The sequence below is a fragment of the Loxodonta africana genome, chromosome 9, assembly GCF_030014295.1.
Source record: "Loxodonta africana isolate mLoxAfr1 chromosome 9, mLoxAfr1.hap2, whole genome shotgun sequence".
In the NCBI taxonomy this organism is placed as follows: domain Eukaryota; kingdom Metazoa; phylum Chordata; class Mammalia; order Proboscidea; family Elephantidae; genus Loxodonta; species Loxodonta africana.
In genome coordinates this window covers 122,148,972-122,219,368 of record NC_087350.1, presented here as the reverse complement: position 1 = coordinate 122,219,368, position 70,397 = coordinate 122,148,972, and the positions used below count along the sequence as shown (strand labels likewise).

General features: G+C 47.9%; 3 protein-coding genes across 3 annotated transcripts in view; 2 read left to right on the top strand and 1 right to left on the bottom strand.

The window, feature by feature from the left end:
• LOC135232353 (uncharacterized) overlaps window positions 1-11,875 on the top strand; it is a 12,194-nt gene extending 319 nt beyond the window's left edge. The window contains 10 exon segments of the mRNA XM_064290868.1: window positions 1-382; window positions 781-888; window positions 1,320-1,598; window positions 5,087-5,408; window positions 6,270-6,406; window positions 6,792-6,865; window positions 6,952-7,250; window positions 7,394-7,487; window positions 8,120-8,299; window positions 8,302-11,875. The exon segment at window positions 1-382 is cut by the window's left edge and continues 319 nt beyond it. Of these exon segments, the coding sequence (XP_064146938.1) occupies window positions 5,274-5,408; window positions 6,270-6,406; window positions 6,792-6,865; window positions 6,952-7,250; window positions 7,394-7,487; window positions 8,120-8,299; window positions 8,302-8,372 (990 nt within the window). The 5' untranslated portion in view covers window positions 1-382; window positions 781-888; window positions 1,320-1,598; window positions 5,087-5,273 and the 3' untranslated portion in view covers window positions 8,373-11,875.
• Window positions 11,876-24,762: 12,887 nt separating this feature from the next.
• Window positions 24,763-39,099, bottom strand: GLT6D1 (glycosyltransferase 6 domain containing 1). Its single transcript, XM_023542188.2, has 4 exons — window positions 39,026-39,099; window positions 38,350-38,478; window positions 26,071-26,208; window positions 24,763-25,429 (listed from the first exon to the last, which is right to left on the bottom strand). The coding sequence occupies exons 1-4, from the start codon at window positions 39,097-39,099 to the stop codon at window positions 24,763-24,765; spliced, it is 1,008 nt and encodes a 335-aa protein (XP_023397956.1).
• A 10,955-nt stretch (window positions 39,100-50,054) lies between these two features.
• On the top strand, window positions 50,055-51,786 carry LCN9 (lipocalin 9). Its single transcript, XM_023542195.2, has 4 exons — window positions 50,055-50,507; window positions 50,712-50,848; window positions 51,256-51,329; window positions 51,653-51,786. Exons 1-4 carry the CDS (start codon window positions 50,250-50,252, stop codon window positions 51,775-51,777), a joined length of 594 nt encoding a protein of 197 aa, XP_023397963.2. The 5' UTR covers window positions 50,055-50,249; the 3' UTR covers window positions 51,778-51,786.
• The last annotated feature ends 18,611 nt before the right edge of the window (window positions 51,787-70,397 follow it).

Genomic DNA, 70,397 nt, shown 5'->3' with positions numbered 1-70,397 from the left:
GGTTGAGGGATGGCAGATCCCCACAGGGTCCTGGACGGGAGGGGAGCTACTACCCCTAAGGGCTGGCACACAGGTTCCTGAGCTCCTTCTGGAGCCTGGAGACACCCTGCAGCTGAGCATGCTGGGATTGCCATGGTTACAGAGACCCTTCTGGCCCCTCCCCTCACACCCCTTCCTGTTCCTGCCCCAACTCCTCTTCCTGTCTTCAGTGCAGGCTCACTGAGAGCACAGCCCCCAGGACAGCGTGCTCACAATAGACTCTTGTCGAAAGAATGAATGATGGAATGAATGAGTGATGAGTGGGAAGATGTGGGCCCTTGAGGACCAGTGAAGACAATTCATGTACAGGAGAGAGACAGACAGACAGACAGACAGACAGAGGGTGAGAGAGGGAGGGAGGGAAGGAGAGAAGGAGTGATGGGGTGAGGAGAGAGAGAAAGAGGGAGGGAGAGAGAGAAGGAAGGAGGGAGGAGGGGAAGAGGGAGAGAGGGAGAGAGAAAGAAAAAAGAGGGAGACAGAGAAAGTGATAGAAAGCAAGAGACAGAAAGAAAGGGGGGAGAAAGAGAGAAGGGAAAGGGGGTGGGGGAGGGAAACAGACAGACTGAGACTGAGAGAGAAGGGAGCCCCAAGTCCACGATAGAGCTGAGGACCAGGTCTGGGCCGGGGAAGCCCTGGGCTGAGGCTGAAGTCAGTGAGGTGCTGATGGGCCTGGGTGGGATACTTGGGTGGGGGAGCACAGACCCTGACAGGCTCTGGGGCCACCCCTACTTCCTTTCACAGATGAGGGCAAGAACTACCTGACTTTCGTGGTGGTCACACCTGACTTTGCCGTGGTCGACACAGAGAATCAGAGCTACCAAGGCCGCCTGGTGGTGGTGGAACTCTACGGTGAGTGCTGCGGGACACCGGGGGCCCCAGGCCAACAGAGAGAACCCCAGCTTACAACATTAGCTCCATGGGCTCAGTGCACAGTCCCGGAAACTTCTGGGAGCCATGGCTGTGTTTGCCTTGGGTGGAAGCCCCTGTCCTGCACACTCCAGGGTTTGCTCTCAAGAGTGATCTGGTGCCCAGAGAGCAGGGGTCCCGGCCGGTGGCTTCTGGGGGTGCAGGTGTCCCCGGCGAGAAGGAGTGACCATGCAGGCCTGACCTGCCAGGCCCAGGACCTGCTTGCCAGAGACGGGCGTGTGATGGTGGGCTCGACCTCACTCCATGGGGAACGCCCTGAGGGTCTCCGGCCCCCTCGCCTCCCTCCTTCTGCTGTCTGAGGTGGCGTGAGGCCTCAGCTGCCTGAGAACACCCCCTGCCCCCTGGTGCTGCAGGCAGGGCCCGCTCCGTCGGGGACGCGGGACAGGAGGCATACAAGGAGCATGCGGCCCGCCGAGGCATCCCGAAGGGCAACACCTTTGACCTGTCTGTGTACCGTAAGCACCCCTTCAGAAGCCCTCCCTTCCTCTCTGAGTGTGTGAACTGGAATGGGTCACCACCCACTAGCTGCCTTCCTGGAAACCTCACCTGCAGATAGTGTGCTGAGACGTGCCCCTGTGGTAACCTGGGTTTCTCTTTGATTCCTAGCGAGGTGTGACTCCTCAGAGCCCTAGGTGAGTGGACACGTGCTCAACTTCATTCACCCCACCTCCAGGAGGCGGCCCTTTCCATGGGTGGGGAGTTGGCGGGGGGGGGTCTTTGTTCTGGGGACTATCCCCACCAAGTGTGACCCCAGGTCCTCTGCACCTGAGTCCCCTGGGGTGGTGAAAGTGCCAGGCCCTGGCAGAACCCAGTCCATCCAGGTCAGCATGCTCAGTGGGCTGGGAACCTGCAAAGGAGGAGGACCCACCCCCTGCTGGGCGTGGCAGCCTGTGGGCGGTGAGAATACATCCAGGGCCACCCTCCCATCTCAGGCAGGCCACCTTCTTCCTCCCGGGCTGTGAGGCCTCTCCCCCTCCCCCCACCTCCACCCCCCCACCCCCACCCCCCCGCCCTGTCCACCTCCAGCCAGTCCTGACCACCGCCCACGTGCTCTCGCCCCACGTTTTGCAGATTCGGGTGCCTCCCCCCGCCCCCAGCTCTGCTGACCAAGCCACCCCACACCCTGTCCCAGGGGCCCCTGGGCTTTCTCCCTGCACCCTTAGGCCCCCGGCCCCTGCCTGTCCTCTGCAGCTCCACCCCCATGGGCAGGAGCCACTCCAGGAATCACATGGTGGAGGGCCATAGGCAGGAGGCTTGGGGGCTGGAGGCCCTGAGGGCCAAGAAGAGGCCCGTAAGTATCTAGAGGCCTGAGCGCTTGGCCTGCTGGCCCAAGCAGTGGGGAGTGCAGAACCTGGAGCTGGGATCTGACAGTGGGGAGCTGAACTCAGCAAGGGGATGTAGGCACTGGGGGCCTGGTCGGAGGAGGCAGACAGGCCCATGAGAGTCTGGTTCCCAGGTCCTCCAGGAAGCAGCCCCAAAGCTGGAGGCAGACTCAGAGCCAGTGGGTCCTGGACCTCTACCTCCGGATGCCATCCTGCCCTCCCCCGCCCCGTCCCTCCCCTACCAAGCAATAAACCAGTCTGCACCAATTCAAGTGGCCTGTTGTTAGGACCAGCCCCCAGGGAGGGTGTGGTGGCATGGGAGAGCCACATGTGTCCTTGGTCTCCAGAAGTGGAGTCACATGGGGGCTCCCAGCCACCGGGGAGGTCGGGCTGCAGGGGAAGGTGTCAGAGGCAGACAGCTCAGACCCAGGGTCCTTCCAGGACCTGTATGCAGGGCAGTGCAGGGAGGGTCCTCTCCAGAGGCCTGGGGACTGCCCTCAGTCAGCTCTGCAGGGCCCGGAGCCTCCCCTGGACTCAGGCTGTGCTCCAGGAGTGTGGTGGGACCTGGGCTTCTGGGGTGGGGCGCCCTCTGCTCCAGGGCCAGCATCAACACCACCAAGCACACCCATTGTTTTGGGCTGAGAGGGACAGGGGAACAGTCTGCATCAACCCTGTTCCGGCAGAAACCTGTCTGTCCCCACCAGGAAGCAGGGCCTCCACCTCTCAGAGCAGCTCACTCAGGGGACCTGCCAGGCCCCCGCTCTTGAGGGCACAGTCCCCTAAGCCTGGATCTAGGGAAGAAGAGGGTGAGGCTGCATCTCGTGCCCCAAGAAGGTCCCGGACACTTGGGAGGCGTGCTCCAGAGAAACAGAACCCAAAACAACCCAGTGCCAGTCCGTGATACATAGGCCAGTTGCCATGGAGTTGACCCCAGTCGTGGCAACCTCGTGTGTGTCAGAGTAGGACTGCTCCATAGGGTTTACTATGGCTGGTTTTTCACAAGTAGATTGCCAGGTCTTTCTTCCAAGGTGCCTCTGGGTGGACTCGAACTTCCCACATTTTAGTTAGCAGCTAAGTGCCAAGGACTCCTAGAAACAGAGAGATAGGCAATACGTAATGCTGTTGTTGTGTGCTGTTGAGTGAATTCTGACTTACAGCAACCCTATAGGATAGAGTAGAGCTTCCGCATAGGGTTTCCGGGAGCGGCTGGTGGATTTGAACCGCCAACCTTTTGTTTAGCAGCCTGTGCTCTTAATTGGTAAGCCACCAGGGCTTCTAATGTGGTATAGATGTATATAGACAGACAGATTGATTTTAAGGGGGCCTGCAGGTCTGAAATCCATAGGCCAGGCAGTGGGCACTCTGTCAGACTGTCTACGTCACAGTCTTGAGGCAGAATTCATTCTTTCCCAGGAAATCTCCCTCGTTGCTCATAAGGCCCTCGACTGATCGGACAAGGGCCACCACATTGTGGAGGGTAACCCCTTTACTTAAGGCCAACTGACTCTGACATGACCCACACCTACAAAATGCCTTCACGGCAACAGCTGGACAGGTATCTGACCAAACTACGGGGCCCCAGGGCCTCACCAGGTCCACACGGGAAAGTCACTGTCTCAGACAGCTCACCCTTCCCCTCCCGGCGTCCAGCTTCAAGGGAGTCACTGGGTTCCCATGCCCCAGCCTGGGACAGCAGCTGCCCACCCCTGGCCTGTGCCATTAGGATGGGGCCTGGGGGCAGCATTCCAGCTCCCCTCAGTGGCCCTGGAGCCAGGGCTCACTCCACGCTCCTGGGCAACTAGTGGCCCCCAGGTGTCTGAGGACAGAGTTCCTGGCCCAGGTCACAGGAGGGTGGGATGGAGGGGCAGAGCAGGGACTCGCCAGGCACACATTGCTCGGGCCCCGACTGGGTCACGTTCCCTTCCCCAAGAGAGGGGGAACAGGGGTGGGGTCTGAGGGGTCACACGCCCACCTACACAGGTCAGCATGGGGAGACCACCCAAGACTCCGTCACACACCCACCCACACAGGTCAGCACAGGGAGACCAACCAGGAGACCGTAAGGCCCAGTGAGACAAGCACAGGCCTCTCTGCACAGGGTCGGGGAGGGGGGGTTCCCTACTGGGCTCTCCCACCCCATGTCTTGGCGGTAAGGAGACCCCACTAGGATGTGTCCAGACCCCTGTCACTGTCCTGAGTCACCCAGGGTGGACCTTCCTTCCTCCCCCTGGATGGGGCCTTGGTGGGAAGCCAAGTCTCCAAGGCCAGGCTGCACCTTCCCACCAAGCCCCTTGCCAGAGCTCAAACCCCCGAAGAGGAAAAGCGCTAAAGTCCATCTGCAAGAGGGTTCAGTGCAAACAGATCACAGCCCCATGAAGGTGGTGCCTGGCACCATCTCCTCCCCACCTGAGTGACAGGTTAGGCCTCATCTTCCCACACAAGGGGGTGGGTGCCCACTGGTCAGCTGACCTTGTGCTTGGCCCGGAGTGTGAGCAGGCAGCGGGGCCAGAGCCCACTCGGGGGCAGGAGGACAGGAGAGGCAAGGTGCTGGAAGTCTGGTCCAGGACGGCAGCGGGGCCTGTCCTAATAAAGTAACAAGTAACACAACAACGCCATCAGTTGGTGTTCATTACGTGTCTGGTGCCACTCTAAGGAAGGGTCTGTGGGCATCAACCCCTTAATCCCCACCTCAGCCCAAGGCTGGAGTTTCATGGCTGAGACGAAACACGAGAGCCCAGGAGAGGAGCCCACTGGTGGCACACACAGGCAGCCTCAGGTTCTCCCCTCCACCCCCACAGGCTCCCTCCCAGGACAGACCCGCGACGTGGTTAAACCAAGCCAACCACTGGCTCCATGCCCAAGGCCGACCTGCATTCCCAGCACCCTCTGAACACAGGTTGGTGAAGGAGGAGGCTGGGCCACTCCTGTGGGAATCCTTCCGGAAGGTCTAGGGCGAGGACGCTTACAAAGCAGGGGCCCTGGGAGATGCTCCTTCTCAGCCATGGACACTTGGCCCTGGAGACATGGCCACTTCTGCTGCTGACCCTCGCCCTGAGCCTGGCCAGCACCCAGAAGACTCTAGAAGAAATACCGGTCCATAGAGACTTTGATGCCCAGAAGGTAACTGTCAGGTGTCAGATCCCAACCATAGCCCTGGGACCAGCACAAGTGGATCCAGGAGGTGCCCCCGCAGGCAGCAGGCCGAGCAGGGCATGGTGGGGGGTCACAGGTGGGCAGCTCCAGGCCCCATCCCAGCCCCAGACTGACCCACGGGGAGGCCTAGAGCTGAGCTGCATCTTGGCGCCACCCCCTCTAGACAGAGAGGGCTGACCTGCCCTCAAGGTCCAGCCATCATGGGCCTAGGGCAGGGGGGCACCTAGACTCCCAGGCATGTCCTGCTCTGCCACGCCACGGAATCTGGTTGCCCAAGGGCAATCCCAGAAGAAGGGACCCCGGGGATCTGGCTGGAGCACTGCCCACCACTGGAATGACTTGAAGGTGCCAGTTCAGGGGTGAGGAGGGGCCAGAGTCCCGCATTCCCATCTGACCTGGGGTCTGAACCAGATGATTGGGCTGTAGGGACCACAGACCATGCCGGGCAGGACAGCGGCTGGAACACAGGGGCTCTTTGCTCCTCCTTCCATGAGCCCAAGGCCTTTTGGATCTCTGAGGGGGACAAGGTGTGGATTCCACACAGCAGGAGGCGAGAGAAAAGGGGCAGAGGGCAAAGAGGGTGTTGGGGCAGAGAAGAGGGTGTGGACACAAGCATGTACAAGGAAGAAGGAGGCGGACGGCAGACCCCCGATGGGCCCATGGACCTGTACACCCAGTGGCCTGTGACTCCCTGGGGCTCCAAATCCACCTTTGAAGGGGCCCAGCAGTAAAGCCTGAGCCCCAGCCGTGCTGAGGGCTGAGCCTGGAGCCAGGGGCCAGCATCCGTGAGGCCCCTTTACTCCGCCCCTGCACCCTGCACCCCTGCAGGTGGAGGGGCGCTGGCCGACCCTCCAGCTTGCCGCCACCAATCCTGTCCTGGTCTCTCCAGATGACCTCCTGAGGCTCTCTCTCCATTCCACCTGGACCACGGGTGGTGGGGGCCTGGAGCCCATGCTTTTCTGGATGTAAGCACGGCCCTGTTGTTCCTCTGGGGTCCTGTCCTCAGACCTGGGGGTTCCCCAGGTGATTGTGACCTTTGGACTGCATCAGAGTGGGGGAGGGGGTTCGAGGAACTTCCCCAAGGGGTTTGAGGTGTCACACAGGGGTCCCAGAGCCTAAGAGGAGGGGGCACAGGTGGGGGAGGGATGCGGCTCTGCAAGCGGACCCTCTAGCCCCCTCCCGGTACCCATGGGCTCTGCCTTCTCTCCCTGGGGCACATGCAGGTTCAAGCCACTGCACAGGGCTCTCAGCCAGGTCCCCCCCTTCCTGAACCAGCCACACGCCCAGGGCAGGCAGGGTGGTGGGAAGAGGCCTTAGGATGCCCGGGTTGACTGCCTTTCTTTTTCCCAGGGGAGAGGAGGCATGTCACTGCCTGAATGTCACTGTCCACGCTACTGGGCTGCAGGGCCAGTATCAAGGCTCCTGTGAGTACCCACTTCCTGCCAGTGCTGACGCCGAGGGCCAGGGGAGCAGGGGCCAGATGCCAGTCGGACCGTGGTGCCCGGGATAGGGGGGTGGCAGTGGGGGGAGCAAGTTGCATCCCTGAGGGTGCAGCTGGGGGAAAGGCCTCACACAGGATCTCCCCCATTTGAGGCTGGCGGCAGTGTGCTGGTTCGTGTCGTTGGGACCGATTACCAAAGCCTGATTCTCTACACAGGAGTCCAGCAGGGCGCCGAGACCAACAGCCTGCGGGTGCTGCTTGTTAGGTACCTGCTCGACCCCAGCTTGCCCCAGAGGGAGGGAGGCCGATGGGCACTGCGAGTCACCTCGAACTCACTGGCTTGGCCTGCTCAGAGCTGCCCTGAGCCTGTCTAGCCCCTCAGGGTAGGAGTGTGCCATCATTCATTAATTAACTCATTCATTCATTCATCAAATATGCACCTCCTGCCAGACTCCTAGAAGCTTGGGACCATTGTTTGTGAAACAAGAGGGCCCTCCCCTTTCTCTGCCAGAGAGCCAGCAAGCTGAAGGATGAACACAAGGAAAGTCCTACTGCCTTTCAGGAAGTGGAAGTGGAAATGCCTGGGGATAAGACCCCTAGCAGAGGCCAGGGGAGGGCAGTAGGGCCAGGGGTGGGTGGGGGGAGTAGCAGGGCCGGGGGAGAGCAGTGGGGGTGGGCATCAAAGTTGACTCTGGCGTGAAGACTTGGGGGCTGGGGGGCGACAGCAGGCGCACGGCCTCCCCTCTATGTGTGATGGAGACCCTCTGGAGAGTCTTCAACCCAGGCGTGATGTGATGTGGCCTGACCTACACCTTCAAGGATCACTGTGGCAGACAGACCCCTTCTTAGAGGAGAAAACCAGTCGCCCTTGAGTTGGGTGGATTCTGACTCACAGTGACCCTATAGGACGGAGTAGAACTGCCCTAAAGGGTTTTTTTTTTTTTTTTAAAGGGTTTCAAGGAGGGCCTGGTGGATTCCAACTGTCGACCTTTTGGTTAGCAGCCAGGGGAGGGAGGGAGACCAGGGAAGGGAGAGGGAAGAAGAGGAGGAAGGAGAGCAGGAGAGGAGGGGAGCAGGGAGAATGGAGACCAGGGAGAGGGGAGAAGGAGAGGAGGGGAGCAGGAAGGGGAAGAAGCAGTTGCAACAATCCAGGCAGGAGAGCAGGAGGCAGAGGTAGCACTGAGGGTGATGGGAGGAGGGACCGCTGATGGCGCAGGGCAAAGGGCAGTGTCTTGAGTGGCCGTGCCAGGGCCTCTGCCAGCTTCACCCCACGTCACTGCTGAGGAGGAGGACATGTCTCAGAAGAGAGAGCCCCCAGGCTCTCAGCTTCTCACCACCAGCCCTCTGGTTTCAGCAAGAACAGTGTCTGAGGACCCCAAGTGGCTGCGACAGTACCTTGAGTATGTCAGGCAATTCTACCTCAGAAAGCCCCAGTCTTTAACGTGGATGTAAGCCCTGTCCTCTGGCCCCTTCCCCTCTGGCCCAGCTGAGGAAGGGGTGTGACTCTGCTGTAGGGTACAGGTGTAGCCACACTGTGGGGTGGAGTGTAGGCATGGCCATGCTGTTAGTGTGGTCACACTGTGAGGTACGGGGGGGAGTGGCCGTGCTGAGGCGATGGGGTAGGAGTGGGGGTGGAGGCATGGCCGTGCGGTGGGGGGTCCCCAGGGTGGGCTCACTGGACCCACACGCTTTGTGCAAAGCACAGTATCTGGAAGCGGGAAGATCAGGGCACCCACGGTGGGAGGCCCTGGTGTGGGGGACGCAGGGAGGCTCATGTGCTTGGAGCAGAGGAAATTGGACAGGGAGGGCGGGGTCGCGTTATGTGTGGGTCTGGCAGGCCATTGCGAGGACGGGGGCTGTTCCTGGACACTGACTGGGATGGGGTGGAAGTGGAGTGATATGGCAGAAGGGAAGACGAGGGACAGTTTGCTTTGTTTTGCTTGGCTGTTTGATCTTGATCACTTGTTGGGAGAACAAATGGACAAAGACATTGGAGTCAATCTGTTTTTCTTCCCCTCCGTAGCCCAGAGCCCCCTACCAGAAGCCCAGGTCACTCCCTGAGTCTCAGGCCTGGGCCCCTCTTTTCTCTGAGCTATCCTCAGCCTCCCTTCTGCTGTGGAGCCAGCCCAGGGCCCTTCAAAACTCTCCTCCCAGGCCCAGAGGAAGCCCCTGCATCTGGGAGCCCGACCCCTGGCTCTTCTAGCCCTAGGAGGGCCTCCTTCTCCGTGTGGACTTTGTCAGCCAGCAACAAAGAGCTCGCAGCTACTCCCAGCTGCAGGGGTGGTGAGGAGGAGCCACACCAGCCCACCCGCTCCCCAGATGCATCGCCTTTCTTCAAACACCTCTGCAGTGGACAGTCAGAATCCCAGCATGTGCCACCATCGTGCAGACTGAAGACACCACACCACAGGGTAACAGAAACCTGGGCTCTACCAGAGGCTTCTGCTGACCTGCCTACAGCCAAGGAAGATCCAGGAAGATGGTTATCACCTCCCTGAGCAAACGCAGCCATTCCCACCGAGTTCTGTGAATAACATCACCGTAGCTCTAGGTCATAGTCCCTGACAAGAGCCAGGCCTGCAGTTGGGCTGCACAGCCAGGTGAACACAGACCCTGTGCTCTGTATGGCAGGTGAGCTGAGAAAAGGTCAACACCTCCACAAGGGTGGGTGCCTGGACAGACAGGAGCCAGGCCACCCACAGACAGGGCAGGCTCTTAGGAAATTGGGTCACGGACCTCAATACTCAGTTGGGAAATGCTGGAGACAGGTATGGCCAGGTGCCTTCTCAGAAAACACTCAGCAGAGATTCCAGACACAGCCACGCTTCTGCAATGTGATTTCATGGTGGTCCCCCAAGGCCACCACTGTGACATAAAGAGCAACGACAAACCAAATGGCCAATTGTGTGGGATTTTACCTACGAATACGTCAAAGTTGGCGAACCTGATTACAAAACAAATACACGAAATACAATAATTTCCCTGTAACCTAGCAGACTCAATTAGAAAAATATATTGGAAAAAATTATAATCACAAAGCATGTATTCATACGTTTAACAAGAAATCCTTCCGTTTTCAAGCTCCTTAATGTTTCTCTGTCCTCTTCATTCTCCGGTGGAGTCCACTCATTGAGGTTTTTGGTTTTGTTTTGTTTTTTAATTTCTATGATTAGAACTGAAAATAGTTCTAAAATTTCCGTTTTATTGTTATTTAAATCTTACATTACCTTGCCGAGACTTTCTATTTCTTTGCTGAAACTTTCCATTTTTCCATTTGTTTCTAATGTGCTTGTAATCAGTTGTTGTTGTTGTCGTTGGATGCTGAGTCGATTCTGACTCTTCGGGCTCCCAGGGACCCCACGTGACAGAGCAGAACTGCCCCACAGGGCTTCCTAGCCTGCGTTCTCTGCAGGAAGAGATCTCCAGGCCTTTCTCTCACGGAGCCACTGGGTGAGTTCCAACCGCCACCCTTTGGTCAGCAGCTGAGCGATTAACTGTTGCATCACCAGGGCTCCTTTTGTAATTTCGTACTGAAACATTTGTTATGAGTGCTGCCTTGAAATCTTTGCCAGATAACCCCTATGTCTGGGGCATCTCGGTGTGGATGTCTATTGGTTGTCTTTTCTCCTTCAAGTTGAAATTATCCTGTTGTTGGCGTAACGGTGATTTTTTATTGTATCTTGGATATTTCAGGTGTCATGTGATGAGACTGTCTTATTTAAATCTTCAGTTTTAGCAGGCCTTTTCCGACACTATGCAGGTCAGGGAGGGGGTACCATCTCATTACTACCAGGTTGGGGTGTGAGTCTAGGGTCCCTGAGTGGGGAAAACGGTTAAGGACTAGGCTAGTACTAGGCTACAGTTTGAGTTTACCCAGCAGCACCAAAGAAGAAATGCCTGGCAATCTAGCTCCATAAGATTACAGCCTTTGAAAACCCTATGGAGCACAGCGCTGCTCCGCACACATGGGGTTGCTGTGAGTCAGAATCAACTCGATGAAACTAGTTCGGTTTTTTGGATTACCTTCTAGTCTATGAACTGATTGTGAATGTTCTTTACAATTTTAGTATTTTTTTTTCTTTATTAACTTTTATTGAGCTTCAAGTGAACGTTTACAAATCAAGTCAAACTGTCACATACAAGTTTATATACACCTTACTCCGTACTCCCACTTGCTCTCCCCTTAATGAGTCAGCCCTTCCAGTCTCCCATGACAATTTTGCCAGCTTCCAACTCTCTCTATCCTCCCATCCCCCCTCCAGACAGGAGATGCCAACACAGTCTCAAGTGTCCACCTGATACAAGTAGCTCACTCTTCATCAGCATCTCTCTCCTACCCACTGTCCAGTCCCTTCCATGTCTGATGAGTTGTCTTCGGGAATGGTTCCTGTCCTGTGCCAACAGAAGGTTTGGGGACCATGACCACTTGGATTCCTCTAGTCTCAGTGAGACCATTAAGTATGGTCTTTTTATGAGAATTTGGGGTCTGCATCCCACTAATCTCCTGCTCCCTCAGGAGTTCTCTGTTGTGCTCCCTGTCAGGGCAGTCATCGGTTGTGGCTGGGCACCAACTAGTTCTTCTGGTCTCAGGATGATGTAAGTCACTGGTTCATGTGGCCCTTTCTGTCTCTTGGGCTCTTAGTTATCGTGTGACCTTGGTGTTCTTCATTCTCCTTTGATCCAGGTGGGTTGAGACCAACTGATGCATCTTAGATGGCCACTTGTTAGCATTTAAGACCCCAGACGCCACATTTCAAAATGGGATGCAGAATGTTTTCATAATAGAATTATTTTGCCAATTGACTTAGAAGTCCCCTTAAGCCACAGTTCCCAAACCCCCGCCCTTGCTCCACTGACCTTCGAAGCACTCAGTTTATCCCAGCAACTTCTTTGCTTTTGGTCCAGTCCAGTTGAGCTGACCTTCCGTGTATTGAGTATTGTCCTTCCCTTCACCTAAAGTAGTTCTTATCTACTAACTAATCAGTAAATAACCCTCTCCCACCCTCCCTCCCTCCCCCCTCTCGTAACCACAAAAGTGTGTGTTCTTCTCAGTTTATACTATTTCTCAAGATCTTATAATAGTGGTCTTATACAATATTTGTCCTTTTGCCTCTGACTAATTTCGCTCAGCATAATGCCTTCCAGGTTCCTCCATGTTGTGAAATGTTTCACAGATTCCTCACTGTTCTTTATCGATGCGTAGTATTCCATTGTGTGAATATACCACAATTTATTTATCCATTCATCCATTGATGGACACCTTGGTTGCTTCCAGCTTTTTGCTATTGTAAACAGAGCTGCAATAAACATGGGTGTGCATATATCTGTTTGTGTGAAGGCTCTTATTTCTCTAGGGTATATTCTGAGGAGTGGGATTTCTGGGTTGTATGGTAGTTCTATTTCTAACTTTTTAAGAAAACGGCAGATAGATTTCCAAAGTGGTTGTACCATTTGACATTCCCACCAGCAGTGTATAAGAGTTCCAATCTCTCCGCAGCCTCTCCAACATTTATTATTTTGTGTTTTTTGGATTAATGCCAGCCTTGTTGGAGTGAGATGGAATCTCATCGTAGTTTTAATTTGCATTTCTCTAATGGCTAATGATCGAGAGCATTTTCTCATGTATCTGTTAGCAGCCTGAATATCTTCTTTAGCGAAGTGCGTGTTCATATCCTTTGCCCACTTCTTGATTGGGTTGTTTGTCTTTTTGTGGTTGAGTTTTGACAGAATCATATAGATTTTAGAGATCAGGCACTGGTCTGAGATGTCATAGCTGAAAATTCTTTCCCAATCTGTAGGTGGTCTTTTTACTCTTTTGGTGAAGTCTTTAGATGAGCATAGGTGTTTGATTTTTAGGAGCTCCCAGTTATGCGGTTTCTCTTCGTCATTTTTGGTAATGTTTTGTATTCTGTTTATGCCTTGTATTAGGGCTCCTAGGGTTGTCCCTATTTTTTCTTCCATGATCTTTATCGTTTTAGTCTTTATGTTTAGGTCTTTGATCCACTTGGAGTTAGTTTTTGTGCATGGTGTGAGGTATGGGTCCTGTTTCATTTTTTTGCAAATGGATATCCAGTTATGCCAGCACCATTTGTTAAAAAGACTATCTTTTCCCCAATTAACTGACACTGGGCCTTTGTCAAATATCAGCTGCTCATACGTGCATGGATTTATATCTGGGTTCTCAATTCTGTTCCATTGGTCTATGTGTCTGTTGTTGTACCAGTACCAGGCTGTTTTGACTACTGTGGCTGTATAATAGGTTCTGAAATCAGGTAGAGTGAGTCCTCCCACTTTGTTTTTCCTTTTCAGTAATGCTTTGCTTATCCGAGGCTTCTTTCCCTTCCATATGAAGTTGGTGATTTGTTTCTCCACCACATTAAAAAATGACATTGGAATTTGGATCGGAAGTGCATTGTATGTATAGATGGCTTTTGGTAGAATAGACATTTTTACTATGTTAAGTCTTCCTATCCATGAGCAAGGTATGTTTTTCCCCTTACGTAGGTCCTTTTTAGTTTCTTGTAGTAGTACTTTGTAGTTTTCTTTGTATAGGTCTTTTCCATCTTTGGTAAGATTTATTCCTAAGTATTTTATCTTCTTGGGGGCTACTGTGAATGGTATTGATTTGGTGATTTCCTCTTCGATGTTCTTTTTGTTGATGTAGAGGAGTCCAAGTGATTTTTGTATGTTTATCTTATAACCTGAGACTCTGCCAAACTCTTCTATTAGTTTCAGTAGTTTTCTGGAGGATTCCTTAGGGTTTTCTGTGTATAAGATTATGTCATCTGCAAATAGAGAGAATTTTACTTCCTCCTTGCCAATCTGGATGCCCTTTATTTCTTTGTCTAGCCTAATTGCTCTGGCGAGGACCTCTAGCACAATGTTGAATAAGAGTGGTGATAAAGGGCATCCTTGTCTGGTTCCCGTTCTCAAGGGAAATGCTTTCAGGCTGTCTCCATTTAGAGTGATGTTGGCTGTTGGCTTTGTATAGATGCCCTTTATTATGTTGAGGAATTTTCCTTCAATTCCTATTTTGGTAAGAGTTTTTATCATAAATGGATGTTGGACTTTGTCAAATGCCTTTTCTGCATCAATTGATAAGATCATGTGGTTTTTGTCTTTTGTTTTATTTATATGGTGGATTACATTAATGGTTTTGCTAATATTAAACCAGCCTTGCATACCTGGTATAAATCCCACTTGGTCATGGTGGATTATTTTTTTGATATGTTGTTGAATTCTATTGGCTAGAATTTTGTTGAGGATTTTTGCATCTATGTTCATGAGGGATATAGGTCCTTAATTTTCTTTTTTTGTGATGTCTTTACCTGGTTTTGGTATCAGGGAGATGGTGGCTTCATAGAATGAGTTGGGTCGTATTCCGTCATTTTCTATGCTTTGAAATGCCTTTAGTAGTAGTGGTGTTAACTCTTCTCTGAAAGTTTGGTAGAACTCTGCAGTGAAGCCGTCCGGGCCAGGGCTTTTTTTTGTTGGGAGTTTTTTGATTACCGTTTCGATCTCTTTTTTTGTTATGGGTCTATTTAGTTGTTCTACTTCTGATTGTGTTAGTTTAGGTAGGTAGTGTTTTTCCAGGAATTCATCCATTTCTTCTAGGTTTGAAAATTTGTTAGAGTAGAATTTTTCGTAATAATCTGATATGATTCTTTTAATTTCAGTTGGGTCTCTTGTGATATGGCCCATCTCATTTCTTATTCGGGTTATTTGTTTCTTTTCCTGTATTTCTTTAGTCAGTCTGGCCAATGGTTTATCAATTTTGTTAATTTTTTTGAAGAACCAGCCTTTGGCTTTGTTAATTCTTTCAATTGTTTTTCTGTTCTCTAATTCATTTAGTTCAGCTCTTATTTTTATTATTTGTTTTCTTCTGGTGCCTGATGGATTCTTTTGTTGCTCACTTTCTATTTGTTCAAGTTGTCGGGACAGTTCTCTGATTTTGGCTCTTTCTTCTTTTTGTATGTGTGCATTTATCGATATAAATTGGCCTCTGAGCACTGCTTTTGCTGTGTCCCAGAGGTTTTGATAGGAAGTATTTTCATTCTCGTTGCATCCTATGAATTTCTTTATTCCCTCCTTAATGTCTTCTATAACCCAGTCTTTTTTCAGGAGGGTATTGTTCAGTTTCCAAATATTTGATTTCTTTTCCCTAATTTTTCTGTTATTGATTGCCACTTTTATGGCCTTGTGGTCTGAGAAGTTGCTTTGTAATATTTCGATGTTTTGGATTCTGCAAAGGTTTGTTTTATGACCTAATATATGGTCTATTCTAGAGAATGTTCCATGTGCTCTAGAAAAAAAAGTATACTTTGCAGCATTTGGGTGGAGAGTTCTGTATAAGTCAATGAGGTCGAGTTGGTTGATTGTTGTAATTAGGTCTTCCGTGTCTCTATTGAGCTTCTTACTGGATGTCCTGTCCTTCGAAAGTGGTGTGTTGAAGTCTCCTACTATAATTGTGGAGGTGTCTGTCTCACTTTCAGTTCTGTTAAAATTTGATTTATGTATCTTGCAGCACTGTCATTGGGTGCATAAATATTTAATATGGTTATACCTTCTTGGTCAATTTTCCCTTTTATCATTATCTAGTGTCCTTCTTTATCCTTTGTGGTGTGTTTAACTTTAAAGTCTATTTTGTCAGACATTAATATTGCTACTCCTCTTCTTTTTTGCTTATTGTTTGCTTGATATATTTTTTTCCATCCTTTGAGTTTTAGTTTGTTTCTGTCTCTAAGTCTAAGGTGTGTCTCTTGTAGGCAGCATATAGACGGATCGTGTTTCTTTATCCAGTCTGAGACTCTCTGTCTCTTTATTGGTGCATTTAGTCCATTTACATTCAGTGTAATTATTTTTTTTGTATGTGTTTAGTGTTGTCATTTTGATGCCTTTTTATGTGTGTTGTTGACAATTTCAATTTTCCACTTACTTTTTTGTGCTGAGATGTTTTTCTTTGTAAATTGTGTGTTCCTCACCTTCATAGTATTTGACTTTATGTTTGCTGAGTCGTTACGTTTTTCTTGGTTTTTATTTTGAGTTATGGAGTTGTTATACCTCTTTGTGGTTACCTTAATATTTACCCCTATTTTTCTAAGTAAAAACCTAACTTGTATTGTCCTATGTCGCCTTGTATCCCTCTCCATATGGCAGTTCTATGCAACCTGTATTTAGTCCCTCTTTTTGATTATTGTGATCTTTTACATATTGACTTCAATGATTCCCTGTTTTGAGCATTTTTTTAAAATTAATCTTAATTTGTTTTTGTGATTTCCCTATTTGAGTTGATATCAGGATGTTCTGTTCTGTGACCTTGTGTTGTGCTGGTATCTGATATTATTGGTTTTCTGACCAAACAATTTCCTTTAGTATTTCTTGTAGCTTTTTGCAAATTCTCTAAACTTATGTTTATCTGTAAATATCTTAATTTCGCCTTCATATTTGAGAGAGAGTTTTGCTGGATATATGATCCTTGGCTGGCAGTTTTTCTCCTTCAGTGCTCTATATATGCCATCCCATTGCCTTCTCGCCTGCATGGTTTCTGCTGAGTAGTCTGAACGTATTCTTATTGATTGTCCCTTGTAGGAGACCTTTCTTTTATGCCTGGCTGCTTTTAAAATTTTCTCTTTATCTTTGGTTTTGGCAAGTTTGATGATAATATGTCTTGGTGTTTTTCTTTTTGGATCAATCTTAAATGGGGTTCGATGAGCATCTTGGATAGATATCCTTTCGTCTTTCATGACGTCAGGGAAGTTTTCTGTCAGCAGATCTTCAACTATTCTCTCTGTGTTTTCTGTCCTCCCTCCCTGTTCTGGGACTCCAATCACACGCAAGTTATCCTTCTTGATAGAGTCCCACATGATTCTTAGGGTTTCTTCATTTTTTTTAATTCTTTTATCTGATTTTTTTTTCAGCTATGCTGGTGTTAATTCCCTGGTCTGCATTTTAAATGCTCGAGTCTGCTGGTCTGACTTCCTATTGCGTTGTCTAGTTCTGTAATTTTATTGTTCATCTTTTGGATTTCTGAATGCTGTCTCTCTATGGATTCTTGCAAGTTATTAATTTTTCCACTATGTTCTTGAATAATCTTTTTGAGTTCTTCAACTGTTTTATCAGTGTGTTCCTTGGCTTTTTCTGCAGATTGCCTTATTTCATTTCTGAGGTCATCCCTGATGTCTTGAAGCATTCTGTAAATTAGTTTTTTATATTCTGTACCTGATAATTCCAGGATTGTATCTTCATTTGGGAAAGATTTTGATTCTTTTGTTTGGGGGGTTGTAGAAGCTGTCATGGTCTGCTTCTTTATGTGGTTTGATATCAACTGCTGTCTCCGAGCCATCGCTAAGATATTGTAGTAATTTATTCTATATTTGCTCACTGAGTCTTATCTTGTTTTGTTTTCTTTCAATATACATGAATGGGCTACTAGATTGTGCTGTCTTGATTGTTGTAGCCCTTGACTTACTTATGACATATTACCAGCTGGTTTGGGCTGTTACCAGATATATATGCCTGAGTCCATTCACTATTCTTGAGTAGAGTCTGATTTTGGGTCATCAAGTGTGTGATGCAGCCTATCACCTATCCACCTTGAGAAGTAGTGGTGATAGTTGTGTGCACCAGATTCTAGTAGCAGCTGGGGTTCACACTCCGGGGGGGCAGGATGCTGACAGACTTCCCCCAAGTGTCAGTGAGGTAGGTGTGTCTCTATTCCTAAAGCACCTTGGTGAGTGGGCTCTGCACCTGTACCTTAGGCCCCCAATGCAAGTACCTCTACAGATTGGTAGGTGTCACCCTCCTTAGACCCCTAAGGTAGGAGGCTAGGTGGTCTGGGGGGAGCTTCAGCCCTCAGTTCCCTGTTGTGGGTCAGTGAGGGCTCTGTTGAATACGCAGAGATATCAGACCTGGGAAACTTGTCTTTCCAGTAAATCCGCTAAAAAAAAAATGCAGTCAGATCCCTATCAGAAATGCCTTTGCATTATAATAGCCACCTTGTTCCCTGTAAGGATGAAAGCCGGAGACTGTGGATCACATATGCTTAGCTGGAGCTGGTTCTGTGTTTTTAGTCCAATTAGGGAAGGATTTTTGGTCCCTGGGTTTTTTGTGGTTGCTTCTCTCAGGCCAGAAGAATGGGTTAGGAAAAGACCAAAAAAAAAGGGGGGGGAAGAAAAACCCCGGAGCAGTTCTCCCTCTGGCTCAGGAAATTCCAATGTTAATGAAGCCGCCTGGGAAGGGGAGGGGAGGGTTCAGAAAAACAGGAGAGAGTAGCACCCCAGAACATAGACAAAGTTACTTACCTTGCTTGGGATGACTGTTTTATCTGAGATTCCCGAGGGGCGCATCGCCTGTGTGTGCTGGCTGGGTAGAGATTGCCCCCGAGGGTCAGGCCTGCAGAAGCCGCGGTCAGTTCCTCCGCTGCCAGTCCAAAGCCCACCGTCAAGGTTCCCCGGCTGGGACACTGCACTCCCAGCTCCAGAACCAGTCGCTGCCTCCCAGGGACTTCTCCTCCCGCCAGCCGCGTTGCCGCGCCACCCGCACAGACCAGCGGGGCCCCCTCCTGGGGTCAGTTCAGGGGGCTGGGGCTGCGCCCTGTGTTTGTGCCGTCACAGGATGTTGTGTTCAGCTCCCATGCGCCCAGTCCAAAGCCCGGCGCCAAGGTTCCCCGGCTGGGACTCCGCACTCCCAGCTCCAAAACCAGTCACTGCCTCCCGGGGACTTCTCCTCCCTCCAGCCGCGTCGCCGCGCCACCCGCGACGACCGGCTGGGCGCCCTCCCGGGGTCAGTTCAGGGGGTTAGGGCTGCGCCCTGTGTTTGTGCTGTCACAGGATGCAGTGCTCAGCTCTCCTGCGCCCAGTCCTAAGCATGGAGCCAAGATTACCTGACTGGGACGCTGGCTCCAGGCTCCGAAAACAGTCTCTGCTTCCCTGTAGTTGTTCGTTCTCCGTCTCTGTCACTCAGGTCAACTCTTTAAATCTGTGTTTGTTGGTCAGGGTTCATAGATTCTCATGTATGTGATCGATTCACTTGTTTTTCCGAGTCTTTGCTGCAGGAGGGATCCGAGGTAGCATCTACCTAGTCAGCAATCTTGGCCGGAAGCCACAATTTTAGTATTTTAATTGCTGTTGTTTTTGGAACACTTACTAAGCCCATTTTTTTCTTCATGAAAGAGGATTAAGAATTGCCCCTTGTTGTGACTTCAGAACCTCCAGTTCTCTTTTGTTGTGGTGGTTAGCTGCCATTCAGTCAGCCCCCAACTCCATGAACAAAACTCCATAGAACAAGTCTGCCTGGTCCTGTGCCATCGTCATGATCGGTTGTGGATTGAGCCATTGTGATCCAGAGGGTTTTCATTGGCTGATTTTTAGGAGTAGATGTCCAGGTCTTTTTCCTAGTCCATCTTAGCTTGGAAGCTCCCCTGAAACCTGTTTAGCATCACAGCAACATGCAAGCCTCCACTGACAGACATGAGGTGCATTGCCTGGGAACCAAACCCCGGTCTCCCTCAGGGAAGACAAGAATTCTACCACGGAACCACCATGGCCCCCATCCCATTCTCACAATCATTCTATAATGGCTAACTACATTATGGAAAAGTCACAGCCGGCACTCTGCCTACGTGACTTACAGAGGCTCCCTTCCCTAAGCTTCATGACACTCTAGCTATGACTTCCTGGGAACTTTTATCACTTTTGAGATTGCAGAAGAAATACTTGTGAGCAATCTCATCTCCCCCTGCTAGAAAGTAGGTTGCTTAAGGACACAGTTATGTTTTTAGCAACTTTCCATGGCTGATGGCATCTAGCAGAGTGAGTTTACCATGGAGCTCAGTAAATATCTTTTGTTAAAAAAGTAAAATGCCTATAGCTTTTTTTAAATGACACTTTTAAAAACCATCTCTCGAGAACACATTTTTTTTGTGGTTACGAGATGGGGGAGGGAGGGAGGGTGGGAGAGGGTTATTTACTGGTTAGTTAGTAGGTGAGAACTACTTTAGGTGAAGGGAAGGACAATACTCAATACACGGAAGGTCAGCTCAACTGGACTGGACCAAAAGCAAAGAAGTTTCTGGGATAAACTGAATGCTTCGAAGGTCAGCAGAGCAAGGGCGGGGTTTGGGGACTATGGCTTAAGGGTACTTCTAAGTCAATTGGCAAAATAAACTCTATTATGAAAACATTCTGCATCCCACTTTGAAATGTGGCGTCTGGGGTCTTAAATGCTAACAAGTGGCCATCTAAGATGCATCAATTGGTCTCGACCCATCTGGATCAAAGGAGAATGAAGAACACCAAGGTCACACGACAACTAAGAGCCCAAGACAGAAAGGGCCACATGAACCAGAGACTTACATCATCCTGAGACCAGAAGAACTAGATGGTGCCCGGCCACAACCGATGACTGCCCTGACAGGGAGCACAACAGAGAACCCCTGAGGGAGCAGGAGAACAGTGGGATGCAGACCCCAAATTCTCATAAAAAGACCAGACTTAATGGTCTGACTGAGACTAGAAGAATCCCGGAGGTCATGGTCCCCAAACCTTCTGTTGGCCCAGGACAGGAACCATTCCCGAAGACTACTCGTTAGACATGGAAGAGACTGGACAATGGGCTGGAGAGAGATGCTGGTGAAGAGTGAGCTACTTGTATCAGGTGGACACTTGAGACTGTGTTGGCATCTCCTGTCTGGAGGGGGGATGGGAGGGTAGAGAGGGTTAAAAACTGACAAAAGGGTCATGAAAGGAGAGACTGGAGGAAGGGAGCGGGCTGACTCATTAGCGGGAGAGTGAATGGGAGTGTGTAGTAAGGTGTATCTAAGCTTATATGTGACAGACTGACTTGATTTGTAAACTTTCACTTAAAGCACAATAAAAATTATTAAAAAAAAATCTCTCTTTGCAACAGTAAACGATACGTATTTGGTAGAATGTCTCTGGTTTACCTGTGTCCAGTCATATGCTGGACAGGTTAAAGATCAGCTGAGGGGGTTAAACCCAAGCGATACATACCTCAACACTGGAAAACATGCTGAGTGAAATGAGAAATATTTATTTGCACAAATAAATACTTATTACACTTTGACCCTTTTGTGTATACTTTTTTTCCTGAACAAAATTTAGGTGTGTTTCTTCCTTAAAGAAGCTATTTTATGCATCCAAAAGTATTCGCCCCACACGTCTGTCAGTTTGTCATTCTGTGAGGGCTTGCATGTTGCTGTGATACTGGAAGCTATGCCACCGGTTCACATACCAGCAGGGTCACCCGTGGCAGACAGATTTCACCTGAGCTTCCGAATAAAACAGACTAGGAAGAAGGAACTGTCAATCTAGTTCTGAAAAGAATCAGCCAGTGAAAACATTATGAATAGCGATGAAATATAGGCTGAAATAGTGCCGGAAGATGAGCCCCTCAGGTTGGAAGGCATTCACATATGACAGGGGAAAAGCTGCCTCCTCAAAGTAGAATCAACCTTAATGATGTGGATAGAGTCAAGTTTTCAGGACCTTCATTTGCTGATGTGGCACGACTCAAAATGAGAAGAAAGAGCTGCAAACATCCATTAATAATGGGAATGTGGAATGTAGAAGTATGAATCTGGGAAAATTGGAAATTGTCAAAAATGAGATGGAACGTGTAAACATCAATATCCTGGGAATTGCTGTGTTGTTGTTAGGTGTTATCAAGTGGATTCTGACTCATAGCGACCCTATGTGCAACGGAACTAAACTCTGCCCGGTCCTGTGCCATCCTCACAATCATTGTTTTATGCCTGAACTCATTGTTGCAGCCACTGTGTCCATCCATCTTGTTGAGGGTCTTCCTCTTTTTTGCTGACCCTCTACTTTACCAAGCATGATGTCCTTCTGCACAGGCTGGTCCCTCCTGACAACATGTCCAAAGTATGTGAGACGTAGTCTCTCCATCCCACCCTTACTTCTAAGGAACATTCTGGTTATACTTTTTCCAAGACAGATTTGTGCATTCTTTTGGGAGTCAATGGTATATTCAATGTTCCAATCACCAGTAATTATCAATGCATCCTGATTGCTTGTGTGATCAATTTCAGGCTGCAGAAGTTGGTAAAAATCTTCAATTTCTTCATCTTTGGCCTTAGTGGTTGGTGCTTAAATTTACACACTAACCACTAAGGGCAAAAATGAAGAAACTGAAGATTTTTTACCAACTTCTACAGTCTGAAATTGATTGAACATGCAATCAGGATGCATTGATAATTACTGGTGATTGGAAGTCAAAAGTTGGAAACAAAGAAGAAGGATCTGTAGTTGGAAAATATGGTCTTGGTGATAGAAATGATGCCAGAGATCGCTTGATAGAATTTTGCAAGACCAACAACTTCTTCATTGCAAATATCTTTTTTTCACCAACATAAACGGCGACTATACCCACAGACCTCGCCAGATGGAACACACAGAAATCAAATCGACTACATCTGTGGAAAGAGATGATGGAAAAGCTCAATATCATCAGTCAGAACAAGGCCGGGACCAACTCTGGAATAGACCATCAATTACTCATATACAAGTTCAAGCTGAAACTGAAGAAAATTAGAACAAGTCCAGGAGAGGCAAAGTACAACCTTGAGTATATCCCACCTGAGTTTAGAGACCATCTCAAGAATGGATTTGACACATTGAACACTAATGACCAAAGACCTGATGAGCTGTGGAATGATATCAAGGACATCATACATGCAGAAAGCAAGACGTCATTAAAAAGGCAGGAAAGAAAGAAAGAAAAGACCAAAATGCATGTCAGAAGAGACTCTGATACTTGCCCTTGAATGTCGAGTAGCTAAAGTAAATGGAAGAACTGATGAAGATCTGAACAGAAGATTTCAAAGGGTGGCTTGAGAAGACAAAGTATTACAACAACACATGCAAAAATCTGGAGATAGAACACCAAAAGGGAAGAACATGCTCAGCATTTCTCAAGCTGAAAGAACTGAATTAAAAATTCGAGCCTCGAGTTGCAATATTGAAGGATTCTATGGGGGAAAATATTAAACGATGCAGAAGCATCAAAAGAAGAAGGAAGGAATACACAGAGTCATTGAACTAAAAAGCATTGGTAGACATTCAACCATTTCAAGAGGTGGCATATGATCAGGAACCGAAGACGCTGAGGGAAGAAGTCCAAGCTGCACTGAAAGCACTGGCGAAAAACAGGGTCCCAGGAATTGACAGAAAACCAACTGAAATGTTTCAGCAAGTGGATGCAGCACTGGCAGTGCTCACTCGTCTGTGCCAAGAAATATGGAAGCCAGCTACCTGGCCAACTGACTGGAAGAGATCCATATTTACGCCTTTTCCCAAGAAAGGTGATCCAAGTGAATGTGGAAATTATAGAATAGTATCATTAACATCACATGTAAGCAAAATTTTGCTGAAGATCATTCAAAAGCCACTGCAGCAGTATATCCACAGGGAACTGCCAGAAATTCAGGCCAGGTTCAGAAGAGGACTTGGAACCAGGGATATCATTGTTGATGTCAGATAGATCCTGGCTGAAAGCAGAGGCTACCAGAAGGAGGTTTACCTGTGTTTTATCGACTACGCAAAGGCATTCGACTGTGCGGATCACAACAAATTATGGATAATATTGCAAAGAATGGGAATTCCAGAACACTTAATTGTGCTCATGAGGAACCTTTACATAGATCAAGAGGCAGTTGTTCAGACAGAACAAGAGGATACTGAGTGGTTTAAAGTCAGGAAAGGTGTGTGTCAGGCTTGTATCCTTCCACCACAGCTATTCAATCTCTATGCTGAGCATATAGTCTGAGAAGCTGGACTATATGAAAAAGAACAGGGCACCAGGATTGGAGGAGGATTCATTAACAACCTGCGTTATGCAGATGACACAACCTTGCTTGCTGAGAGTGAAGAGGACTTGAAGCACTTACTGATGAAGATCAAAGACTACAGCCTTCAGTATGGATTACACCTCAACATAAAGAAAAGAAAAATCATCACAACTGGACCAATAAGCAACATCATAATAAACGGAGAAAAGATTGAAGTTGTCGAGGATTTCATTTTACTTGGATCTACAATCAACAGCCATGGAAGCAGCAGTCAAGAAATCAGAAGATTCATTACACTGGGCAAATCTGCTGTGAAAGATCTCTTTAAAGTGTTGGAAATCAAAGCTGTCACCTTGAAGACTAAGGTGCACCTGACCCAAGCCGTGGTGTTTTCAATCTCCTAGTATGCTTGCAAAAACTGGACAATGAATAAGGAAGACCGAAGAAGAATTGACGCCTTTGAATTGTGGTGTTGGCAAAGAATATTGAATATACCATGGACTGCCAGAAGAACGAACACCTTGTCTTGGAAGAAGTACAACCAGAATGCTCCTTAGAAGCAAGGATGATGAGAGTATGTGTCACATACTTTGGACATGTTATCAGGAGGATCAATCCCTGGAGAAGGACATCATGCTTACTAGAGGGTCATCGAAAAAGAGGAAGACCCTCAACACAGTGGCTGCAACAGTGGGGTTAAGCATAACAAAGATTGTGAGGACGGTGCAGGGCAGTGTTTCGTTCTGTTGTACGTAGGGTCACTGTGAGTCAGGACCGACTTGGCACCTAACAACAACAACAACAAAAGTAATTCCATGTTATCTGCAATAGATAGATTACAACATCGCTGTGTATTACCATTAAATAATCAGCCTTTCATTCTTTATCTTGCATTCACAGGTTTGGATGGTTTAAAATTGCAGGGAGAAAATAAAATTTTCTTTTTGAAGAGTGTGAGTTTTTATAAGTCTTTTAAAAATGGGAAGTTTAAGGTGTTCTATATATGTGAAGAAATGTGATTCTTTTATTCGTCCCTAAACTTAGAGGCATAAGCGTCAGTCCCTTTCTGATCGCCATACCACCTTAACATATTCAATCTGTGGGGGGAGACGAAACTTGGGGTCCCAGTTGTATTCTGGTGATAGCAGCTTGGTGGGCTTATTGAGGAAAAAATATTTGTTTAGGTGGCTTTCATATGTGCTGTTGAGTCTATTACTGGTGTCATGAACAACACCTTTTAGATATTTGTCAATGAGATTTAAAATCTCCTGAGGTGTGCCACCAATAATCGAGCTGTCGTAATAGAAATCTCCCAGGCCAAACGGAATGCAGGCTGCTGACCCAGGCCTTCTCTCGTAGGGAAAATTCTTAGTGTTTTTAAAATACCACCACCTGTGGAGCTGAGCCACAGACTTGCCCAGCGTCTCCACCCCAAAGTCGTTCTGGAAGACCTGGTTGACCGCCATGCTGAAGAGGAAGTCGGCTTCTTTCTGGATATGCCATATGATGTGGTCCCCTAAGCTCTTCATCCGCAAGAGGTTAAGGTCGTACCACAAGTCTTCTTCGTTTACTCTGAAGGCTTTGAATGTTCTCAGAGGACCTAGTTTCAGGTCAGGGAGCCGGAACAAGGCATCCACTATGACGTAAAAGATAACCTTGTAGCCAACCATGAAGTGCTTGTCAGCAGATCGTATGAAGAGTTCCAGGTACTCATCTACAAACCTATGAAACACACACAAGGGGAAAAAAAATGCAAGAAACTTTTTTTGCTAAACATTGTCAACAGCACATGTACCATCAAACATGCTATCAGGTCCCTGGGGGCGCGAACAGTCTGTGTTCAACTGCTAGTCAAAAGGTGGGGGGTTCGAATCCCCTTAGCGGTATGGCAGAAGAAAAGGCCTAGCAATCTGCTTCCATAAAGATGACAGCCTTGAAAACCCTGTGGAGCAGTTCTACTCTGCACACATGGGGTCGCCATGAGTCAGAATCAATGGCAACTAACAACAACAACAACAAACACGCTGTCTAACACAGTGATGTTAAGAGTGCCCCGGCGGTAAGGGTAGGGTAGTCCTGGTTGTGTTGGTCAGTGAAAGAGGCACAGTGAATGTGAGGGGCCTGAGAAGAGCTGTTAAGTTTTGGAATAACTGTGGTGAAGAAAGGAAACGAGAGCCAAATGGATATTAGTGAAGGGATTTCCAAATAGCACGAAGGACCCAGCTAAGGGTAAGGAAAATGCCACTACAAATTTTTATTCAAGACTGCTGGAAATAATGGCTATGGTTGATCGTGAGTAGCTAGTTCAACGCAGAAAGCCCATGAAGTGCACCCACACTTCCCCAAAGACCAGCAGCACCTACCTGCCTACAGCAAACACGGCCAAGCCCACGGTGATGTTCCGCCTTTGGTAGTAGTTGTTCAGGACCCGTCTGTTAAACGTGCCTTCCCAGATGACCGGAGCATGCCAGTCAGTCGTTGTTACAACATCCGGGCGTTTGCTGTTGAGCAAACAGAAGCAGATCCCACTTTACGATGGTAAACGAACTAAGCAGGTACCACTTTACGATGACTATGGAAGCTGTTGTCCAAGTGGAAATAGCCAATGCTTCTAGATAGTTACTCTGTGCCAGGCACGGTGTATTAAAAAAAAAAAAAAAAAAAACTGTTTTTTTTTTTTTAATAGTGTGTTAAGTTAAAAAAAAAAAGTGAAAATTCCATATCTTGGTCTCAATCAAAGACACATTGCATTGGGCAAATCTGCTGCAAAGAACCTCTTTAAAGTGTTGAAAAGCAAAGATGTCACCTTGAAGACTAAGGAGCGCCTGACCAAAGCCACGGTATTTTCAATCACATCATATGCATGTGAAAGGAAGACCGAAGAAGAGTTGATGCCTTTGAATTGTGGTGTTGGCGAAGAATATTGAATATACCATGGACTGCCAAAAGAATGACCAAATCTGCCTTGGAAGTACAACCAGAATGCTCCTTAGAAGCAAGGATGGCGAGACTGCATCTCACACACTTTGGACATGTTGTCAGGAGGGATCAGTCCCTGGAGAAGGACGTCATGCTTGGCAGAGTACAGGGTCAGCGGAAAAGAGGAAGACCCTCAACGAGGTGGATTGACACAGTGGCTGCAACAATGAGCTCAAGCATAACAACGATTGTAAGGATGGCTCAGGACCGGGCAGTGTTTCATTCTGCTGTGCACAGGGTCGCTATGGGTCGGAACCGACTCGACGGCACCTAACAACAACATATCCTGGTAAGGATGTGGTAAACCTGGATCTCTCACACATTGCTGGTGGGAATGTAAAATGGTGCAGCCACTCTGGAAAACGGTTTGACAGTCTTACAAAACTAAACCTGCAACTACCACATAACTCAGCAATTGTGCTCCTGGGCGTGCTGTCGTCGGTGTTGTTAGGTGCCATAGAGTCCGTTCCAACTCGTAGTGACCCGGCGTACAACAGAGTGAGACACTGCCCAGTCCTCACAATCTTTGCTGTGCTTGAGCACCTTGTTCCAGCCGCTGTGTTAATCCGTCTCATTGAGAGTCTTCCTCTTTTTCCTCTTGGTAAAGCTGATGCTCCACTTTACCAAGCATGATGTCCTTCTCCAGGACCTGGTCCCTCCTCATAACACGTGCAAAGTACATAAAACAAAATCTCATCATCTTTGCTTCTAATGAGCGTTCTGGCTGTACTTATTCCAGGACAGATTTGTTTATTCTTTCGGCAGCCCATAGCTTATGCAATATTCTTCACCAGCCCCATAATTCAAAGGCATCAATTCTTCTTCTATCTTCCTTATACGCTGTCCAGCTTTCGCATGCACGTGAGACAACTGGAAACACCGTGGCTTGGGTCAGGTGCACCTTAGTCCTCCAAGTGACATCCTTGCTTTTCAACACTTTAAAGTGGTCTCTTACGGCAGATTTGGCCAACGCAATATGTCATGTGATTTCTTGACTGCTGCTTCTATGGATATTGATTGTGGATCCAAGTAAAATGAAATCCTTGACAACTTCAATCTTTTCTCTGTTTGTCATGATGTTGCTCATTGGTCCAGTTGTGAGGATTTTTGTTTTCTTTATGTCGAGGTGTAATCCATACTGAAGGCTGTGGTCTTAAATCTTCATCAATAAGTGCTTCAAGCTTTCAGCAAGCCAGGTTGTGTCCTCTGCATATCGCAGGTTGTTAATGTGTGTTCCTCCAATCCTGAAGCCATGTTCTTCTTCATATAGTCCAGCTTCCAGTATGTATCCCAAAGGAAAACATGTTTTCATAAAAGCCTGCGCACAAATGATCATAGCAGCCTTCTTCATATTAGCTCAAACTGGACTTAAGCCGGATGTCCTTCGTCAAGTGAGTAGTTAAACAAATTGGTCCATATATATCACGGAACACCAGTTACCAATGAAAAGGCCCAAACTATCAATGCACTTGGATGAAACTCAGGGAATTATGCTGAATGAAGCAAAGCTAACCCCAAAAGTTTACAAGCTGTGGGATTCCATTTATGCAACATTTTAAAAACAACAACAATTAGAAATGGAGGGCAGATGAGCAGTTTCCCAGGGTTAGGGATGGGGCTAGGCAGGAGGTAGGTGGGTGTGGTTATGAAAGGGCCACACGGGATCCTTGTGGTGTTGGAACTGCTCAGCATCTTGACTGTGGTGGTGGCGTTGTTGGAGGACCTTCCTCTGCCATGTTGTCTGATGTTCTCAAGAATCAACACTTCATGCTGTCCCAACGGGCAGCACCACTCGCCAGAGAGCAAGGAAAGCTCCAGGAGTTCGTGGCAGAATACCTGCTTTGGAAAACGGCTTGCTACAGTCTCCTAGGTTGGACATCCACATGCCCACCACCCAACCGCCCCACTTCTTCCTAGGTGAGACTCTCACACACGTGCTAGGAGGTATGTGTAAGACGATTCATAGCCGCACTGTTCACAAAGCAAACGCATGAACAGGACGGGGGTGAGTGACCTGGCACACCTCCACACTGGATTATCGTACTGCTGTCAAAATGAGCTCCAGCAACCTGCACAATGTGAGTGAACCTGAGCAAGATAACACCAAGGGAAAGCGGAGGGCCCAGAATATCTTCTTGATGTGGTTATGAACAACTGAAATTTCAAAATAGGCTTTTTTTTTTTTTTTCTCAGAATACTTACAGATGAGATTAAATGAAGCAAGGGACAATGGGCCAGAGTTCAGTATGGCGGTTATTTCAGAGGTGCAGAAATGGACAACACAAAGGGATGGAAAAGGACGTGAAGCTAGATGGAAGTTACTAAAGGCTGTAACATTTGTTTCTTTAAAAATAAACAAGTGGAAACAACCAAAATGTTCATCGCCAGGTGAGTGGATAAACCAAACGTGGTGTACACGCGCAGTGGGGAATCATGCAGCCGTAAGGAAATGGCAAGTTCTGATGTATGTCACGATGCGGATGAAGCTGGAAAACACCACGCTGAGATAAGTAAGGTGGTTGCAAAAGAACAAATACTGCACCATCTTCTTCATATAAAACAATCAAGTACAGAGAAACCAAGGATGATTAGTGGTGACCAGGGGTAGGAGGGAGGGGGAAGAGGAAGTTTTCATTTCGGAGGCACTGAGTTTAGGTCAGTGGTGGTGGAATATTTTGGAAAAGGGTAGTGATAACGGTGGCACATGAAAAATGTGACCAATGTCATTGAATCGTACGTGTGAAACTTGTGCTGGCAAATGTGCTGGCATGTATTGCATGAACTAATGTTGAGGGCGTGTCAGGAACCACGGATTATGATCAATCTAATTCTACACACCCGAGGTCCATTTAACATATGGATAGACAGAGATATATACAGATATTTATGAATGTATATGTGTGTGTATATATAAGAGAAAGGAATTCACAGAAGATGAAACACAAATGAATAATAAACATGTACAAAGATGCTCAATGCAAACTGAAATGAGATATTTTAATTCATTTATAGTAGTTTTGCCAAGAATAAAAGATTTGATAATACTTTACTCACTGTACAGAAGGAAATAAAATGGGACAATTATTAAAGAGCAATTTAACAACTCAAGTGAAAATGTAAAATGTCTACATCCTTTGGCCTGATGGCTCTGTTAGGAATTTGCCCTCGGGTGAACTCACAGGGCAGTACGTAGTAAGCACAAGAACAGTCATTGAAGCACTGTCTGCAACACCTCACGAAAAACCCAAAATCTAGAGGGAGCTGGTTAGGTAAACTACGGCATACACCATATAGTAGGATACTACAGAACCTCTCAAAAGAATGAAGCTGTCCCGAGTGTTAATGTCAAATCAAGGGGGTGCGTGAGTGGGATTTTCAACTTGCTTTCAAAGAGATTTTCTCTCTCACCAAGTAAACCAGAAGGTTCACCTAGGCAGACCGTGCCAGCTGTCTCACTGTCGCTTGGTGAACCAGAAGGTTCACCTAGGCAGACCGTGCCAGCTGTCTCACTGCTGCTCGGTGCTGTTGGGTCAGTTCCAACCCACAGCAACCCTCTATGCAAAAGAATGAACCACTGCCCGTCCTGCGCCTCCTCACAATCATTGCTAAGCTTGAGCCCAGTGGTGCGGTCACTGTGTCAGTCTATCTTGTTGAGGGTCTTTTCGCTGACCCTCTGCCAAGCATGGTGTTCTTCTCCAGGGACTGGCTCCTGATAACACGTCCAAAGTACGTGAGATGAAGTCTCACCGTCCTTCCTCCTAAGGGGAATTCTGGCTGCACTTCTTCCAGGACAGGTTTGCTTGTCCTTTCTCATTCCCACCCTTACTTACCTGCTTCTTGATAAGTAGATCCTAGGTTTGTTAATAATAGTTATAAAAATAAAAACTCCAACTTCTGGGAACCTCCCATGATAGCTACAATTTGGTGATGAAAAAAAAAATTACCACTTCAATTTGAGGTGTGTGTGTGTGTGCACACGTGTACATGCAGAAATTTTTGTTCTTACCTAGGATTAAACCAGTCAGACAGTTGAATTTCTTTTACTTGATGATTCCTGGGTACGAAGAGAAAATCAAGTTATTATAAGTAACCTGTTCATGCAACAGATATTTACTGAGCTGTGTGATGTGACAGGCACTGCTTGGTGTTGGCTCTACAACCACGAACGCTGAGATCAGCTCCTTCCCGAGGGAAGCTTAGAGCAGGGAAGACAGCCTTAAATAGACAATTGCAGTCCCCTCGTGGTAAGTGCTAAGCGGGTGGCAGGGATCAATGGGAGCATATCAGTGGACATTCAACTCCATTTTGGGGTCATGGGAAACCACTTGGAGAAGAGATAACTCAACTGGGTCTGGAAGGGCATGGGATGGTCCAGGAAAGAGGTGTAGGGTGAGAGAGTCATGACCAAGTGCCTGAAGACAAGCAAGAGTGCAGTTGTTGAGAGAAAGATATTTTTATTAAAAATTAACAGGGCAGATAGGAAAATGTATATCCAGACAAAATGAAGTCGTAATTAAATTCATTTATCAAATCTTAATGGCTTTGTTATGTGTTGATGTAAAAGGGTTGGAAGAGGAGTCCAGGTGTGTTTTTTTGGTATTCATTTAAATACAGGATTCATCTAGAGTGTTATTGTACTTTTCAGTTATCATTTAACTAACAAGCTTATTAGGCAACTTCACTTTCAAAACCCTGGGATATTTTGTGAATAAGAAAAGTAACTGTAAAAGTTCATCCCTTTCTGGTATTATCAGAGGTGCCTTTAACCACAGGTATTTTATGATGGGATTCCCTAGACCAGACACTGTCAAAATTCAAATTGCCCGTGTCTAAATCCATTAAAAACAGAAAGCGACAAAGGAGAACCGACTGAAACATCATCAGTCATTCTGAGTGTTGGTCTTACTAATTTCCGGACTCCTACGAAATGGTCCGTGAGCAGAAAACATGGGTGACTGACTAAACAATGTTATCCTCATCTGAAGAAAACCATCATTCTTGACAGAGACACGTAAACTATAACAACTGTCAGACCCTGCCCTGCGTAAGCTACTCTTTCCCCTCTCTTTCCATGCCATACTCTTCAGGAGGAAGTCACCGTGGGCAGCCCACACTTAATGAGTGGGAAGTTACACGCCACCTCCTTAGGGGTAGAGTATCTACATAAATTATTTGGAGTTATTCTGCATGGGAATTTGGTCTCTTCTCTCCCATTTATTTATTCAATCGTTTATTTATATCAGTATGTACCAAGAATATTTGCATGTTGGGTTATAACCCAATAACACATCATTTTGTTGCTTATATTGTTCTAGCTTTGGCCTTTGGGAGCTCCCTCCTGTGTTCCTTTGAAATGTCTCCTTCAATGTAGGCTTGTTGTTTCCTTTGTTAGTTTCAGGGGGTGGGGGAGGTGAGCACTTGGTTGTTTCCTGGCACAGCAAGATGTTCCAGGTTGATCTTGTTTATTTCCTTGCTCCAGTCCTAACGTCAGCCATTTCTCCAAAGAAGCCTGGTTCCTTTTATTGGAGAATGGTGTTAGAAACCAAGATCTGGGCACTAGGTGTGCTCATTGCTGCTGGGGTGTCTTTGCTTCTAGCCTTCTCAGCTGATAGAGCAAAGAAATACATGTGTGTATGCTAACCTGTGTATACATGTATCTATAAATATTTCTGTATGTGAACATCTATATTTACATTAAGCTAAGTATGAGTTCATACTGATGTCTCCATCTTCAATCTATTTCCATATGAATCATTCTAGTCTCAAGTCCCCATCCCCCATTTGCTTTTCCATAATCTCCCACATCAACAGTAAGAAACCTGGCTCCCACCATACAGCATCCATCTACTCACCTGTTCAATTCCAGCAGACATGTAGATCAGTATCAGAATTGTTAGCCCACACCTCCAGGGGAAACAACTTTATCAACCAGAGTACAGTGCTTAGGTACAGGTTCTAATGCCTTTAGTCTCACAGACTCCACTCATGTCCAAAGTTACTTAGGTCAGCACCTTTCCCCACCCTCTTCAGTAAGGTTGTTTCATACAGTTTGTGATACAGTTAGATTGTTTCATTACATCCTACAATCCATCCCCTCAAATGACTTTTTAATTTGTATTAAGATTCATTCTTTGTGCTGTAAAGTTCAGTTGAACTAATGCGTAGAGCCACGTAGAGCCACATATCTACCATTACAGTATCATACAAAATAGTTTCACCACCCAAAAATGTCCACTGTGTTTCTCCCTCCCTCCTCCAACCCCAAACCCCTGGCAACCATTCATCTTTCTACTGTGTCCATCATTTTGCTTTTTCCAGAATATCATATAATTGGAATCATACCACCTGTACCCTTTTCAGACTGGCTTCATTCAGCCATACAAACAATACACATTTAAGACTTATGCATGCCTTTTTGTGACTTGGTTTCTTAGCTCATGTATTTTTTATCACTGAACAATATTTCATTTTATGGCTATAACATAGTTTATTACCCATTCACCTGTTGAAGGACATCTTGGTGGCTTCCAGTTGTTGGTGATCATGGATAAAGCTGCTATGAACTTTTTTTGTTTTGATTTTTATTGTGCTTTAAGTGAAAATTTACAAATCAAGTCAGACTCTCATACAAAAATGTATACACACCTTGCTATATACTCCTAATTGCTCTCCCACAATGAGACAGCACATTCTTTCCCTCCACTCTCTATTTTCGTGTCCATTGGGCCAGCTTCTGACCCCCTCTGCCCTCTCATCTCCCCTCCAGACAGGAGATGCCCACATAGTCTCATGTGTCTACTTGATCCAAGAAGCTCACTCCTTACCAGTATCATTTTCTATCCTATAGTCCAGTTCAATCCCTGTCTGAAGAGTTGTCTTTAGGAATGGTCCCTGTCTTGGGCTAACAGAAGGTCTGGGGACCATGACCTCCAGGGTCCTTCTAGTTTCAGACCATTAATTCCGGTCTTTTTACGAGAATTTGGGGTCTGCATCCCACTGCTCTCCTGTTCCCTCAGGGGTTCTCTGTTGTGTTCCCTGTCAGGGCAGTCATGGGTTGTAGCCAGGCACCATCTAGTTTTTCTGGTCTCAGGCTGATGTAGTCTCTGGTTTATGTGGCCCTTTCTGTCTCTTGGGCTCGCAATTACCTTGTCTCCTTGGTGTTCTTCGCTCTCCTTTGATCCAAGTGGGTTGAGACCAATTGATGCATCTTAGATGGTGACATGCGAGCATTTAAGGCTCCAGATGCCACTCTCCGAAGTGGGATGAGGAATGTTTTCTTAATAGATTTTATTATGCCAATTGACTTAGATGTCCCCTAAAACCATAGTCCCCAAACCCCCGCCCCTGCTATGCCGGCCTTTGTATGAACTTTTTCACTCAGGTTTCTGTGTAGACATAATGTTCAAATCTTAAGTTGGGCAAATAGCTAAGAGTGCAATTGCTGGGCCATAAGGTAAGACTGTGTTTAGCTTTGTAAGAAACTGACAAATTGCCCTCCAAAGTGGCGGTACCAATTTACATGCCCGCCAGCAAAGAATGAGAGTGCCTATCATCCCACATCCTTGCCAGCACTTGGTGTTGTCAGGCTTTTATTTAGATCTTAGCCATTCTAATAGCTGCGCAGTGGTGTCTCATTGTTTTAATTAATGTCTAATTACTTCATGACAAACAATGCCTCACATTTTTTATATGCTTATTTGCTTGCCATCTTTGGATCTTTTGCCCATATTTTAATTGGGCTGTTTGTTTTTTATTGTTGAGTTTCAAGAGTTCTTTGTATGTTTTGGATACGAGTCTTTAATGTGTTTGGGAGGGGTTAATTTTCAAAGACATTATCTCTCACTATTACAGCTGCTTTTCAGATAGCATTTGAGAGCCCTGCATTGCTTATAAAGCAGGCCATGAAGAGGGGAAATTTTTCTATATAAGAGAATTTTAGCAGGTTAACAAATTTGTCCCCCAGTAGAGTAGGCTTATGTCTCTATGGCAAGTTGCTTTTAGTCTTGTTTACATTAGACACACGGGTGGGACTTGGGGATAGGTTACAACTTATCTACAATTGTATTTCTCACGGTTTATGCAACCCAGCGCTCTGTATCCCTTATCTTTACTTTTGTAGGACATTCGTATACAAAATACGATTTCTGCCTGCACGCACCTTCCTCCACCTCACGTAAAGTTGCATGAGAACAGGGCTGGTTTGGTGATTGCTGCTTCCCAGCAGCTGGCACAGAGCCGACACAGAGGAAAATCAACCAAACCCACTGCCGTCAAGTCGATTCCGACTCATAGCGACCCAATAGGACAGAGTAGAACTCCTCCATACAGTTTCCAAGAAGCACCCGGCAGATTCGAACTGCTGACCTCTTGGTTAGCAGCCATAGCACTTAACCACAATGCCACCAGGGTTTCCAAAACTGATTGCTGTCGAGTCGATTACAACTTACAGTGACCCTATAGGAAGGGGCACTGATAAACGCCTGCTGGGCGCTGGAACGTGAAAGAATTGATACATTTGTACTTTGCTTTCTCCCCCAAAGAAGAGATATTTTCTAATTAATTTCGAAGGTGTTATTAATATCTTTGGACTAAACTCGGCTGTTTAGATAATCCCTGATCACTAAAAGTAATATTTTATATTTACCTGAAATAGCGCTCAACCAACAGCAGTGAAAAAAGAAACGAAACCAGCAACAGCATTTTTCTGTTAGATCTCATTCTGTCCTAGGGGAAAAAGGAGGAAAAGAAAACTTTAAAAAGTTAAAAACCACATCTTTGTTACCTGCCAATAATGAACTAATTCATGGGCATTTGGGCAGCAATTAGGTGTCTGCTTCCAGAATCGTCCACCTTCGGGAGAAGACAGACTCCAGGCAGAGAACCTCTGTCCCAGTTGAGGTGCCTGTAGAACCCCGCAGGGGGCTGACTGGTCCTTTTAGGGTAAGGTGTGCAGGGTCCCCGACACCCCTGGCACTCTTTCATCAAATCCACCAGGGTTGCATAAAAAAAAAAAAAAAATCGAATAAAACTTTTGCTGTAAAGCTGTGAAAATATGATGAGGTAATTACAAGGAAGACCTTCTGGACTGGGATGTCTTCCCCCAAAGTTGGTATTTAATTCTTTTTCCCTCACAAAGACAGTAAGAGGGATCAGTTGTCCCCAGGCTACTATAGTCTAAAATATAGGTGCTCTCTCAAAGGCAGATGAGTGTAGGCAGTGAGGGAAGTCTGAACTGAAGGCATGAAGCTCCAAACTGGAATTTGGGGCTCCGACCAATGCACCGAGCTGCTGTTGGTGGCTTACAGAGGGCTTCTGTTTACTAGTCTAACCCAGTCATCTATGGGGTCATGGCACTGGGCTGTGTGTTAAATGGAAGTTACTGATGTTTAATTTTGAACACTGATTTGCTAAGACCTGCACCGACCAATTCAGTCACCAGCAGCCACAGGAGCTGCCGAACACTTGAGACGTGGCCGCTGTGATCTGAGACAGGTGTGAGTGTAAGACACACACCAGGTTTCAAAGACTTAGCATAAAAAAAAAAAGAAAAATATTCCATTAATAATTTTCATGCTGATTGCATATTGAAATGAAAATAATATGGGTACATTGGGTTAAATTTAATCCTCCTATTTCTTTTTACCTTTTGTGGCTACTAGAAAATTTGACATTACTATCGAGGCTCACATTTTATTTCTGCCAGAAAGCTCTTCTTTAGATAAGGTCACACGGGGCAGGCTTCAAGTAAGCTGAATCTTAGTGCCCTCAAGATGTGAAATTGTCTGCCTTTCAAAGCCAAGAGCCTTGGAAATACCAGATGAGTGGGGGAAGATGGTGGTCCATCGGGCCACACTGCCTCCAACAACGGGCCCTTGAGGACGTCCTTCCGCGGGCTAGCGGCACGCTGATACTCCGTCTGTTCTACACAACGTCTTTCCGACCTCACCCACCACGACTTTACCACAAGCCTCATACTCTTATAAGTCTCTGCCTATAAGTCCCCGTACCTTGGATTAAAAAGGAAAAACCTTTGCTGCTGAGTAGATTCCAATTGATAGGGACCCATAGGACAGAGTGGAACTGCCCCATAGGGTTTCCAAAGAGTGGCTGGTGGATTCGAACTGCCAATCTTTTGGTTAGCAGTCTAGCGCTTAACCACTATGCCACTACACCACAGGGCTCCGTACCTCAGGTAGGGTGATATAAAGAGGCAGTCAAAGATGTCCTTAGGAGGACTGATGTGCTCCAAGCATCGAATCTCTGGGGCTTTGTAAAATCACACCCTCCAGCCTGTGTTCTGCACTCATGGTGGTTGAGTCGTCCACTAACAGTGATGTCACCAGACTCTTTTGATGACTCAAACATTAGAAAGTTGGGGTCATAATGACACAGCTGCCAGTAGGTTCCTCTCGTTGCCACCAGGTGGTTGGCCTTCATCTCGGGTGAAACAGTAAAGGACATTTTAAAGCGTTCTTCTGCTTTTAGCTTTGTTGTACCTCCTTGCTTTCTTCAGACTGATCCTTACAGAGAGATGCTGGAGTGGTGTGTGTGCATTTGTGGGTAGACAGAGAAGAAGAACGTCCACGCCTTCCTTCGGCCTCTCTTAGGCACTGCCTCCTTACCCCGGGGAGAGTGAGTCCCGGCTTACGCTCTTCCTTAGAATGTTTGTTAAGTGCTTGCTTTTCGGAAGATGAAAATACAAGTTTTCATGCTATAAGACCTGCCAGACGCATAAAAGTGCAAAGAAGAAAATGATCACATACAACCCCGCCGTCTTCAGTTGTACAGTTTAAAAAAAAAAACGCTGCTGAGTCAATTCCAACTCATAGTGACCCTACAGGACAGAGTACACTGCCCCACAGGGTTTCCAAGGGGCAGCTGGTAGATTCAAGCTGCCAACCTTTCGGCAGTCAGGTCTTAACCACTGCACCACCAGGATGTACTTTATTTCTTTGTCCCCTCCCATTTTAAAATAAGCTTCTCTTATTGAAAAAGTAACACGTACATGGTAAAAAAAAAAAAGGAAAAAAATCTAACAGTAGAAAGGGTTATATTAACACACAACACATCTCCTTCCACCCCAGCATCTGACTCTCCGCCACGCACGGCCAGAAGTAGACACAGTAACAGCCCTGGGGTTTTATTCCACAACCCTTCTCCGCATACGTTGTTGTTCTTGTTGGGTGCGGTCGAGTCGATTGCGACCCATAGTGACCCTATATGACAGAGTAGAACTGCCCCATAGGGTTTCCAAGGCTGTAATCTTTACAAGAGAATATCACCAGGTCGTTCCACCAAAGAGCCGATAGGTGGTTTGAACTGCCGACATTCAGTTAGCACTGGAGTGCTTTAACCGCTGCGCCACCAGGGTCCCTTTCTGTGCTCTAGAGATGTTGCCTGCAGTTCCTCCTTCACACAAGCGGTGGCGCTCTTCAGCACCTTGGGTGCCCCACTCGGGATGTTCTGAAGACGGTCCCTCACACCTCGGACAAGCTGACCCTCGCTCCTCTCTACAGCTGACTGTGTCCACCGCAGCAACAGGTCATGGTTCGTTTAACCGGTTTCCTGTGGCCGACTTTTTGGTTGTCCTCTGTCTTTGCTATCACAGGAAACGCCGCAGCGACAGTCCTCAGACGAGCTTCCCAGCACACGTCAAACCGCACGGCCGGGCTGGGTCCACGGTTAACTCGCCGAACATCGAAGTCGCTTTCCACAGAGGTCGAACGGGTTTGGGGCCCACGTCCACGGTGAGGGTGCCTGCTTCCCGCGCCCTCGACAGCGCAGCGTGCTGTCTGTCCCGTTCGGGGCCGTCGGCAACCCGACGGGCATGAAAAGTCACCTCGGAGTAGTTTTCGTTTGCATTTAGGTTATGACGAGTGACGTTTATCCGGTTGCCATCGAGTCAGCCCCAAATCACGCGACCCCAGGTGAGTCAGGGTAGAACCGAGCCCTGTAGGGTTTTCAACGGCTGCTTTTCCAAGAGTAGCTCACCCAGGCCTTTCTCCTGAGGCACCTTATTAAGCCCAGGAGTAAGCAGAACATCCAAACAGGTTGATAACCCTGGGAGAATGGAAATAGCAATTAAACATCTGCTGTACAAACAGCACCAAGACTTTCAAGGAACATTGCCCCAAACATGAAGCCAACTGCGTGCTAAGAGGCAGGTTTACAGGGAAAAGGAGAGGCGCCCAGGGTAGGACATGTAGGGCAGCATGTCTGTCCTCTACACACTGCGTTTACTTATCCAGGCACCCGGGGTGCAGGCGTGCAAAAGGGCAGACGCAGGCAGCAGGACCTGACAGACAGTAAACATCTCTCACATGCCAGGTGGGGCCTCACCTGGCACCTTGGGCCCAAGGGAAGCCGGCCGGGAGCTGGAGACTGGGGCTGGCCACAGTGAGGCCACTCTGCATTCGGGGTGGTCCCTCCTCTTCCCTTCCTGCTGATAGTACTCCCATCATTGGTTTCTTCATTCCTTTATTCAGCAATTTCATATTTGCTGAGGCCTGGAATTCAGGCCAGACACTGAATTTCAGGGTAAACAAAGTAGTCCTAGCCCCACGCCCACACTCCATGTCACTTACAGCCTAAGTGGGGACGGATGCTGAGCAGGTAAACAGAAGACCCTGAAGGTTTCCAGACGGGCCTTTGGGACAGGAAGGGGCAGTATGATAGATGGGGGAGAAATCGTGTGTCATGAGTTGTTGACCAGAGGAGAACGTCACAGGGTCTGCTAAAAATATGGGTTGGAATCCTAGCTCCTGTGCCTGTAAACATGACCCTGTGTGGAAAGAAGCTTTCCTTCTGTTCTGTTAATGAGGCATGCCAGAGCAGGGTGGATCCTAGACCAAAGAATCCCTTCTGAGATTTAGATAGAGCAGAACAAACACAGAGACAAGCGCGGGGAGACGTGCCAAGGATGCCATCATGGACTGAATTGTGTCCCCAAAAAATGCACGTCAGCTTGGCTAGTCCGTGATTCCCAGTATTGTGTGATTGTTAACCATTTTGTCATCGGAAGTGATTTTCCTATGTGGTGTAAATCCTACCTCTATGATGTTATGTTCAGGAGGTGGAATTAGCAGGAGTTATGTTAATGAAGCAGAACTCAATCTACAAGATTAGGTTTTGTCTTAACTCAATCACTTTTGAGATATAACAGAGGGAAGTGAGCAGAGAGACAGAGGAACCTCCTAACACCAAGAAAGCAGTGCCAGGAGCAGAGCATGTCCTTTGGATCCACGGTTCCTGTGCTGAGAAGCTTGTAGACCAAGGAAGATTAATGACAAGGACCTTTCCCCAGAACCGACAGAGAGAAAGCCTTCCCCTGGAGCTGGCACCCTGAGTTGAGATTTCTAGCCTACCAGACTGTGAGAGAATAAACTTCTGTTTGTTAAAGTCACCCACTTGTGGTACTTCTGTTACAGCAGCACCAGATGACTGAGACAGCTGCCAAAGGAACTCCAAGGATCACCAGCAGCCACCAGAAACTCGGAGAGATGCTCACAGAAAGAAACGACAAGGCTGAGAGCCTGATTTGGACTTCTAGCCTCCATAACTGTGAGAAAATTAATTTCTGTTCCTAAAGGTCACCCACTTGTGGTATTTGTTACAGCTGCACTAGGAATTTGGTACTGAAGAGTGGGGTTGCTGCTCCAACAAATGCCTAAAATGTGGTAGCAGCTTTGGAATTGGGGAATGGACAGAGGCCAGAGGAATTTTGATGTGTTCAATAGTAAGATCCTAGTTTTCCTTGAAGAGACTGTTGGTAGAATTGTGGGCACTCGGGGCGATTCTGATGAGGGCTCAGACAGAATCGAGCTGTGCAGAAAGCTCTTTCACCGTGAGCAGAATGTTGCTAGAAATGTAGACATTAAATGTGCTTCTGGTGAAGCTTTAAAAGGCAATAAACATGTTATTGAACACTGGGGGAAATACAACCCTTGTTATAAAGTAGCAAAGAACTTGCCTGAATTATGTTTGAACGCTTTGTGGAAAGTATTAACTTACAAGTGATGAAGTTGGATATTTAGCTGAGGAGACCTCTAAGCAAGATTTTAAAGGGGCAGTGTGGTTTCTCCTTGCCACTTAGAGTAAAAGATAGATTTAAAAGTGAACTGTACAAAAAGAAGCCATAATTAAAAAATTTGGAAATATCCTATTGTAAAAACCAAGAGAGTGAGTCCTGGAGCTGACAGCGAAGGTGTGCCTACACAATCTCACGATAAAGAGATTAGGCCTGTGACCAAGAGACCTAATCAGCAGCCTCAGCAAGAACCCTGCTAAGGCGGTTTGGGGACTGTGGCTTCAGGAGACATCTAGGTCAATTGGCAACATAAAACCTGTTAGGAAAACGTTCTGCACCCCACTTTGAAATGTGGCGTCTGGGGTCTTAAATGCTAACAAGCGGCCATCTAAGATGCCATCAATTGGTCTCAACCCACCTGGAGCAAAGGAGAATGAAGAACACCAAGGTCACACGATAACTAAGAGCCCAAGAGACAGAAAGGGCCACATGAACTAGAGACTTACATCATCCTGAGACCAGAAGAACTAGTTGGTGCCCGGCCACAATCGATGACTGCCCTGACAGGGAGCACAGCAGAGGACCCCTGAGGGAACAGGAGATCAGTGGGATACAGACCCCAAATTCTCATAAAAAGACCAAACTTAATGGTCTGACTGAGACTGGAGGAATCCCGGCGGCCATGCTCCCCAGACCTTCAGTTGGCACAGGACAGGATTCCCGAAGACAACTCATCAGACATGAAAGGGACTGGACAGTGGGTAGGAGAGAGATGCTGATGAAGAGTGAGCTAATTATATCAGGTGGACACTTGAGACTGTGTTGGCATCTCCTGTCTGGAGGGGGGATGGGAGGGTAGAGAGGGTTAGCAACTGGCAAAACCGTCACGAAAGGAGAGACTGGAAGGGCTGACTCATTAGGGGGAGAGTAAATGGGAGTATGTAGTAAGGTGTATATAAGTTTATATGTGAGAGACTGACTTGATTTGTAAACTTTCACTTAAAGCACAATAAAAATTATTATTAAAAAAAAAAAACCCTGCTGAGGGTGGGATGAAATGAAGCAAAGCTGTGTGCCTCTTGGAATTCTACAGGCAGGAAACAGGGCAGCCCAAGCTCCGCTCAACTGCCCACAATTCTGGATTTCCATTCTGCCTGAATAACTTTGTTTGGACACCTGGAGTGATCAGCAACGGGAAGTTAATAAGAAGGAACAACGTTCAGCCCAGTATTTACCCATCACCTGGTGCCCATCTCACAGTGTGCCTGATGCCAGTGTGCTCCCAGGGTGTCCCGGGGCTGGAGTGAGGAAGGACAAGACGACACCCCGACATCTGGGCTGACCTCCAGATATCTGGCACCTGAGGTCTACCCTGGTGTCCAGTGTGACTCCATGTCAGCCACTGTCCCTGAGGGCCACTCCAATGTCCAGTGTGACCCCACATCAGCCAGTGTCCCTGAGGTCCACCCCAGCATCCAGTGTGGCTCCATGCCAGCCAGTGTCCCTGAGGTCCACCCCAGCATTCAGTGTGACTCCATGTCAGCCACTGTCCCTGAGGTCCACCCTAGTGTCCAGTGTGACTCTATGTCAGCCAGTGTCCCTGAGGCCCACCCCAGTGTCCAGTGTCCCTCCATGTCAGCCACTGTCCCTGAGGTCCACCCCAGTGTCCAGCATGTTGGGTCAATGTCCCTGGGGTCCACCCCAGTGTCCAGCACAACTGACATGCAGCCGATGGCCCTGAGAACAGACTCGGGAAAGACACCAGGTCCCACAGTTTTGCCGGTGCCCCCTTTCCTTTCCTGCACTGATGCAGGTCACAGGCTCGGAGCGCCTTACCTGGGGAGGGTCCTGCACGGGTCTGTCTGTTTCCAAAGTCCCAAGGATGGCAGGGGTGGTGGGGCTGAGACTGGAGCCAACTTGACTGCAGAGACTCCTGGGCTCTCCTGAAGGGACACAGGGCTGGCTTCTTGCTGTGACCTTTGTGGTGGGTCATCACCACATTCACCCCTGAACTCCACTCGTGTCTCCCTTCCCCCAGCCACTCTCAGGGCACAGCTGGAAGTCTGCAGTGACGTCCACATGGGGCTCCCCCTACATGGGGCTCCCCCTGTCCCTGCCGCCCTCCACAGGCTGCAGGGTGCCTGGCTTCAGATTCTGGCTCCCCTCTTTGACCGGCTGTTGGTCTTGGGCAAATTATTCAATGTGACTTTGTCTATTTCCTCGCTGATAAAATGAGGATGACAGTGGTACCTACCTTTATCAGGTCCTTATGAGGACTGAGTGAGTATAAACTGATAAAGAATGTTAGAGTCCTGCCTGGCATGTAGCAAGGATCACTGTGGGTTCCTGTCACACAAGGCCCACGTGGTCTCGCCCTCACCCAGCCTCACCGCCCCGCCACCCTCTGCTCTCAGCAGCTCAGCTGTGTGGCTCTCAGCTCCTCACACCCACCACGCTCAACCTGCCACAGGGCCTTCGCACATGCTGTTGTTACCACAAATCACAGGTTCCAGCTGCCTCGGTCATAAAGCCAGTGGTGAGACAGGAGGAGGTAAGCAGTAAGACGGCTTTACTGAACACTGGTATTCAAGAGACAGAGGGGGTTAAATTTCTCTCAAGTTCTGTCTAATTCTAAAGAGCTAGTGGGAGAGTTTTATAGGACGAAGGTCAGGGTTACCTAATGTTTTAATCACGCAGCCCACAGATGGTGTTATACGTCACAAAACAACTACAGGAAACTACAGGTATGCATTTGAGACATCTGGACTCCAATCGGTATATTTGTAACAGGCTAAAAAAACTCACATGACAATCTCTCGGCCAGTGGAACTCTCTTGCCAAGTCTACTCTGGCTGAGATGAGGAGCAAGAAAGAAAGTTGTAGATTAGAAATGTCGGGAGGCTGTCTTGTAGGCGGAAGGCCATTTCTCAACAGAACGAGGAAGGGAAGAGAGACCAAGGCCACAGGAGCTGAGAGAGCTCTGCACCCCTTTGGAAAAGACCAGCGCAGCTGGTGCAATAAAAAATGTTCTTAGAGATTACTTAGAGCATCATTATGGCGTTAGTCATGTCAAGCTCCCAATCACCCATTGTGAAGAGGAGAAAGCCTGCTGTAGGGTGTTAGGGTGTTTGTTATGTCAAGCTCCCAACCACCCATTGTGAAGAGGAGAAAGCCTGCTGTAGGGTCTTAGGGTGTTTGTTATGTCAAGCTCCCAATCACCCATAGTGAAGAGGAGAAAGCCTGCTGTAAGGTGTTAGGGTGTTTGTTATGTCAAGTTCCCAATCACCCATTGTGAAGAGGAGAAAGCCTGCTGTAAGGTGTTACGGTGTTTGTTATGTCAAGCTCCCAATCACCCATTGTGAAGAGGAGAAAGCCTGCTGTAAGGTGTTAGGGTGTTTGTTATGTCAAGCTCCCAATCACCCATTGTGAAGAGGAGAAAGCCTGCTGTAAGGTGTTAGGGTGTTTGTTATGTCAAGCTCCCAATCACCCATAGTGAAGAGGAGAAAGCCTGCTGTAGGGTGTTAGGGTGTTTGTTATGTCAAGCTCCCAATCACCCATTGTGAAGAGGAGAAAGCCTGCTGTAGGGTGTTAGAGTGTTTGTTATGTCAAGCTCCCAATCACCCATAGTGAAGAGGAGAAAGCCTGCTGTAAGGTGTTAGGGTGTTTGTTATGTTCAAGCTCCCAATCACCCATAGTGAAGAGGAGAAAGCCTGCTGTAGGGTGTTAGGGTCTTTGTTATGTCAAGCTCCCAATCACCCATAGTGAAGAGGAGAAAGCCTGCTGTAGGGTGTTAGGGTCTTTGTTATGTCAAGCTCCCAGTCACCCATTGTGAAGAGGAGAAAGCCTGCTGTAGAGTGTTAGGGTGTTTGTTATGTCAAGCTCCCAATCACCCATAGTGAAGAGGAGAAAGCCTGCTGTAAGGTGTTAGGGTGTTTGTTATGTCAAGTTCCCAATCACCCATTGTGAAGAGGAGAAAGCCTGCTGTAAGGTGTTACGGTGTTTGTTATGTCAAGCTCCCAATCACCCATTGTGAAGAGGAGAAAGCCTGCTGTAAGGTGTTAGGGTGTTTGTTATGTCAAGCTCCCAATCACCCATTGTGAAGAGGAGAAAGCCTGCTGTAAGGTGTTAGGGTGTTTGTTATGTCAAGCTCCCAATCACCCATAGTGAAGAGGAGAAAGCCTGCTGTAGGGTGTTAGGGTGTTTGTTATGTCAAGCTCCCAATCACCCATTGTGAAGAGGAGAAAGCCTGCTGTAGGGTGTTAGGGTGTTTGTTATGTCAAGCTCCCAATCACCCATAGTGAAGAGGAGAAAGCCTGCTGTAAGGTGTTAGGGTGTTTGTTATGTTCAAGCTCCCAATCACCCATAGTGAAGAGGAGAAAGCCTGCTGTAGGGTGTTAGGGTCTTTGTTATGTCAAGCTCCCAATCACCCATAGTGAAGAGGAGAAAGCCTGCTGTAGGGTGTTAGGGTCTTTGTTATGTCAAGCTCCCAGTCACCCATTGTGAAGAGGAGAAAGCCTGCTGTAGAGTGTTAGGGTGTTTGTTATGTCAAGCTCCCAATCACCCATAGTGAAGAGGAGAAAGCCTGCTGTAAGGTGTTAGGGTGTTTGTTATGTCAAGTTCCCAATCACCCATTGTGAAGAGGAGAAAGCCTGCTGTAAGGTGTTACGGTGTTTGTTATGTCAAGCTCCCAATCACCCATTGTGAAGAGGAGAAAGCCTGCTGTAAGGTGTTAGGGTGTTTGTTATGTCAAGCTCCCAATCACCCATTGTGAAGAGGAGAAAGCCTGCTGTAAGGTGTTAGGGTGTTTGTTATGTCAAGCTCCCAATCACCCATTGTGAAGAGGAGAAAGCCTGCTGTAGGGTGTTAGGGTGTTTGTTATGTCAAGCTCCCAGTCACCCATTGTGAAGAGGAGAAAGCCTGCTGTAGGGTGTTAGGGTCTTTGTTATGTCAAGCTCCCAATCACCCATTGTGAAGAGGAGAAAGCCTGCTGTAGGGTGTTAGGGTCTTTGTTATGTCAAGCTCCCAATCACTCATAGTGAAGAGGAGAAAGCCTGCTGTAAGGTGTTAGGGTGTTTGTTATGTCAAGCTCCCAATCACCCATTGTGAAGAGGAGAAAGCCTGCTGTAAGGTGTTAGGGTGTTTGTTATGTTCAAGCTCCCAATCACCCATAGTGAAGAGGAGAAAGCCTGCTGTAGGGTGTTAGGGTCTTTGTTATGTCAAGCTCCCAATCACCCATTGTGAAGAGGAGAAAGACTGCTATAAGGTGTTAGGGTGTTTGTTATGTCAAGCTCCCAGTCACCCATTGTGAAGAAGAGAAAGCCTGCTGTAAGGTGTTAGGGTGTTTGTTATGTCAAGCTCCCAATCACCCATTGTGAAGAGGAGAAAGCCTGCTGTAAGGTGTTAGGGTGTTTGTTATGTCAAGCTCCCAATCACCCATTGTGAAGAGGAGAAAGCCTGCTGTAGGGTGTTAGGGTCTTTGTTATGTCAAGCTCCCAATCACCCATTGTGAAGAGGAGAAAGCCTGCTGTAAGGTGTTAGGGTGTTTGTCACATTAAGGGTAGAAGAGGCTGCTCAGCCATACCTTGAACAGAACCTGCACCATTTTCTAAAGACTAGAGATTAATCACAGCTTATACAGTTACACTAAAACAAACGAGGAAATATATTCTCTCTAATATTAAAACACTGGAGAAAATCTGTTTTCTCTACTTCACTGTCCCCTAGCCTGCAGCAGTCTTCCTCCTCCCCCTCTTCACCTTAGTGACATTAACGTCTCCTCATCCGTCAGAGTTCCGCATCAAGCCTCTTTCCTTCCTTCATCTGCAGACACCAGGCCCTTCGCTGGCAGCTGGGTGTCAGTGGGCCTCACCTCCCAGGGGGGTGGTGCTTGTTAGTTGCCATCGAGCCGGCCCCTGAGTCTTGGTGACCCCACGTGACAGAGTAGAACTGCCCTGTGAGGTTTTCTAGCTCTAATCTTTGTGAAACCAGGACTGCCAGCCTTGGAGCCAGGGGGTGGGCTGGAGCCACCAACCTTTCTCTGAGCCGCCGAAGGCTAACCGCTTCCGCCACAGGGCTCCTTCTCAGGGCGACCCTCAGTAATGGTCGGGGGCTTGCTGCTCCTTGCCTGGGGGAGGGCCCTGTGTTCCATGGGAGCCCTGGCGAGACCCTCCTACCAGCCAGTCCCCCCAGTCTCCCCTCCCTCACCAGCCATCCCTGTCATCTGGGCAGAGGGCAAACCAGGCGGTCAGGGCAGAGGTGGCCTGACTCAACACCCCTGCCCATAGCCCCTCAGGTGCCAGTAGTGTTCTGTCCCTTTTTAACACAAAATGCTCTTGTTTGTAAATCCTTAAACGCTTGAGAATAAGACCCCTCCCGTTACCGGGCAATGGCCTCGGTTCCTGTCTTCCCGTAGGAAAGAATTCAAACGCTGAGACAAATAGTGCCAAGCAAGTAGAGGTTTATTAGCAAGCAAAGGGTCAGTGGGGAAAGTACACTTGACTAGGAAGCGTCGAGCGGGCTACTCAGGTAGAGAAAGAATCTGGGAGCCCCGATAGTCGTTTTCTTAGGGTTTTATACTCCTTTTTTTACTTGATCTGCCTCTGTTAACATTTAAAAGCCAGGACAAGATCCCCCCCACAACAAAGACCGTTTCCTTGGCTTAAGGTTTAATTACCAAATTAGAGATCATACCAAGTTAGGGACTTTATCAGGTTAAGAGCTTTATCAAACCAAAGACCGCTGTAAAGATCATTTCCTTGGCTTAAAGTTTGACTATGTAGGGACCATCTTATTGGAGGAATGTCACCACCCCCTGTCTCTTCCTCTTCCTGAGTGCAAGCTCTCCCCCTCGCCCTTACACTCCCTTCCTCTCAAAGAAGAAAAGAGGCGCCCAGCCCGCCCGCAGGCACCCCGGCAGCAGACTGGGCCCGCTGTGCTCCCTTGGGTAGCCTCGTAGTGCTGGACTCCTCTGTGGTGTGACCTGCGTGCTAGTCGGGGCTGCCTTGCCTAAACTCAAGAAGGCAGGTACTTGCACCGCGTGTTCCCATCGCGGGCCAGGACCCAGCTCAGTGCGACAAGAAATGAAGGAATGAGGGGTGGGGATGCCCCAAGCCATCTGCGGGAAGCATTCAGAGACCTCAAGAAAAGCCAAACAGAGCTCAGAATCGGGCGCCCCCAGCCTTGCGCCCCCGACTCCGTCCGCGCAGTTGTGTGTTAGAGATGCCGTGAGAAATTTCAGAGGGAGAGTAATGCACCACGGGGCCAACTCCTAGAAACATCTCTTGCCCCAATTTAAAGTCGTAAAAATCATCAAAACAGACATTATCTTTTACAGTGGTTCCTCTGGGCCAGTCATTTAAATAAGTAGATTAAGTGGTTCAAGTGGGTGACCCTTGTCTTTTCAAGGAGCCTTTTTCGGGGAAGCGTGCCAGCGGGATGGAGAAGGCCCCCCTCCCCGCTGTCCCTGCAGAGCCACGCCTGGGGCTAGCCCGCGCCTGCTCCGCCACCTGGTGGCGACTTTAAGTGCAAGTCATGCCCTTAAAAAAATGTTTTAAGACATTTAGTTTGATGGAGAAAAGTATATGATTTATTCAATTTTTTAGGGTTTTTAAAAAGTATTTTTTATTTGTTGTTGTTGGGACTATACACAGCACAACATACACCAATTCAAGTTTGTACACGTACAATTCGGTGACATTGGTTACATTCTTCCAAGTGTACAACCATTCTCGCCCTCCTCTTCTGAGCTGTTCCTTCCCCAGTAACATAAATCCGCTGCCCCCTAAGGCTCCTGTCTAATCTTTCCAGTTGCTGCGTCGGTTTGATCCCGTATAGATAGTTCTTAAAAGAGCGCAATGCTCAAGGCAGACATTCTTTACTAGTTAAGCTACAGTACCGTTTAGTTTTAAGATGTCAGGGGTGTTTTTGGTTTAAGGTTTAAAGATGATCTCAGGGCAACATTTTCAGGGTTTCATCCAGCCTCCATGGCTCCAGAAAGTCTGGATTCCACGAGAATTTGAAATCCGATGAAAAGAATCTCAACTACGGTATGAAGCTATGAAGGCAAAACTTTTTCAGAAAGGAAATTTAATTCATTCCTGGCTGGAACTGCGCTCTCGTTTTCAGAAATTCCGGAGAGAAAGATCTCCAAGAAGGAAAGCCTGATTTAAATCTTTGAAAATGTTTTAGTATCTGCTGAGCCTCAGACGGAAACCCTGGTGGTGGAGTGGTTAAGTGCTGTGGCTGCTAACCAAAAGGTCGGCAGTTCAAATCTGCCAGGTGCTCCTTGGACACTCTATAGGGCAGTTCTGCTCTGTTCTGTATGGTCGCTATGAGTCAGAATTGACTTGACAGCTACGGGTTTGGCTTTGGTTTTGTTGAGCCCCATATGGAGCCCTGGTGGCACAGTGCTTAAAGTGATCATCTGCTAACCAAAAGGTCCGCAGCTTGAATCCACCAGCCACTCCTTGGAAACCCCATGGGACACTTCTGCTCTGTTCTATAGGGTCGTTATGCGTCAGCATTGGCTCAGTGGCAATGGGTTGTTTGGTTTTTGGTTTTGAGTCCCAAGTGGATCTAGTCCACCCAGAGGCACCTTGGAAGAAAGGCCCAGTGGTCGACCACGAGCTGCTGTTGAGTTGATCATGGCAAAGGCAGCCATTGAAGACCCCATGCAGCACAGTTCTGCTCTGACACGTGGGGGTCACCTTGAGTTGGGGTCCACTCGGGGCCAAGTGGTTCCTGGTAGCAAGACCAGAAACCCTTGGATCCCTGCTATGTCCCACTCCCACATGATTCTGGAACTTTCCGTGGCTTCAAGGCAAGGCTAAAAAGAGCACGGCTGAACAGGCTGAACGGAAGGACAGAGGACAAGAAGGCCTCATAAGCTCAGATTACTGCAGAGGACGGACACAGTGGCTAAGCAGCCCCATTCCCGAGGGCCTTCCTGCCCTGGGCCCTCTCTGTCTCCACACCCCCGTCTTGAGGAAGCTGCCTGACCTACCAGCCCACCTTGGGCACATACCAAGGCATGGATCAGTGCCTCCCAGTACAATACCTGCCCAGGGCAGGCAGACGCATCCCCCTGCACTGGGAGACAGGGGTTATTCCCACTGCCACATCTGTCTGACCCCCCGATCTGTGTTCTCCAGCCCCTGGCCTGAGCCCACCACCTCTCTCTTCCTGGTCCTCCTGCTGCCTCCAGGGCCCTGTGGACACCCCTCTCCCACTCCCTAGATCACTAACTCTTCCAAGAGGTTTTGCAGTTTGACCCAAGTTCAGTCAGGTGCTCCCACCCAGGGCAACACCAGAGCAGTGGGGTCAGAGGGCAGGAAGCAAGATGGGGGGAGGTTTGGGGCCACATCCCTCCCAGGCTCTCCTGTCCTGCAGAGCCCACTATTCAGTGCCCACAGCCTGGGGGCCACGTAAGTGCCCTGTGGGGCCGTGTCCACAGCACCTGACATACTCCTCCATCAGACACCCTTTTGGGGGCCCTCGGTGTCAGTGAACTCAGTGGTCCAGCCTGGCCTCAGAAGGGTCATGGTATGGGGGGAGCAGCAGTCTGTAGTCTTGGCTGCATTCCTGCGGCAGGAGGGCCAACTGTGGACAGGGACTGCTTTGGGACAGAGGCCAGAAACCGCAGGTTCAGAAGGGGATAAAGGCAGTTCCAAGGGCCAGGTGCCACCCACCCTGAGGATGGCCCTGCTGCTGCTCCTGTTGGGCCTGGGGCTGAGGCTGGCCACTGCCCAACAGCTGGACATACACAAGATCGTGTACTGGAACTACGACATGGCCAAGGTGGGTCTGGGGCCTGGGGCTGGGCAGCACCTCGGGACAGGTGTCCTCCTCGGCCTGGTTATCTGACCTTCAACATGGTCTACAGCTCCCCAAGGGGCCCAGCCTGGATGGTTAGAGGGGCCGGGCCCGGAGGGAGGCCACTGCCCTGAGCAGCCAGCCCCCGGGCCCCTGTGGCCCTCTGCCCACAGAAGCACCTGTCTCCAGGTCTCGGGGGTCTGGTACTCCATCTCCATGGCATCGAGCAACATGAGTCGGATCGGAAAAAACGGGGACCTGCGGGTCTTTGTGTACAATATTGAAAGCTTAAAAAATGGAAGTCTGAAGTTCAGTTTCCACTTCATGTGAGTGGACCGAGGGGGACCCTGGGAGGTGGGAGTGGTAGCCGAGACAATAGGAAGGGCAGGAGTGTGCCAGAGTGGGCAGCAGACGGCCTGGACCTGGGTCAGGTGAGCCAGGGACGGTGGTGACCTGGGCAGGCCCACGGCTCTGGCTGGGTGTCTTGCACCATGAAACGGGTGAGAGCACCAACCCCTCCCGAGGTCATGGTGAGGGGCAGGTGAGCTGAGGCGTGGGCGCTGGCTCACAGGGGTCCCGAGAGAGCGGGGGCCAAGGGCATCTGGACTGGGCTTCCTGTGGCTTGGCGCAGGAAGCTTTCTGCCCCTCGGGCCAGGGGGCTGCAGGCTGGTGGCCACAGACCCCACGCTGCCTAGTCCCACCCCAGGCCCAAGCCTCACCCCAGGTGTCTCAGGCTGCAGGGGCTGTGTGAGCAGTTGGCCGTGGTTTGTGAGAAGACGGGGAGGAACGGCGAGTACACCATCAACTGTAAGTGGAATAGCCTTCCTAAAATCCACTCGTCTGGTAGCAAAGTTCCCCTTCTCCAGACAGCTCCTGCCGGGCAAGCACTGACTTAGGAGAGTTCATGGGGACCCTGGGGGCTTGACCCAGGAAGCAGGGCATGTATGCGTTCCAAGGGGCAGGAGCATTGGGTCTGCAGATGACGGGGAAGACTGTGCCCCACCACTGCTGCCCCCGACCCTGAGGGTCCCCATCCTACCTCCACGCTAGCCCACACAGCATGCAGTGAGCTGGGGGTGACGCCCTCCCTGGTGGGTGGCTGGCCGCTCTGAGCCGGGCTGTCTTCATAGATGAGGGAGAGAACGCAGTGCTCATCCTGGAGACAGACTACAAGTTCTTCATCACCTTCTACCTGCGCAACCTCAGGGACCGCACCCAGACCCATGTGCTGGCACTCTATGGTACCCCTCCCTGACCTCTGCGGTCCACCGTACTCCTTCCTGACCCCCTCAGGGTCTACGGTATCCCTCCCTGATGCCCCAGGATCAACAATACCCCTCTCTGGCCCCCCTCCATTTACAATACCCCTACCTGACTCCCCAAGATCCTTCGGCTGTCCCCCCTGCTTGGGGGGGCCAGCCAGGGCTACCAAGGACCCGTCCTCCTCTGGGAGGGGGTCTTGCCATGGCCCCGAGGTCTGGCCAGAAGCCCCCCGCTTCCCCCACAGCCATGCCAGCAGGGTGAGGGGCCTGGGTCCAGGGTGCCAGTGAGGACCCCAGCCGTTGCCATCTGTGCCAGGACGGATCCCGCAGCTGAGCCCCATCTTCCTGGACAGATTTAGGAAAATATGCCAAAAATATGGACTTGGTCCAAACAACATCATCAAGCTGAGCTATATAGGTGGGTATCACTGCTCTCAGCTCTTGTGCAAATGCCAGTGACCCCAGGGAGGGGTCTGTGAGAAGAGGCCATCAGGCTCAGCCCCACCAGCTCCTTGGCACGTGGTCCTGATGGTCTAGAGCATAGGTGGTTAGGGTGGAAACATCTGCACAACCCAGGCTGAGAGCACCGCCTGCGCTGTCCCCCCAGATGTCTGCTCCAGGTGGTAGACGACAAGCCCAGGCGTCCCCTCTGGTGCGTAAGTGGCTCTGAGGCACAGGGCTTGGGGGTGCTGGGGGTGGGGGGCATTGGGAATGGAGGGACACTTGGGGTGGGGGCAGCACTGGGGTGGGAGCAGGCAGCATGGGGGTGGGGGCAGCACTGGGGCAGGGGACACCAGGAGGAGGAGTTGGGGTGGGGGGAGGCAGCCCTGGGGGTGAGGGAGGCACTGGAGGAGGCTGGATGGGACAGGTGTGGGGCTAACGTCCTGGCCTGGGGTTCCAGGCCCAGAAGGGCCACGAGAGCCACTTCTGGAAGACCTGTCTCTGCAAGTCTTTGCAGGCACCGCCAATCAGGAGGGCATAGGGTCTGAGCAGACTTGAACTCCAGCCCTGGGGAGCTTCCTTCAGCTCCATGGCAAAGACCACACACGGGGTAGGGGGCATTAAACTACATACACATGTCGTCCCATGGCTCTGGAGCCAGAAGGCTGGCCGTTCAGGGGCTCTAGGGGCCATTCCCTCCTTATCTCTTCCAGCTTCTGTGGCCGCATCTCTCCAATGTCTGCCTGTCACCATGTGGCAATCTTCCCCCAACTCTCTCTCCTCTCTTGCCTGTTACAAGGTCATATGCCATTGAATTCAGGGCCCGCCCTGCTCCAGAATGGTCTCACTGGAGCTTTACCTTAATTCATCTGCAAAGACCATTTCTCCTAATAAGGTCACGTTCACATGTTTCAGGGTTTAGGACGTTCGCCCACCCCATTCACCTACCCCAGGCCACTTCTCTGAGCCTGCTCCCCTGCTCAGGAACAAACCAGGCCCAGGGAAGACAGTGCCCCTCCTTCCACCACACTGGCCTGGCTGGTACCCCACTCTCCCAAGTTGTCCCTTCTAAAGGCACCTCTACATACAGTTCCAGTTCCACAAGTTTCAACAAGCTAGTTCGGGTCAGGGCCCTGCGGTCCCCACACAGGAACTGAGCGGTAACCGGCTGAGAGCCTCTGTCCTCTCCTCTTCCCTGGGCTCTTGTTCTCCTGGGAAGGTTATGTGGAGGGTCAGCGTGGGGGCAGGCATCCATCCGCTCCACACAATTCACGTTTTGGTAAACACATGGGTGGTGCCAGCCAATCTATGGTTATCTTATGGATTAAAGGTGGTTATCCTTTGCCAATCTATGGTTGTTTTTAGCTATTTTATGGATTAAAGGTGATTGTCCATTGCCAGTCCATGGTTGTTTTATGGATTAAAGGAGATTGTCCACTGGGCATTTATCCCAAAGACAGGAAAACTTGTTCACACAAAGACATCCGTACAAGCATTCACAGCAGCTCTATTCATAACAGCCCAAAACTGGAAACGACCCAGCGTCCCTCCCGCGTGAACAGCCAACCAGACTGGTGCATCCACACCGGGCACCACTTAGCACAAGTGATGTGGCAGGGACATCTGACCTTCTCTAACTTCACAAGGAGGAAGGAGAATCAAGGTCAGCAGCCCAAGGCTGATTCCTATCAGGCGGAAGTCAGACACACCTCCCCTCTCCAACCTTTTTAGCAATTCTGACACCAACTATCCCCCCCATGGCACTCTCTGCTTCTCTGCTGGGTCCAAGAGGTTCTCAGCACGGGGATCCCAGGTCCAAAGGATGCAGTTCACTCTCATCTCTTCCTCTTGGTGGTAGTCCAGACCCCTCTCCACCTCTGGGGTGGCTCCTTTTAAGCCTAAAACCAAAAACAAAATCCACTGCCACCGAGTCAATTCCGACTCATAGCAGCCTTATAGGACAGAGTAGATCTGCCCCACGGGGTTTCCAAGGAGAGGCTGGTGGGTTCAAACTGCTCATCTTTTGGTTAGCAGCCGAATACTTAACCTCTGCGTCACCAGGGCTCCTCATTTTAAGCCTAGCGGGGTGGCAAAATTGACCAATCCCCTCGTTGGGGTTCCATACACCTTATTTGCATGGTCCCAACCCCAAGAGGGTGCCGTGCACTTTATTTGTATTATTAGCAAGCTGACCAATCGCTTTGGTGGCCACATGCACCTTATTTTCGTACTCCCACCCGACCATTTGGTAAGTGTTACAAGGCCGTGGTGAGAAAGGCTGTAGAAAAGCCACCTGTCTCACCACAGTGGGTCTCAGGGGACTGTGCTCAGTAAGAAGTCCAGGGCACACATCATGAGTCCATCTGTATGACATTCTTGAAATGACAAAACTAGGGCAATGGAGAACAGGTTAGTGGCTGCAGGGGTCAGGGGAGCGTGAGGGAATTGGGGGCGGTGGCGAAAGAGCACGAGAAGGGATCCTTGTGGGAACAAAACGTGCTCTGTGGACTCTGGTGGTGGGCACACAAATCTTCACATGCAAAAAAAAATGCATAGACATGTACACACACGCATACACACATATACATACATGCACACCTGTGCATATACACGTGTACACATGCATGCACACAGACACGAACACGCGTGCACGCACCCCTCAGTGCATTAAAACGGGAGATCTCACACTGCAGTTGTGGGAGATGATGGCATTGGAGCAGACTGAATAGAGGGTACGCAGCACCTCTATGCACCATTTCTCAGAACTGTGTGTGAGTCTACAATCATCTCAAAATAAAAAGTTTTCAATAAAGTGGGTACCCCCCGAGCTGACTGAGGAAATGCTTAGCAGCTGCCTTCCCTACTATCTTGGTGTCCTAGCCTGAGGGAGTTTCTCCAGCTTTCACTGCTGCCCAGCATCCTCAGTGGTCCCCCAGCTTGGGGACCCTCCTGCCTCCCCGGGAGAACCCCCATATGACCCCTGGCAGCGCTCCCTCCATGAATGCCCGGCCGTGGCTGTCATGTGGCTGAAGGTGGGGCAGTGGAGGGGAGAAGAGTGCTTGCCTGGACCCCACAGCACCGCCACTGGCATCCCAGCATTCCCCCGTGGGGAAGCGGTTGCCCCCCTACCTGCTTCCGCAGCCGGGGACCCGCCCCAAGTCGCCCTACTCCTGAAGTCTCCCTGGTGGGGACACTGAGGCCTGGCAGGCGGGACTTGGGTCAATGGGACATTGCTGGCTTTCAGCAGGTCACAGGGCTTCTTTTCTGTGAACTTCACTGGAGCAACTTGTCTCATTTGATTATGCCAAAACCATCTTCCCTGTGTCCAAACGACTCCTGAATTCCAACAGTGGCAATAATCTCTAGGTGGGTCTTTCACACCCACCCAGACTTGCTTCGCCCCGATCCCTTGACCCTGGGCTCAGCTGCCAACCCACTGCACACCCCAGCGGCCCCTTATCTTCCAAGGTCATCTCTGGGGTGGGGCAGGGCCAGCAGGAGCCCGCAGCCAGGACCAACCCAGCCGAGCGTCACGGCTGGCCTTCCAGCTGCCCAGCTCAGGCAGGGCAGCCAGGAACGCCCGCTTTGGGCACAGCCTCCCTGTGTGTGCCTCTCTGGGGCCGCCGCGGCTGCCTCTGTGTTCTCGGGGTCCTCCACGCAAACCTCGGCAGCTGCCCCCCACGTCCCCCACGCTGGCCAGTACACCCTCCATGTAGCTACTGTTCTGCCTCCGAGGCCATCGTTCCACACCAACAGCCTCCCTGTCCACCCAGGCCTCCCCTCTCCCAGGATGCGGGGGCCCCTGCCTCTGGGGAGGACAGGGAGATGCAGGTTCTTGCTGCTCACACGAGCCAGGGCTCTAGGTGGGCGCTCACGACCTCCTCCTGCTCTCTGCCGCCAGAGGCCTACTTGCCTTGATTAAAGTTGGCTTATCCAGTGAGAAGCCCTGACAATTACCCACACCTGCCCACACGGCCTCACCACACCTCTGCCAGTTACACCCAGATGCTCGATCGGCGAGAGGCAGACGCCCGGCCACGCACACTTGGTTTGAAATGTGCAGAACTGCCAAGGCACAGAGGTTCGTTCCGGGGCCTTGGTATCACAAAGATAGGGAACAGAGGGCCCCTCAAATCTGCAGACAAAGTATAGGAAATGGGCCAGGACACAAAAACAAAGCCATTCCCCAAAACAATGGCGCAGGGTACCAAAAAATAGCCCGCAAATGTCTTTACAGTTGTCTTATAAAAACTGCTAGATAAAACCAGCCCCAGGGACATACGCAGAACATCCACCTTTGACCAATGTGTGACCTTCCAGCAGCTCAGTGAGGGGCAGCAGCAGCAGCCGACAATCGAACTTGGGGAGCAAGAGACTGTGCAGGCGCGACACCCCATAATAAGTCCTGCTACGAACCCCAGAGGCCTCTGGGACAGGAGCCATCTTAGAAAGCTGCTGCGCGCGCACCATAGTTAACCTATCCCTGCCCAAAACGGGCTACTTGCTGGAAAACCCCGCCTACGTCTGTGAATAAACATGAATCTTTTCCCATCCAAGAACTTTTAAAAACCCAGGCGGGTCTTTTGCTCTGCGAGATGGGAATGGGGTGGGTAAGCATTGCTCTAGGCCCTCCTTGTCTCTCAATAAAGCTTTGCTCGTGTGGAGAACTCTACCTGCCTCACCTGCTCATTCTTAACCAGTGAGAGGCAAGTGCCTTATTCAATTCCGGTAACATCATAACCTATAATCTGGGATTGTGTCCCCAGATTCTCGGATTCACGTAGCTACCTGAGAAGGGGTCTGCTGGGGCCCTGGGACACCACCCCACCCAAGCAGCCACCTGTCTGGGGCTCCCCCTGCAAGCCCAGCCCCAGTGATGGGAGACATTCTCTCTGAGCACCGCCGGCCACAGGACACAGCCAGCCCAGGAAGGGCTGTGACGGTGGGGAGGCCTCCAAGCTTGCACTTGTCTTCTTTCACCTTTGCTCTGCACCTCCACCTCCCAGCTTCCAGGAGGGGCTCCCATCTCTTGGTCTTGGAGCCAGTGGCCTCTGCAGGGACCGCGCTCCATCACCTCCAGGAGTTGGCTCCCCCCTCACTTGGCTTTTCAAAGCCCCTGAGGCCAGCTCTGGGTAGGTGTCCCCATCCCCCAGGAGGCTCGGTCCCCTCTCTGCCCCGCCCCCAGGGCACACATCAGTGGAGGGTGTCCTGAGTCCTTGGGGATGGCCGGGGACTTGGAGGGCAGCAGGAGACTGGCCCTCTAAGGTCATTGCGGCTCCAACTGCTTCCCCCACCTGCTTCCACCACGTGCCCCACTAGCGCTCGGCTGCTAAATGTCATAGAGAAAAACTTGAACGCTGTTTCAAGTTAAAACAGGTTTATCGAAGGTTTAAAACAATTGCAATCAGGGAACTGCGTAGCCCATTGACAATGGAGCCAGGTAGTCCCGGGGCAGTTTTGTTATACAAGTATTCTTATGGGGTAAAAAGAGGAACCAAACCATAGGGAGGGCACTCACAGGAAAGTCAATGAATGTTGTAGCAATCACACCCTGATTGGTTACTGTTTATTAATCGTAGTTAGTGATTGCCGATCGTTTCACAGGATGGTCACGAGACACTTACATGTAGTTTCTTTGGGGGGATTAGTCCCCAGTGAGGGACACCATGCTCTGTGAAGTGGAGGGTCGGTGAAGGGGAGGGCGCCCTCGACAAGATGGGTTGGCGCAGTGGCTACAACGATGAGCTCAAGGACAGCAACGGTCATAAGAATGGCACAGGATGGAGCAGCATTTTATTCTGTGATGCACGGGGTCACTAGGAGTCGGAAGCAACTCGACGGCACCTAACAACTACAACGACATCTTGCAAAAAGAAAAAAGTACCTTGCTGGCAACACCACTCAGACAGCACTCTTCTGGAGTATGGATAGTCTGAGGGATGTACACGGTCACTTGGTTTAGACCTTCAGGGTATATGGTTTCACATTGTGGTTTTGACAGTTGACCACCGAGGAAAAACACGTTTTTCTCAAAAAACATAGCTGTTAGTCTAGAATCCAGATTAAAATTAGATAGCATGGCCGGCATATATGCCTTTCTTTCACTGACTGCTCTGAACATTGTCTCTTCCTGAGACAGAACCTAAAGGTAGGCGGTTCAAACCCACCCACCAGCACCATGGAAGAAAGGTCTGGCTATCTGCTTTTGTAAAGACCACAGCCTAGAAAACTCTACGGGGCAGTTCTACTGTGTCATAAAGGGTCACCACAAGTCAGAATTGACTGGAAGTCACCCAACAACAACAGCAATTGCTGTGAAGGGCTCTGGGCAGCTCAATCTGCACTGACTACTAACCCAAGGTTGGTGGTTCAAAACCACCACAGAAGAGAGGCCTGGCCATCTGTTTCCCTAAAGGTTACAGCCAAGAAATCCCTAGGGAACAGTTCCACTTTCTAGCGGATGGGGTCACATGAGTAAGAATCTACTCCTAGGCAATAGGTTTGGTTTCTTTTGGAAAGGTTTCACAGTAGAAATGTCGTGGGGAGAGTGGGTATCTCTGCCCTCCCCCGAAATTGTCAGATGACTTTCCTACATGGTCTGTCCCCAGGGCCTTCCCACCCAAACGTCTCTGCTTCCCAGAGCAGTGAGGACACTCTTGTGTGTGGGTCACCCATCTGGTCTCATCTTTGGGGGCTGCCTGTCCAGGGTCCTTGCCCATTTTCCAGCTCGTTTTCTTTTTCCTTATTGATCCGTGCGAGTGAGTGGAAAAGCAGGCGTCTTCCCTGGTCTTCCCTTGTTCATGTGGTCTTTGATCATTCAGGGTCAGCCCGCAAGGCTGGGTGTCCTGGGTCTTACTGGGGAAGCTCCCTCCCCAGAGCATGCTCTCAGGCTGCCTGGCCATCCCCTCAGGACACTGCCACTGCGTGTCTTTGTTGTCTGTAGAGTATGAGCCCAGACCCTGCCCTCACCAGCTGCGACTTTGGCCATGTTTCTTCACCTCTCTGGGCCTCGGTTTCCACCTGTAAAGTGTGGACAGTAAGAGCCCCCATCTCATACGGTTACCACAAAGATTAAAGGAAAACATTCGTGCAAAGTACTTAAAAACGGTGCCTGACAGAAAGTGTTTAATAAATGTTAACTTATTATCATTGCGGTTGTTGGGTGTGAATTCGCAGTTATCTCCCTCCAGTAAACTGTAAATTCACAGGGTGGGGTCTACCAGCACCGATTCTTAAACCAGCCGCCATTGTATCCTTAATCAGCTCCGATTCCTGACCCTTGGGTAGGGTCTGCCAGCACTGTATCGCTAACACAGGACAAAGACTTAGTCTCAGCTAAATGATGAATAGCACACATCTTGCTCTGAACTGGGAGCAAAAGCCTGGGCTTGTCCTCCCAGGGAGGCTGGGTGAGGCCGTGGCTGAGCTGAACGACAGCAACTGGCTCAATAAAACTCTCCTTGTTGTCCTTGACAATCAGCGGCTTAATAAATCGGTGCTCTGCTGGTGCCAGAAGGCACATGACCAGGCTGTGCTGAATGGTGGGACATGGGAGCCCTGTCTCTGCCTCTGGAGGAAGGAAGCCCCTCTGGAGGCAGGTGAAGCCACATGCCAGGCCACATTGTCAGGGTCCTGGCCAGCTGAGCTCACAGGGAGGAGGGGAAAGGGTAGGAGGAGGTGGGGGTTGAGGGCATAGGGGTGTAGAGCCCTGAGCTGGGATGCATGGCCACATGGGCTTTTTCTCACCTGCAGGGCAGTTGCCGAGAGACAGGAGCAGGCACAAAGTGTTCTCCTGGAGAGCCTGCCCCACTCACTGAGACCCCCCCGCCCATATGCAGAACCAAGGACAAAATTCTCAAGCAGCTAGCTCCTTACCTCCCAGGAGGTCCGATGGGCCCATCTGGGGCAGGTGGCCTCAGAGTGCACACAGGTGCTGAGAGTAGGCCGCAGTGTGGCAGGGCCAATTACCCCAGTGTCCTCTCCTCTCTGTCTTTTCCTCCCTGAGCTCCATGAGTTTAATAAAGGGTGCAGAGCCCCAATCAGGGGCACATGCTGTGCTGAGCACCAGGGGTCACCTGGAACCAGGCTTCTGGGGTATCATGGATTGAATTTTGTCCCCCCAAAATATCTGCCATTTTGGCTAGATCATGAGTCACAGTATTGCAACTGTCCACAATTTTGTCATCTGATGTGATTGTCCTACGTGTTGTAGGTCGTACCTCTATGGTATTAATGAGGTGGGATTGGAGGCGGTTACATTAGTGGGGAGGGACTCAATCTACAAGACTAGGCTGTATCTTAAGCCGATCTCTTTTGAGATATAAAAGAGAGAAACGAGCAGAAAGACAGGGGGACCTCATACCACCAAGAAAGCAGCACCAGGAGCAGAGCATGTCCTGTGGACCCGGGGTTCCTGCACAGAGAAGCTCCTCGACCAAAAGAAGACTGATGACAGGGACCTTTCCCCAGACTGGATGGAGAAAGACGGCCTTCACCTGAAGATGACGCCCTAAATTCAGACTTCCAGCCTAGTAGACTGCGAGAGGAAACCCTGGTGGCGTGGTGGTTAAGGCTACGGTTGCTAATCAAAAGGTCGGCAGTTCAAATCCACCAGGCACTCCTTGGAAACTCTATGGGGCAGTTCTACTCTGCCCTACAGGGTCACTACCAGTTGGAATCAACTTGATGGCAATGGGTTTGTTTTTTTTTTTAGACTGTGAGAAAATAAACTCCTGTTTGTTAAAGCTATCCACTTGCATTTCTGTTATAACGGCACTAGATAACTAAGACATGGCAGGATCTCTGGGCTGCAGCTTCTCCCCAAGGAACCTAGGGGAAAATAAAGTATAAAAAAAAACAACTGTCCAAAGGTACTGGAGAGTGACCAAAACACAGCAGAAACTGGAAGGGAGTTGACACCTGGAAGAAGAAAACAGCACTGACTGAGTTTGCCTTTCATTTTAAACATCACTTTGCCTGAGCACAGGCACCGTTTGGATGAGGCTAGGTGGCTAAGACTCAGGTAGACACCTTGGTCTTACTGGCTCACAGAACCAAGTTCAGGGTAACCACCGCAGCTGGAAAGTAAGAGGGAAAATCCAACACCCATGGAAGCGGCAGTCAAAAACCAAAAGATGACGAGGTGGAGCCAAGAAGGCGGAATAGACAGACTCTTCCGGCGAGCCCTCTTACAGCAAAGACCCGAAAAAAAAGTGAAACAAGTATATGTACGACAAACTAGGACCCCTGAGCGTCAAAGGCAAGCTTAGAAAATGAACTGAGGGGCAGGGGAAGGAAGAGATGGTTCAGAAGTGGAGAGGAGTTACTGGACCTGAATCACGGGCAGCCTGCAGGCACCATTCCTGGAGCGGCGGCGGCGGGCTGGTCCTAGCATTTGGCCGTGGTTTCCTCAGGGAGAAGCAGCCAGCCACACAGCCTACTCACAACCCCGGAACCAGAGAATGGTGCTCTTGCCAAAAGCTAAGCACTTGAGTATATTTTAACGTGCCTCCCCACCCCCAAGCCGGCTTCAGTGGCTGAATTCCCTGGGCCTACGATAAGCACTGTTGAGCTCCTAGAGCCATCCTCCTGGTGTTGGAGAAGGAAAAAAAAATTGCATTTGGGGGAAAAGATAATTTGCTAGCTCCACTAACTGGGGGAGCTCAGGACAGAAGTGGCTCCTGTTCAGGCATAAACGGTCTGTGGACTTTGAGAACCTTTCCCCTCTGCATGGACCTGTGTGGGCCTATTTCAGGAAAATAGGCCCTTGTTGGCAGACTCCAACCATTGCAGCTGTGCAGCGGAGAGGTGGGCGTTTGATGTTTGACATTGCTTTACCTATTAAACAGGGTCCTCACCTACCCACATCAGGGGATTAAAGACTGGTAGCTCCACCCAGGTCACCCAGCCACCTGCAACAGGGGTCGAAGGATAACTGGTACCTCCCAGTCCTTGCAACCAAAAATTTTGGGTGCCCATGATCCATCTGCAGAACCCACCCACCTGCACACTCTAGAGAACAGGGATGTGCTATCCTAAGAGACACTCGGGGGTTGGTTCTCAACCCCATGCCTTGCTCAGAGCGTGACCCCTTGCTGCAACCAGATACTGGTACCTACACTAATCACCCCTGCCCCTCAGAGACTGTAGGGCAGAGCCTGTACCACATACTTGATGATCAGCTACCTGGTCACCTGAGCTGAATTCATGCAAGAAAAGTGAATGGTCTCCTAGACTGATATACCTGAAAACAACTCTACCCATCTGCAGACAGGACGTCAGAGCTCCAAAGGTGAAAATAATCAAGCTATCTCACTCAAGCAACCCATTTGGGCATATCAAAACAAAACAAAGCAAGAAGCTACAACACAGTAAGCAAACATAAACTACTAATACAATAACTTACAGATGGCTCAGAGACAAAAGTCAATATCGAGCCACGTAAACAAACAGACCATGATCACCTTAACAAGCTCTCAAAACAAAGAATCCAGGGGTCTTCTAGATGAAAGTGCATTCCTGGAATTACCAGAGGCAGAATACAAAAGTTTAATATACAGAACCCTTCAAGATATCAGGAAGGAAATGAGGCAATATGCAGAATAAGGTAAGGAACAGACAGATAAAGCAACTGAAGATATTAGAAAGATTATTCAGGAACATAATGAAAAATTTAATAAGCTGGAAAAATCCATAGAGAGACAGCAAGCAGAAATTCAGAAGATTAACAATAAAATTACAGAAGTAGGATAACTCAATAGAAAGTCAGAGGAACAGAACCAAGCAAGTAGAAGCCAGAACCTCTGAACTTGAAGATAAATCACTTGGCACTAAAATGCTGGAAGAAAAATCAGACAAAAGAATTGAAAAAAATGAAGAAACCTTAAGAATCATGTGGGACTCTATCAAGAGAAATAACCTACAAGTGACTGGAGTACCAGAACAGAGAGGGATAACAAAAAATACAGAGAGAATTGTTGAAGATTTGTTGGCAGAAAACTGTCCTGATATTGTGAAAGATGAGAAGGTATCTATCCAAGATGCTCATCGAACTCCACATGAGGTAGATATTAAAAGAAAGTCACCAAGACATATTATAATCAAACTTGCCAAAACCAAAGATAAAGAGAGAATTTTAAGAGCAGCTAGGGATAAACGAAAAGTCACCTACAAAGGAGAGCCAATAAGAATAAACTCGGACTACTTGGCAGAAACCATGCAGGCAAGAAGGCAATGGGATGACTTATTTAAATAATTAAAGGAAAAAAATTGCCAGCCAAGAATCATATATCCAGCAAAACTGTCTCTCAAATATGAAGGTGAAATTCGGACATTTCCAGATAAACACAAGTTTAGGGAATTATTAGTAAAAACTAAACCAAAACTACAAGAAATACTAAAGGGAATTCTTTGGTTAGAAAATCAATAATATCAGGTATTGACCCAAGACTAGAACACTGAGCAGAGCAATCAGGAGTCAACTCAGACCGGGAAATCAAAAAAACAAGACAAGATTAAGAAAAATAATAATAATAAATAAAAAAACCTCAAAACAGGGTAACAGCAATGTTATTATATAAAAGAAGACAATATTAAAACAATAAAGAGGGACTAAGAAATGTAATCATAGACCTTGATATGGAGAGGAAGATACGGCGATACAAAGAAATAAAAGTTGGGTTTAAATTTAGAAAAATTGGGGTAAATAATAAAGTAACCACAAAGGAGACAAACTATCTTACTCATCAAAATAAAATACAAGAAAAACATAGAGACTCAGCAGAAACAAAATCAACAACAACAAATATGAGGAAAGGACAATATATAAAGATAATCTACTCAGCACATAAAATTAAGTGGGAAAAAGAAACTGTCCACAACACAAAACAAAGACATCAAAATGACAACACTAAATTCATACCTATCCATAATTACACTGAATGTAATTGGACTAAATGCACCAATGAAGAGGCAGAGAGTGGCAGAATGGATTAAGAAACATGACCGTCTATATGCTGCCTAAAGAGACACACCTTAGACTTAGAGACACAAACAAACAAACTAAAAACTCAAAGGATGGAAAAAAAATATATCAAGCAAACAACAATCAAAAAAGAGCACGAGTGGAAATATTAATTTCTGATAAAATAGACTTTAAAGTTAAATCCATCATAAAGGATAAAGAAGGACACTATATAATGATTAAACGGACAATATACCAAGAAGATATAACCATATTAAATATTTATGCACCCAATGGCAGGGCTGCAATGTACATAAAACAAACTCTATCAGCATTGAAAAGTAAGATAGACAGCTCCATAATAATAGTAGGAGACTTTAACACACCACTTTCGGTGAAGGACAGGACATCCAGAAAGAAGCTCAATAAAGACACGGAAGATCTAAATGCCACAATCAACCAGCTTGACCTCATAGACATATACAGAACACTCCACCCAACAGCAACCAAGTATACTTTCTTTTTTAGTGCACATGGGACATTCTCTAGAATAGACTACATATTAGGTCATAAAGCAAGCCTGAGCAGAATCCAAAACATTGAAGTATTACAAAGCATCTTCTCTGACCATAAGGCCATAAAAGTGGAAATCAAGAACAGGAAAAGCAGGCAAAAGAAATCAAACACTTGGAAACTGAACAATGCCCTGCTCAAAAAAGACTGGATTATAGAAGACATTAAGGATGGAATAAAGAAATTCATAGAATCCAATGAGAATGAAAACACTTCCTATCAAAACCTTTGGGACACAGCAAAAGCAGTGCTCACAGGTCAAGTTATGTCAATAAATGCACACATACAAAAAGAAGGGCTAAAATCAAAGAATTATCCCTACAACTTGAACAAATAGAAAGAGAGCAACAAAAGAAACCCTCAGGCACCAGAAGAAAGCAAATAATAAAAATTAGAGCAGAGCTAAATGAAATAGGAAACAGAAAAACAATTGAAAGAATTAACAAGACCAAAAGCTAGTTCTTTGAAAAAATCAACAAAATTGAGAAACCATTGGCCAAACTGACAAAAGAAAAACAGGAGAGAAAGCAAATAACCAGAAGAAATGAGATGGGCAATATTACAACAGACCTAACTGAAATTAAAAGAATCATATCAGATTACTATGAAAAATTGTACTCTAACAAATTTGAAAACCTAGAAGAAATGGATAATTCCCTAGAAACACACTACCTACCTGAACTAACACAAACAGAGGTAGAACAACTAAATAGACCCATAACAAAAGAAGAAATTGAAAAGGTAATCAAAACTCTCCCAACAAAAAAAAACGCCCTGGCCCAGGCTTCACTGCAGAGTTCTACCAAACTTTCAGGGAAGAGTTAACACTATTACTAAAGGTATTTCAGAATATAGAAAAGGATGGAATACTCCCAAACTCATTCTATGAAGCTAGCATATCCCTGACACCAAAACCAAGTAAAAAAAAAAGTAAAGACACCACAAAAAAAGAAAATTACAGACCTATATCCCTCATGAAATTAGATGCAAAAATCCTCAACAAAACTCTAGCCAATAGAATTAAACAACAAATCAAAAAAATAATTCACCATGACCAAGTGGGATTCATACCAGCTATGCAGGGATGGTTTAACATTAGAAAAACAATTAATATAATCCATCACATAAATGAAACAAAAGACAAGAATCACATGATTTTATCAATTGATGCAGAAAAGGCATTTGACAAAGTTCAAAACCCATTCATGATAAAAACTCTCAGCAAAATAGAAATAGAAGGAAAATTCCTCAACATAATAAAGGGCATTTATACAAAGCCAATAGCCAACATCACTCTAAATGGGGAAAGCCTGAAAACTTTCCCCTTGAGTTCGGGAACCAGACAAGAATGCCCTTTATCACCGCTCTTATTCAACACTGTGCCGGAGGTCCTAGCCAGAGCAATTAGGCTAGACAAAGAAATAAAGGGCATCCAGATGGGTAAGGAAGAAGTAAAATCATCTCTATTTGCAGATGACATGATCTTATACACAGAAAACCCTAAGGAATCCTCCAGGAAACTACTGAAACTAATAGAAGAGTTCAGCAGAGTATCGGGATACAACATAAACATACAAAAATCAGTTGGATTCCTCTACCTCAACAAAAAGAACATCAAAGTGGAAATCACCAAATCAATACCATTTACAGTAGCCCCCAAGAAGATAAAATATTTAGGAATAAATCTCACCAGAGATGTAAAAGACTTATACAAAGAAAAGTACAAAACACTTCTGCAAGAAACCCAGAGAGACCCACATAAGTGGAAAAACATACATTGCTCATGGATAGGAAGACTTAACATTATAAAAATGTCTATCCTACCAGAAGCAATCTATACATTTAATGCAATTCTGATCCAAATTCCAATGACATTCTTTAATGAGATGAAGAAACAAATCACCAACTTCATATGGAAGGGAAAGAGGCCCCGGATAAGTAAAGCATTACTGAAAAAGAAAAACAAAGTGGGAGGCCTTACTTTACCTGATTTTAGAACCTATTATACCTCCACAGTAGTCAAAACAGCCTGGTACTGGTACAACTACAGATACATGGACCAATGGAACAGAATTGAGAATCCAGACATAAATCCATCCACATATGAGCAGTTGATATTTGACAAAGGCCCCAAAACAGTTAAATGGGGAAAAGACAGTCTTTTTAAGAAATGGTGCTGGCATAACTGGATATCCATCTGCAAAAAAATGAAACAAGACCCACACCTTACTCCATGCACAAAAACAAGTTCAAAAAGGATCAAAGACCTAAATATCAAATCTAAAATGATAAAGATCATGGAAGAAAAAATAGGGACAATGTTAGAAGCCCTAATATATGGCATAAACAATACACAAAACATTACTAGCAATGCAGAAGAAAAACTAGATAACTGGGAGCTCCTAAAAATCAGACACCTATGCTCATCCAAAGACTTCACCAAAAGACTAAAAAGATTACCTACAGACTGGGGAAAAGTTTTTAGCTATGACATTTCTGACCAGCTCCTGATCTCTAAAATCTACATGATATTGCAAAAACTCAACTACAAAAAGACAAATAACCCAATTAAAAAGTGGGCAAAAGATATGAACAGACACTTCACTAAAGAAGACATTCAGGTAGCTAACAGATACATGAGGAAGTGCTCATGATCATTAGCCATTAGAGAAATGCAGATCAAAACTACAATGAGATTTCATCTCACTCCAACAACAACAAAAAAAAAGTGCTATTTTAATCCAAAAAACACAAAACAATAAATGTTGGAGAGGCTGTGGAGAGATTAGAATACTTATACACTGCTGGTGGGAATGTAAAATGGTACAACCATTTTGGAAATAGATTTGATGCTTCCTTAAAAAGCTAGAAATTGAACTACCATATGATTTAGCAATTCCACTCCTTGGAATATATCCTAGAGAAATAAGAGCCTTTACACAAACGGATATATGCACACCCATGTTCATTGCAGCACTGTTTACAATAGCAAAAAGATGGAAGCAACCAAGGTGGCCATCAGCAGATGAATGGATAAATTATGGTATATTCACACAATGGAATACTACGCATCGATAAAGAACAGTGATGAATCTGTGAAACATTTCATAACATGGAGGAATCTGGAAGGCACGACACTGAGTGAAATTAGTCAGTTGCAAAAGGACAAATATTGTATAAGACTACTATTATAAGAACTCAAGAAATAGTTTAAACAGAGAAGAAACTAGTCTTCGAAGGTTATGAGACAGGGGAGGGAGGGAGTGTGGGAGGGGGTACTCACTAATTAGATAGTAGATAAGAACTGCTTTAGGTGACGGGAAAGAAAACACACAATACAGGCGAGGTCAGCACAAAAGCAAGGAAATTTCCTGGATAAACTGAATGATTCGAAGGCCAGGGTAGCAGGGGTGGGAGTTTGGGGACCATGGTTTCAGGGGACATCTAAGTCAATTGGCATAATAAAATCCATTAAGAAAATATTCTGTATCCTACCTTGGAAAGAGACTATGGGGTATTAATCACAAGCAAGCGGCCATCTAAGATGCATCAATTGGTCTCAACCTACCTAGATCAAAGGAGAATGAAGAACACCAAGGACATGAGGTAATTATGAGCCCAAGAGACAGAGAGGGCCACATAAACCAGAGACTACATCAGCCTGAGACCAGAAGAGCTAGATGGTGCCTGGCTACAACTGATGACCGCCCTGACAGGGAACACAACAGAGAACCCCTGAGGGAGCAGGAAAGCAGTGGGATGCAGACCTCAAATTCTCATTAAAAGAACAGATTTAATGGTCTGACCTAGACTAGAAGGACCCGGGTGGTCATGGCCTCCACACCTTCTGTTGGCCCAGGACTGGAACCACTGCCAAAGCCAACTCTTCAGACAGGGATTGGACTGGACAATGGGTTACAGAAGGATGCTGGTGAGGGGTGAGCTTCTTGGATCAGGTGGATACTTGAGACTATGTTGGGATCTCCTCCCTGGAGGAGAGATGAGAGGGTAGAGGTGGTTAGAAGCTGGCAAAATGGACACGAAAAGAGAGAGTAGAGGGAGGGAGCGGGCTGTCTCATTAGGGGAAGAGTAGGTAGCAAGGTATATATAAGTTTTTGTTTGAGAGACTGACTTGATTTGTAAACTTCCACTTAAAGCACAATAAATATTTTAAAAAAAAAAGATCAACAACAACAACAAAAAAAAAAATCAAAAGATGCATTGCATTGGGCAAATCTGTTGCAAAAGATCTCTTAAAAGTGTTAAAAAGCAAAGATGTTACCTTGAAGACTAAGCTGTGCCTGACTCAAGCCATGGTGTTTTCAGTCACTTCCTATGCACGTGAAAACTGGACAATGAATAAAGAAGACCGGAGAATTGACACCTTTGAATTGTGGCATCGGACAAGAATATTGAATATACAATAGATTGCCAAAAGAATGAACAAATCTGTCTTGGAAGAAGTACAACCAATATGCTCCTTAGGAGCAAGAATGGCAAGTGCGTCTCACATATTTTGGGCATGTTGTCAGGAGGGATCAGTCCGTGAAGAAGGACATCATGCTTGGTAAAGAAGAGGATCAGTGAAAAAGAGGACGACCCTCAATAAGATGGATTGACACAGTGGCTGCAACAGTGGGCTTAAGCATAACAACAACCGTGAGGATGGTGCAGGACGGGGTAGTGTTTTGTTCTGTTGTACATAGGGTGGCTGTGAGTTGGAACCAACTCAATGGCACCTAAAGACAACAACAGATGCTCAGCAAAACTCCAAGCAGAATAAATACAAAGAAAACCACACTTAGGCACAAAGTAAAGCCGTCGAAAATCAAAGCAAAAGAGAAACATCTAGAAAGCAAGAGAAGAAAATGACACATTACATACACAAGAGCAACAATCAGGGGATTCGAATGACTTTTCATCAGAAACAATGGAGGACAGAGGACAGTGGAACAATGTCTTTAACCTGCTGAAAAAAACCATCAGACCAGAATTCTAAACCCAGTGAAAATATCCTTCAAGAATAAAGGCAAAATTAAAATCAAGGTGGATCATGTCAGTTCTCTGATCCCACCTCCCTCAGAGTTAAAGCTAAAGTCTTTACACTGGACAATGAGACCCTGCAAGAACTGACTCCCTCTAATCTCGTCTCCACCAGTCCACTCACCTCCTTACTCTCCCTGCTGCTCCTCAAATCCACCAGGACTTCCCCCACTGAGCCTTTAACTTTCTATTCTGTCTACCCAGAAAGCACCCCGCTACATCCACATGGCTCTCTCCCTCGCTTCCTGTCTTAGTTATCTAGAGCTGCTATAACAGAAATACCATAAGTGGGTGGCTTTAACAAACAGAAATTCATTTTCTCACAGTTTAGGAGGCCACAAGTCCAAATTCAGGGCATCAGCGCTGGGGGGAGGCTTCCTCTCTCTGTTGGATCTGGAGAAAGATCCTTGTCTCTTAGAGCTTCTGCTCCTAGGCGATCCTCATGTGGGTTGGCATCTGTCCCCCCCATCTCTGCTTGCTTGTTTAATCTCTTTTATATCTCAAAAGAGATTGACTTAAAACACACCCTACACTAATCTTGCCTTATTAACATAACAAAGACGGCCCATTCCCAAATGGGATTATAACCACAGG

Bases quoted from the DNA above. Each gene is read 5' to 3' on its own strand.
- GLT6D1 (XM_023542188.2), bottom strand. From the start codon at position 39,099: ATGCAGAGTGGCCTCACTGTGGCCAGCCCCAGTCTCCAGCTCCCGGCC. The intron at 38,479-39,025 runs GTGAGGCCCCAC...CGAACGGGACAG, and splicing joins CCTTGGGCCCAAGGTGCCAG to ACAGCACGCTGCGCTGTCGA. The intron at 26,209-38,349 runs GTGCGGTTTGAC...TTTGCTCAACAG, and splicing joins ACCGTGGACCCAGCCCGGCC to CAAACGCCCGGATGTTGTAA.
- LCN9 (XM_023542195.2), top strand. From the start codon at position 50,250: ATGGTATGGGGGGAGCAGCAGTCTGTAGTCTTGGCTGCATTCCTGCGG. The intron at 50,508-50,711 runs GTGGGTCTGGGG...ACCTGTCTCCAG, and splicing joins GGAACTACGACATGGCCAAG to GTCTCGGGGGTCTGGTACTC. The intron at 50,849-51,255 runs GTGAGTGGACCG...CAGGTGTCTCAG, and splicing joins AAGTTCAGTTTCCACTTCAT to GCTGCAGGGGCTGTGTGAGC.